This window comes from Lycium barbarum, chromosome 4 (genome assembly GCF_019175385.1).
Source record: "Lycium barbarum isolate Lr01 chromosome 4, ASM1917538v2, whole genome shotgun sequence".
NCBI classification, from domain to species: Eukaryota; Viridiplantae; Streptophyta; class Magnoliopsida; order Solanales; family Solanaceae; genus Lycium; species Lycium barbarum.
This window is the reverse complement of record NC_083340.1, coordinates 138051836-138123924: the sequence shown is the minus strand read 5'-3', so window position 1 is coordinate 138123924 and position 72089 is coordinate 138051836. Positions and strand designations below refer to the sequence as shown.

General features: G+C 35.5%; 3 protein-coding genes, 1 long non-coding RNA gene, 1 other non-coding gene and 3 pseudogenes across 5 annotated transcripts in view; 6 read left to right on the top strand and 2 right to left on the bottom strand.

The window, feature by feature from the left end:
* The first annotated feature begins 8339 nt into the window (after window positions 1-8339).
* Window positions 8340-9928, top strand: LOC132638687 (cysteine-rich repeat secretory protein 38-like; annotated as a pseudogene).
* A 6348-nt stretch (window positions 9929-16276) lies between these two features.
* LOC132637886 (putative late blight resistance protein homolog R1A-10) lies at window positions 16277-25450 on the bottom strand (annotated as a pseudogene).
* A 4442-nt stretch (window positions 25451-29892) lies between these two features.
* Window positions 29893-31923, top strand: LOC132637885 (uncharacterized). Its single transcript, XM_060354907.1, has 2 exons — window positions 29893-31236; window positions 31378-31923. Exons 1-2 carry the CDS (start codon window positions 29893-29895, stop codon window positions 31921-31923), a joined length of 1890 nt encoding a protein of 629 aa, XP_060210890.1.
* Window positions 31924-43510: 11587 nt separating this feature from the next.
* Window positions 43511-49788, top strand: LOC132636625 (uncharacterized). The gene is made up of 6 exons (XR_009581352.1): window positions 43511-45670; window positions 46309-46380; window positions 47270-47320; window positions 48397-48482; window positions 48928-49047; window positions 49126-49788. It is a non-coding gene; the product is annotated as an uncharacterized LOC132636625 (long non-coding RNA).
* A 13114-nt stretch (window positions 49789-62902) lies between these two features.
* LOC132638686 (cysteine-rich repeat secretory protein 38-like) lies at window positions 62903-63904 on the top strand. The gene has a single exon (XM_060355485.1). It carries the CDS (start codon window positions 62952-62954, stop codon window positions 63684-63686), a length of 735 nt encoding a protein of 244 aa, XP_060211468.1. The 5' UTR covers window positions 62903-62951; the 3' UTR covers window positions 63687-63904.
* A 2843-nt stretch (window positions 63905-66747) lies between these two features.
* LOC132638863 (U6 spliceosomal RNA) lies at window positions 66748-66850 on the bottom strand. The gene has a single exon (XR_009581928.1). It is a non-coding gene; the product is annotated as a U6 spliceosomal RNA (small nuclear RNA).
* Window positions 66851-68838: 1988 nt separating this feature from the next.
* LOC132638685 (cysteine-rich repeat secretory protein 38-like) lies at window positions 68839-69557 on the top strand (annotated as a pseudogene).
* Window positions 69558-71521: 1964 nt separating this feature from the next.
* The window catches only part of LOC132638684 (cysteine-rich repeat secretory protein 38-like), a 929-nt gene continuing 361 nt past the window's right edge, over window positions 71522-72089 (top strand). The window contains exon 1 of the mRNA XM_060355484.1: window positions 71522-72089. This exon is cut by the window's right edge and continues 361 nt beyond it. Within this exon, the coding sequence (XP_060211467.1) occupies window positions 71531-72089 (559 nt within the window). The 5' untranslated portion in view covers window positions 71522-71530.

The window sequence follows — 72089 nt, the reverse complement described above, 5'->3', positions numbered from 1 at the left end:
GAAAGTCCATTACTCAAACTAGTCACTCAACTATTCGAAATCATCTAGTAAAGTTATGTTTCTTTTGTTTGCAACAAAAAAATAACTTAACACCTAATTTATCCTTTAAATTATCAATCTTTATCTATTTGTATATTTTGATATTTTTGTTCTTTCTTTAGTCTATACTATGCACTTATAAAATAAATAAATATTATTTATAAAGTAAAAGAATAATTTTCAACCATATATAATGTTGGAATAATAAAGTAATTGGGTACGATAAACAATTCAAGTAGAATAATTTATTCGTATCAATAATTTTGACTTAACAATAAAACTTAAAAATTTATTTACATAATTGGAAATGAAAGAGAACAAAAGCTTTAAAAACATTCATGCATGTAATACAAAAAGAGTTATTTAAATAGAATATATTTTATAATATATATGCTTGAAAAGAAAAGTAACTTTGAAAGTAGACTCCACCTAGCTAGGGCGCTCTTCACCTGCACCTTAATGCTACACTTCTGTAGTTAGGAACTAGCCCTTATCATTTCAAAATTTAAGCCTAACCAAATTGACTACATTAATCCAAAGACGATTAATTATCTGCTAGAAAAGCAATAAATATCTAAAATGTAGCCTAGTTCAATCGACTACAATGAATTATGAATCATTTCCCAAAAGGTCTCCGTCATAGGTGAGAGATTACCCAATATATTAATCTTTATAGAACAACTGTATAACCTTTATATAAGATAATGATTAAATACACATATATAAATAAAATGCATGTGTTTGAATATCGAATTCTTTTATTTAATCATGATTAATATGTACTTTTACTTTATTAAATTAATTAACCATGGTAAGTTGTGTTGATTTAGTACAAACACCCGATATGGGTAAAATATTACGTGGAAGATATATGCTTTAGGTGAGAAACAACGTCAGATAGTTTTGAATTTGATATAGCATATACACAATCCCTATGTCATGTTTCACAATGAGATATTAAGGATATATGAAAGTGGTATCTAATATAACTAAGAACTTTAAAAACTGTATGAAATTATAACATATAGTATCTGGTGAGATTTTTTTGAAAATGTTTGTATCTATTATAAATTACTCTTTTCGAAAAATACTTCCAACAAAAAATATTTTATTAAATAAGCAAAATCTAAAAATTTGGTCAAACAATTTATAAGTGACAAAAATCCAGATTCCCTCTCTCTTTTATTTAGATTATTTTATTTGGTCCAACTAATGTGATGTTGGTAATTCTATACCACATACGTACAACTTACTATTATTGTGGAAGAGCAGGTAAAATTTGCAACAAGTAGTTAGTGGATGTAGAGTGCTATTGCACTATCCTATCTCTTTGTGACAATGTATATGGTTAACCTTCTCAAAATTTTCAAATTATACGTGTGTATTTAAATTACGAATTTACGACGGTCCTGCTTTTGCTGCCCACAAGCAATACCTCTCTTTGAGAATAGTCATACAAGTTTTCCACCATTTAGGAAGTCTTTTTGAGAGCACATGTTTATCATTATCCACAATGCGTGTTTCGTCTTATTTTTCGAAAAGTGAGTCATATTATTTCATTTAAGCTAATGATGAAAGACAATCTGAATGCTAATTAACCAGCCTTTAAATGAGTTGGGGGTTGGAGGTGTGGCGCCGGGGTGGGGATGGGTTGGCGGGCTTTTTATAATTGGGGTGCATCGGACCGCCGGCAAATAATGAGTACGTCCCAGATAGAGTTAGTGGCTCGTGTAATAGGCAACATACCATTTCACGCGGTACGAGAGACACTTGAGTCAACTGCCCACGCCCTATAGCTATCTTAACCCCCTGCAATTTTGGGGTCAATTCCCCCTTCTAATTACTACTAAAAAAATGAGATTCTTGAGAATTTGAGTTTATTGCTCCAACCATTAAATGACTTTCTTGAAACCGTATAGTCAATATCCAATATGAAACAGTTAGTTGAAGGATCCGAGCTAGTATAAGCATATTAAAGGATAAATAATCTATTTCTAACCTTCTTAGACAGCTAATACGTGATAGCAAGTAGGTAAAACCGTTTCTCTAGACCAATTGTACTTGGCACCATATCATAACACTCAACTTAAATAACCCAAAAAGTGATCGGATGTACCAAAATACCCCAATAAAAAAAAAGTTACCGAAATACCTTTTGCGCACTAATTTAGTGCGCAATACCTCTTTAATATACGTCCCCACCATCTTCCCCACCCCGACTGTCCCCCACCATTTAAAAAAAAAACGACGATCCTTCAAAAAATAGTTGTCCCCGCCTTTTAAAAACATCATTTTCGTGTTATTTTTTAATCCAAAAGTCAATATTCTTGGTATATTCAAGGCAAGGAACAAGTTTCAAAACTTTGATTTCGGAATAAAGCGGCGTAGAATTCAATTTCAAAAACTACCTTCAATCTAGGTATTTCACTATGACTTTTCAATTACATTGTTAAATATATTATTATCCTAAGCATGTTTGTTGTGTAATAGTTGCGGATTTCGAAAAAAAAAATACTGCCCTTTTTTTTTTTTTGCACATATGGGGCAGTCCACTGCCACTTTGTTTTTCATTTTTTTATTAATTAATTGTTAATTGTTTGTTAGCTAATTGTTTATTTGTTGATTATTTATTTAGTATTTGTTAATTGTCAGATTAGCTAATTGTTTATTTGTTAATTATTTGTTAATTGGTTGATTAGTTAATTGTTTATTTGTTAATTATTTATTAAATATTTATTAATAACTTCATTAGCTAATTGTTTATTTGTTAATTATTTGTTAACTATTTAGTAATTATTTGCTAATTGTTTGCTAGCTAATTGTTAATTATATGATAATGAATTGTTAATCTTTATATTCTTATTTGTGAAATATTTGTTAATTTAGGATTTAACATCCTTAGTTAGACCTTAATATACTTAATATTATATGTGTTAGTTAATTGCATTTAATCCTTAGGTTAGGTTTGAACATCTTTAGTTTAAGATTTAAAATAGCATTAATATAATATTAGCTAGTTAATTGCAGTTAGCATAATAATTAATTAATAATTATTAATTCGCAAATTGAGATACTTAATATAATTTCCCGTTAAAGTCTTAGTATGTTAGTATAATTGAACATCCTTAGTTAAACCTTAATATCCTTAATATTATATTTGTTAGTTAATTGTATTTAATCCTTAGGTCAGGTTTGAACATCCTTAGTTTAAGATTTAAAATAACATTAATATAATATTAGTTAGTTAATTGTAGTTAGTATAATAATTAATTAAAAATTATTAATTCGCAAATTTTGGATAATTAATATAATTTTCCGTTAAAGTCTTAGTTTGTTGGTATAATTGAACATCCTTAGTTTAGGTTTGAACATCCTTAGTTAAACCTTAATATCCTTAATATTATTTTTGTTAGTTAATTGCATTTAATCCTTAGGTTAGGTTTGAACATCCTTAGTTTAAGATTTAAAATAGCATTAATATAATATTAGTTAGTTAATTGTAGTTAGTATAATAATTAATTAACAATTATTAATTCACAAATTTAGATAGTTAATATAATTTTCTGTTAAAGTCTTAGTTAGTTAGTATAATTGAACATCCTTAGTTTAGGTTTGAACATCTTTAGTTTAGGATTGAACATCCTTAGTATAATTTTTCGATAAAAGATTACATAATTAATATTACATGTTAATGATTAATTAAAAATGCGTAAAATAGATACAACACCTCCATGGATCCCGCCCCCTTCATCCGGGGCCCTTCGAGCCAGAGGTACTTCATCTACAGCAGCATAGTAGGTCCCAGCTAGTATGGAATTTGGATGTAGATCCCACCCGCTTGGTCCATCCCAAGTTGATGGAACAAGTACGGGATATTTTAGCAGCTCGGCCCCCACATCCTCGCGTCTTAGATATACTATATCAGGGCGTTATCTATCGTTGCGTCGCTGATGGTCGTGTACAACATGATATGGCTCTTGTGACGGCCATGATTGAGCGACGGCGATCGGAGACCCATTCATTTCATCTCCGCACTAGTGAGGCCACCATCACCCTTCAGGATGTGGAGATCATTTACGGTCTACTGGTAGATGGACGTGCTTTGTATATTGAGGAGCCTCAACAGATACCGTATCGGCAGGAGTTGACTAGGCTCACTGGTTTCGCGCCTCAGGAGGTTGATATATGGGGACAGAGTTAGGTGTCGATGCATTCCCTTGTTACTCACTTGCGCCTCGTAGCATGAAGCATCCGATTACAGAGGACACACCTCGGGTGGATGTTGACCGACGTGCTGGTCTGTACCTTATCATCATATTTGGGGGTATCTTGTTCCCGAACATATCAGGTTCCTATGTGAGCTTGGGGTATTAGCCGCCTCTGCAGCATCTGAGCGAGTTGGGATGTTACAGTTAGGGAGTTGTTGTTCTATCTTACATGTATCGATGATTTTGTCGATCGTCTATGGGCTCGAGGACCGCTGTCGCTGCATTTTGCCTGCTCCTCCAGGTAATATATTTTAGTATGTGCAATTTTATTCTAAATATAGCTTTTTGAAATGATGACTAATAATTTTTTTTAATGATCCTTTCAAATACGGGTGTGGATTAGGATGAGACCTTTTCATCCCATAGCTGCTGACCCTCCGCTTGACTATATTGTTGAGGATGTACCATACGCGCGGAGATGGACGAGAGGCGTAATCCGAGATGTGGATACGCACCACAATATTCTCCCGTTTAGGGATCAGCTTGATCGTATGACATCGGACACGGTAAGTTTTTTTGATTTAACATTAGTATTTTTTTTTTTTTTTACTATTTTAGTCTTTTATTGGTAACTAATTCAATTCTTTTTACAGGCTTTTGTATGGATATCGTATGATCAGATTTTGGATCAGCTGCTGGCGTTTTGTAGGTCACAGTGTCCGTTGATACATATGGATATCGTTGGGATCACGCGCCCGACCTCGTTTTACCACAGTTCGGTCATATACAGAATATACCTGAGCAGGCTACTTGGGAGCATGACCATTATATGCGAGACGAGCGTGCGGCTATCACTGATGCATGGCGAACCTTTATGCAGCTCCAGGTCCACCGTTGGGATCAGAGAGTGGTGATGCTAGCGGTGGACGGACATGCGACTTCGGTCCAGAGGTCCATGGAGTGGTACACGCGGATCACTCCCAGCTTGATTGGCAACCCCGTGAGGCCTCATGTAGATAGTCGAGGATATGAAGCACTCGCAGGACAGTATGAGGCGTTGGTAAGTTTTATTAGTCTTAAACTTAATTAATCGTTTTATGTATTACGTTACAAACTTATTCAATCATTAATATTTGCCAACAAATGCAGCTACGGACCGTGCAGAGGATGCGCTATGAGAGCTTGGACCGTATGGATGACCCCGAGACAGCAGGATATGCAACGCGGATGGTTTAGCTAGTCGAGGGTGGTATGATTCAGGCCCACAAGCTCAGACGTCTCGATGAGCGTGTTCCAAAGGTCCCGCATCAGGCAGTGGGTGGTCGTGGTCATGCCAGAGGGACTGGTGGCCAAGAGGATAGAGGCAGAGGGGCTGGTGGCCAAGGTGGTAGGGCAGAGGGGGTGGGGCCAAAGGAGGTGGTGGTCTAGTAGATGAGCCTGACGACCATACACCAGTTCCAGCAGCCTCCGCCGACTTCAGAGATCCCGTCGACTTCTCACGGGCCGTCGACTTCAAAGATCACGTCGACTTCTTACCGGCCACCGACTTCAGAGCATCCGTCGACTCCTCTATATACGCCGAATTTATTTTCAGATCACATGTTCTGGCCATCGCATGCACAACCGCCAGTTCGTCATCCACAAGGTGAACGGCCAACTCATGATCTATAGGGTGGCACGTAGTTGGACTTCGATTACTTATTCAAGGACTTTGACATGTCTCCGGCTCGGAGGCCCGCTCAAGAGACCGCTGAGGAGCCATCTCAGGAGCCCTCTCACCAGCCATCTTAGGCGCCCGTCGACACACAAGTTTTTTACAATAAAATAATGTATTAAATTAATTGTTTATATGTTACTTTATGTTTAGTTTAGCATAAAAATAAACTAAATTGTTTATATGTTATTTCAGGTTCATTCTTCTGCTCCTGTGGACCCGTCTCCTGCTCCGGCACCATCTACATCTCTGGCTCCGGAGCCCACTCAGGAGACCGCTGAGGAGCCAGCTCATGAGCCCTCTAAAGAGCCCTCCAACCAGCCATCTCAGGAGCCCGTCGACACACAGGTTTAATTTTTTACAATAAAATAATGTATTTATTAATTGTTTATATGTTATTCCATGGTTAGTTCAGCATAAACCTAAACTAAATTTTTTATATGTTATTTCAAGTTCATCCTTCTGTGTCTGTGGACCCGTCTCCTATTCGAGGACTTTGACATGTCTCCGGTTCGGAGGCCCGCTAAAGAGATCGCTGAGGAGCCATCTCGGGAGCCCTCTCAACAGCCATCTCAGGCGCCGTCGACACACAGGTTTTTTACAATAAAATAATGTATTAAATTAATTGTTTATATGTTATTTTATGTTTAGTTTAGCATAAAAATAAACTAAATTGTTTATATGTTATTTCAGGTTCGTTCTTCTGTGCCTGTGGACCCGTCTCCTGCTCCGGCACCATCTACATCTCTGGCTCCGGAGCCCACTCAGGAGACCGCTGAGGAGCCAGCTCATGAGCCCTCTAAGGGGCCCTCCAGCCAGCCATCTCAGGAGCCCGTCGACACACAGGTTTGATTTTTTACAATAAAATAATGTATTTATTAATTGTTTATATGTTATTCCATGGTTAGTTTAGCATAAACCTAAACTAAATTGTTTATATATTATTTCAGGTTCATCCTTCTGCGCTTGTGGACCCGTCTCCTATTGAGGTTGAGTCATCTCCTGAAGCTCACACTTCGGCCACCGTCGTCTCCCATAGGAAGCATATTTTGAACAAGTCCCCAAGGAATGGAACGCAGGTTGATCATGCCATAGAGCATGTACGGATTACGAGGAAGAAGGGGGGTGGAGATGATGGTGATGGTGATGGGGGTGATGGGGTACGCCTTACGCCTTACGCCTAAGGTTAGTCTAAAGGCTTCCACATGTGGGACCTAGGGGGATGGAGATTGTGTATTTGTAAATAAAATGTACATTTTATGTTAATATTATATTTTTTTTTGGGTATTATTTTCTTAATGATAATTAGTTATCTTAGTTTTTATTGTCGTTTAATAATAACTCGTGCGATATCCTAAATTAATCAAAACCCTATAAAATAAAACTCTTAAATCTAAAGATAACAAGTTTCCAAACAAACAAAACTTACTTCGGGGCACTTTACAACCTCTAAAACGACGATCCAAACATATAGGTATACTTGATGCGCTGAGCCTACATTATTGTTCACAGAAAAAGAAATCAGGCTCTATCTAAAATATTGATATTCCGGTGTTTTTAAACATGACTAATCTTTGGTTAAAGTACGGAAAAAATGAATTTCAAAACTTTGGCCAATGAATAAGGGGCTGGGACTTTTATTAAAGAGGTATTGCGCATTACATTAGTGCGCAAAAAGTACTTCGGTAACCTTTTTTTTAATTGGGGTATTTTGGTACCTCAGACCACTTTTTGGATCATTAAAGTTGCGGACTCCTACTAAAAAACTGGCAAATTCTGTCGTTTTTTAGATAATTGTTTTTAATTTTTTTTAAGAAAATCGACGGACTGCATCGGTTATTTTTCGTGCAAAAATGTGTGAAAATATATATTTTTTTATATTATTTTCTTAAATAAGCCGACGGACTCCGTCTGTTTTTTATTTTTATTTTTTTATTTAAAAACTGACGGTGTCTGTCGGTTATTAGAGCAAAAAACAGTATAAATTAAAACAATGTAAGTACTTGAACAAAGAACATGAGTGGTCTAGTGGTAGAGCCCTTTAATGCCAAGGAACATACCCGGGTTCAATTCCAAGATGTTACATTTCATTGTTTTATTTTCAAAAAAAAATAAAATGGAGTCTGTCGTTGGTTTTTCAAAACCAACGCTACCTAAACCGACTACCCATAGTCCGTCGGTTTTCCCTAAAAAACCGACAAACTTTTTTCTGTCGATTTTTGCCACTTTTTTAGTAGTGTTTAATCATTGGACAAATCAAACCCTCTTCCAACTCCTAGAGTTGTGGTGGATAATAGATCCCTCTAGTTTTTATCAGATGTTTCGAGTTCGAGCTCTGAGAATAGAAAAATTTTAGTAGGAAGCGCTTTCCCCTTCAATGGGTCTTAAGCGACGTAAATCTAGGTTAATCAATGCTCCAAAACAAAATACCAAACACTGAATACCGAACAAAAATCATTAAAAAAACAAAAAAAAAAAACCTGCCTCAATCATAGTTGCATGGCTTTTTGGGTTAGTATCTAAAAATTTCTAAATCTGAATATTTATTTGAAAAGAAGTTTTGAAGACTCTTTTAGGAAAGATTCCAAGGCAGATGATTTCTCCGATTTAGCTTTATTTTCAGGTCTAATTAATGTGATCTTGGTAATTCTTAACCACATGTTACTTATGATGCAAAAAAAAGAAAAAAAGAGGTAGTTAATTTTACGAATAACCCATGATATTGTGAAATAGAAGTTAGACGAATCGTTAGCTAGAGACACAGAAAATTTTATATAATTGGAGAAAATAGTCAGCTTCCCACACAAAAACTAAAAGAAAAAAAATCAGCTATAGAACGATAATGGTCCATTTCCTAGTTGCAACTAGCAAACTTAGCTTGTTCTGCCATCTACTTGAAATAGTATATAAAATGGTGCACCATATGAAGTTTTATACCATCTCATTTTCACTTAAAGTATGGCTTACTCAAATCTAATCTTTTGTCTAATTTTTCTTTCATCCATTGCATTTATTGCACAAACAGTGAGTTCCAATTATCTCTCCCATTCTTGCTCAAAATCTGGCAACTTCGCGCCAACAGTCACTATGCACAAAACTTAAAAAATCTCTTAGCTGATCTCAACTTGAGAACTCCTCCAACAGGGTTCTCCACTACCTCAATGGGGAAAAAACCTGATCGAACACATGGACTTTCTCTATGTCGTGGTGTGTTTCAAGTGCCGATTGCAAGTCCTGTGTGTTAGCTGCTAGTGAAGATCTTGGAAAACGTTGTCCATACGACAAAGAAGCCATCGTATGGTACGATAATTGTCTCTTGAAATATTCCGACGATTGTTTCCGTGGAGAAATTGACAATACGTACAAGTTTTCCTTGTGGAATCCTGCTTTTGTGAGTAATCCAGAGTATTTTAATCCATTGACAAAGGAATTGTTGGTATGATTGGCTGAAAAAGCTTATGGGGTGCAGAATTTGTATGCAACTAAAGAAATTGACATTGGGAAAAATGAAAAATTGTATGGATTGGTTCAGAGCACAAGGGGTCTTTCTAAAGAGGATTGTAAGAAGTGTCTTGACAGTATTATTACTGAACTTCCAAAATGTTGTGATGGAAAAAAAGGTGGAAGATTTGTTGGCGGGAGCTGCAACTTTAGGTATGAAATGTACTCTTTCTTTAATGCTCCTTAGAAATTAGAATACGTCATTAATGCAGAATAAATAATCACACACATACATAAATATATATGTGTGTGTGTCTGGACGGCTTGACCTAAAAGTCCAATATTGATGTAATTTAGTTTGAATAACTTGCAACTTTTGTTGTTGTTATTATTATTGGTGTTGTTGTTATAATTACTGTTTTTGTTTTTGTTGTTATTATTCTTTTATGTTGTTATTATTGTTTTTCTGTTTTTAGCTTGTAACACATTTTTGAATGATCGACCTTTTCTGCCGGTCCTTCTTTTACTGCACTCTATTCGAAGGCACCGTTGAAACTATTACGGACATTTGAATCTAGCTAAAGGGATTTTCTACACATAAATCCACTCATCCAAGCTACTTGTGTCATTGGAGGTTTGGCCCCGACTCCTGCCTTGTTTAAAATAAACAAAAGAATTATCAATAAGGAGGGCGATGCAAAGCGTAACCTCCAAGGATCCTAACTAAAAGTAATAACTATGGACTGAGCTAGCCACAAGGCAGCCTTACCAAATTACTAGAAACAAGAGACCCGGGGGAAGCTAGGAGGCCACTATAGTACAATCCAAACGAATGCATCACCAAAAAACATGACAACTAGAGACTAGTTTCATAGACAAAAATCATCAATAATAATAATAATAATAATAATAATAATAATAATATTACTAATAATACTAATAATAATAGTAATAATAATAATAATAATAATAATAGTAATAATAATAATAATAATAATAATAATAATAATAATAATAATAATAGTAATACTACTACTACTACTACTACTACTACTACTAATAATAATAATAATAATAATAATATTACTAATACTAATAATAATACTAATAATAATAGTAATAATAATAGTAATAATAATAATAATAGTAATAATAATACTAATTATAATAATAATAATAATAATAAAAATAATAATAATAATAGTAATACTAATAATAATAATAATAGTAATAATAATAATAATAGTTATAATAATAATAATAGTAATAATAATAGTAATAGTAATAATAATAGTAGTAATAGTAATAATAATAGTAATAATAATAATAATAATAGTAATAATAATAATAATAATAATACTAATAATAATAATACTAATAATAATAGTAATACTAGTAATACTAATAATAATAGTAATACTAATAATAATAGTAATACTAGTAATACTAATAATAATAGTAATAGTAATAATAATAGTAATAATAATAATAATAATAATAGTAATAGTAATAATAATAATAATAATAATAATAATAATAATAATAATAATAATAATAATAATAATAATAATAATAATAAAAGCGTCATAGAGGAGGCAGTTCCTCCTCAGAATAATATTAATACTGATATTTCATAAATTGAGCAACCTCCTGAGGGGACTATTAAATTAAGATTTTATGAACCTCCATCTATTTTAGATAAAGCTGAAAGTCATAGTATCAGCACTAGATCTAGACTAACTAGATCAAATTCTTCATGTCATTCTTATATTTCACCCGATTATATTGTCAAAATTCCATCTGAAGCTACTACTTCTCAAGTTAGAGAAACTGATGATAATAGAATCGGTAGTCTTAAAATCGATCAAGATAATATTGTTACTGGTATTCAGGATACGGAATTAACCGCGTCTGGTATGGATTTTGATGGAATTTAATGGATCAAGTCCAAAAAATTGATTTTAGTTGGGGATCACCCGCAAGAGAAAAAAAATTAGTAATGAATTTTATATGCCCAGATGGGAACCATTTAGAAAGTAGGGTTTTCAAAGTTTTAATAATGATGAAAAAACATTTTTCCAGGAAGACTTTTATAAGGATCTTTCCAAAGCCAATAAAGTTATATCTTTTGTCCCTTGGTTTATGTCCAAATATGTAGGAGATTATACATCTGTTTTAGAACGTGAATATAAATTGACTAATGGAGAGATTATTAATAGTATATTTCCTCCACAACAATCTTTTCAAATTGGAAAGGATGACAAATTTTTTCATTTTGCAGCTTTTTCAAAATTATTTGAAAACGATACTTTACAAGTTACTGCTAGGCATATTTATAATATGCTGAAACAACAAAATTATGCAAATATTTACAAGAATATCTTGGGTGAACAAATTCTTTCACTATATGATAGAATTGACAAACTATTTTCTCATATAGAAAGATTACATGATTCTACCCTTAAGAAAGGGAAAAAGCAGGAAGTTGTTGCTACTCCAAGTATACAGCCTCCACCTGAAATCAAAGATTTTAAATTAAAATCTTTTTCAGAATTAGAGCAAATGCTTGATGAGAAATTCAAAACTTTAAATATTAGTCCTTTAATAGCAGAGGATGATGATAATTTTCCTAATATGGATTAAAAGGTCAAGGTTGCAGCAGATATTAATAAACAAGATGAATATTATGCTGATAAACCTGCTCAAAGGATGTACTACTATCCTAGGCCTACTCCTCAAGATGTTTTATTAGAGGAGCATGAGCATATTATTACCAATAGTTATAGTGGTAAAGAAATCTATGAATGAAACATAGATGGTTATAGTGAAAGATAGATTTATTGTACCATACATAGGATGTTGATGTATAGTACGATAAGTAAGGTTAATAAAAATAATGAGCCAACTATCGCAGATATGATTATTGCTGGTTTTACTGGCCAATTAAAAGATTGGTGGGATAATTATTTAACCCAAGAACAGCGTGGTAATATTCTGAATGCTGTAAAACGGGAGCAAGAATTTCTCAAGAACCAGTTCTAGTTCCAAATGCTATTTATTAATTGGTTATTAATATTATACATCATATATCAGGAAGATGGTCGGATAATAATGAAACTATTAGAACCATGCTTCAGAATTTAAGATGCAAAACCCTTACCTCATTTAGGTGGTATAAGGATGTATTCCTTTGTCGGGTTATGGAATTACCTGAGTGCAATGACACTCATTGGAAATCCAAATTTATAGATGGATTACCCGCCATTTTTGCGGAAAGAGTTAGAAAAGCTCTTAGGAAAATGAGAAGCTAGTATCAATTATGACAATTATACTTATGGAAAGTTAATAGGCACATGTATGCAGGAAGGCTTAGCCTTATGCAATGAGATTAAGTTGAATCAGCAAATTAAAAGACATGGTCTGAATGAGAGACAACAATTAGGAGAATTTTGTGGACAATTTGGTATGGATATTCCACAAACCAAAGCACCTCATAGGCGCAAGAAAAAAAAAGAAAGATTTCCAAGTATGGAAAGAAAAACGCTTGCAAAAGAAAGCAAGGCGGAAAAAAGAATTCAAGAAGAAAAATGATTTTGTTAAATCCAAAAATTCAAAAGCCTGTTATAAGTATGGAAGAGTTGGTCATTTTAACAAAAATTGTAAAGTCAAGGAAACGAATAAGAACCTTGATATCGATGATAACCTAAAGAATCTTTATACAAGATATTATTAAATTCAGAACCGGAAGATTCTAGTTTTGAGTCTGATAATTCGGAGGACTCTTCATCAAATGAAGATCTTAGAGTTCTTGAAAATGAAAGTTATACCTCTACCAGTTCAGATGAAGAATGTGCACCATGTCAAATGGGACAGCCATGTACTAAGGGTAATAAAGAAGAGGATGAATTTTATAATCCCTTCTCCCAATTCCAAGATACCAATATCAATGTTTTAGACGGTAATAACCTTGTGGATTTATTAAAGATCATTAAAGATCCAGAGCTTAGATCTCAAATTATTGATAAGGTGAATGAATCACCAAAGAAGCCAGAAATGTAGACTGGTATTCAAATACAAGAATCACCAGGTCCATACACCATGTCAGAAGTTAAAAAACTTCTTCAACAACGGAGAAATATTATAACTACTCCAGCCACAACCCAAGATTTGGAAAAAGAGATTGATAATCTCAAACAGGAGATTTCCACCCTTAAACAACATAATATGATTTTAGATGAGAAAATTTCTAGAATCGAGGATAGGGGGAAACAAGTTATGGAAATTCCAGTAGATAAAATTATAGAAGATACATCTGTAGAAGGAAGTACCAGTAAAGAAAGAGAATTTCTGAAAACTTTGGAATTTATTACTTCCCAAAAGTTTTTTTTTTTTTTTTTATAAAAGTTACTCTTTTGATTGATTATAATTTCAAAAAAGAATTTACTGCTCTAGTTGATAGCGGAGCTGATTTAAATTGTATTCCAGAAGGATTAATTCCTTCAGAATGTTTTCATAAAGCTACCCATAGTCTTAGATCTGCTAATGGGTAGAAAATGGGAATTACTTTTAAATTACCTAAAGCTTATATATGCCATGACAAAGCCTGCATACCAGAAAGTTTTGTGCTGGTAAAAGATATTTCCAATCAAATAATTTTGGGAACCCCATTTTTTTAAAAAATATTTCCTATCCAAAAATGGGATACTAAAGGTATTATAGGAACCTTTGAAGGAAAAGCTGTCGAATTTCAGTTTATAACTGAGCCATTTTCAAGGATTATAAATGAAATCAAAGATAGGTTGATGAATAAACATCAACAAGTCAATTTCTTAAAACAAGAAATTTATACTCTTAATATTGAAGAGATTTTGCAAAACCCTAAATTACAGCAAAAAATAGATTTTCTAAAAAATCAATTTTCATTACAAATTTGTAGTGATCATCCTAATGCTTTTTGGGATAGAAAAAAGCATATTGTTTCTCTTCCATATGAAGAATCTTTTTTTGAAAATAATATTCCTACAAAAGCAAGACCATGTCAAATGAATTCTGAATATTTAGAATTATGTAAAAATGAGATTTCCTCTCTTTTACAAAAGGGTCTTATAAGATCTTCAAAATCTCCATGGTCATGCATAGCTTTTTATGTTAATAAACATGCTGAACAGGAACATGGAGTTCCTAGATTGGTTATTAATTACAAACCCCTTAATAAAGTTTTTAAATGGATTCGATATCTGATTCCTAATAAAAAGGATTTATTGGATCGTCTCCATAATGCTATTATATTTTCTAAATTTGATTTAAAATCGGGATATTGACAAATTCAAATTGTCGAAGCAGATAAATATAAAAATGCTTTTAATGTCCCTATTAGGCAATTTGAATGGAATGTTATGCCATTTGGATTAAAAAATGCCCCTTCAGAATTTCAAAAAATTATGAATGATATTTTTATGCCTTATAGCAATTTTATTATTGTTTATATAGATGATATTTTAGTATTTTTCAAATACTATAGAAATGCATTTTAAACATCTTGATATATTCAAGAAAATTATTATTCAAAATGGTCTGGTTATATCTAAACCAAAAATGTCTCTTTTTCAAACAAAAGTCAGATTTCTGGGTGATAACATTGAAAAAGGAAGGATTATTCCCATTAATAGAAGTATTGAATTTGCTTCTAAATTTCCTGATATTATTACTGATAAAACCCAGCTTCAAAGATTTCTTGGAAACTTAAATTATATTTCACCATTTTATAAAGATTTGGCGAAAGATATATCTATTTTATATGATAGATTAAATAAGATTCCTAAACCATGGACTGATAGTCATACCCAAGCAGTTCGCATATTAAGGAAAAGGTTAATAACCTTCCTTGTCTCGCTTTAGCCAATCCTAATTGGCAAAAGATCATTGAAACGGATGCCTCTGATATTGGGTATAGAGGGATTTTAAAACAGTATTCTCCAGATGATAAATAGGAGTATTTGGTCCAATTCTATTCTGGTAAATGGAATAACAGTCAGAAAAATTATGCTACTGTGGCTAGAGAAATTCTTGCTATAGTAAAATCTGTTCTTAAATTTCAAGGAGATTTATATAATCAAAAGTCTTTAATCAAAACTGATTGCCAAGCAGCTAAATTTATGTTTAATAAAGATTGCAAACATGTTGTTTCTAAACAAATGTTTACAAGATGGTAGGCATTATTAGCCCCATTTGATTTTGAAATTCATTATATAAAAGGGACAGATAATAGTCTCCCTGATTTTCTCACCAGAGAATATTTGAGTTCATAACTCTTATTCATCTTATTTGTAGGATGAGGCCCCAATTTATCCCTAACTCTTATAGAGGAAGGGGAGGTAGAGGAACACCATCAAAAGGAACAGGTAGAGGCACCGTTCTAGCCCAAATGGGAAGCAAAAAGCTAATAGCTGATAATATTGCAAGATCTTCCAGTAATAGCAGGAAGTAAATTACATATGAAGAATATTTGGCTTTCATAGAAGCCCAGCAGAAGAAGGATAATATGCCACCTTGATATTTTAGTGCCCTTACTGACGATGATCATGAGGACACCGATTCATATGAACAAAATGACAATAGCGAGTTAATAATTCTCATAGAAAATGAAGATCTCCAATGGAGAAATGAGCCTTGACAAATCATGCAAAGGTATTTCGATCAAGCATCATACGCTACAACTACTTATAAATATCACATGAATTATGAGCTGGTTCTTTCTTCTTTAGGATCAGCAAAATTTCAACATTTTTACCCTGCTAATAGCAAAAAGGTTTATAACTTTTCAAAAATTATTATAAAAAAGATTTTGTCTCCAAATGAATGGGGAATCAGTACTTTAAAGGAAAAGGATTATATCCATCCTGAACAAAAAATCCCAGTTAAATTTAACTATTGGGATTATGTTGAAGCCTTTAATAAAGTCTTTTTATATGAAAATCCTAATAGGAAACATTCATGGTTTATAAAAATATGTGCCAATGTTTATAAACAGGGCATTCCAAATTGGTTTTGTCTGTCACGACCCGGCTAGGGGCCGCGACGGGTACCCGGGGCTATCCACCGAGCACCGTTCGTTCTATTACTTCTTCGGCTTATTTAACAATCATTTACCCGATTCATGCTCAATGTATAATAAAATCCATTTTCATTTAGAAACAAAATGCTTTCATACATATAAGCCCTTAGGCTAGCAAAAATACCATATAGTATATATATATATATATATATATATATATATATATATATATATGCATATACACATAATGACCATGCCATGAAACTGCACGACCCACGTCGAGTATCTACGAGCCTCTAAGAGATGACATCTACAACTGTACACAAAAGAATCATCATAGGCACCTCCGGGACGATGGAGGGCTTTCAGTCCGCTAGCAGTCTCTAAGAATCCGGAGCAAGATCTCCTCCCTGTCTACCTATGGGCATGAACACAACGTCCAAAGGAAAAGGACGTCAGTACGAATATTGTACTGAGTATGTAAGGCAGGAATGAAATAAACAAACATAATGGAAAGATCACGCGTCATGAGACAAGGACATAACCTGCACAAGTGTCATAGGCAAATGTATTACTTATTTATATCCCATTTTATACAATCATAGTATACATGTTATCTCGTCCCATACATCATTGCGTACATCATCACATCATAATCTGTATCGTCACCCGCGTCCGGGTAACCCTCATATGCCGCCCACTAGTGGTGATCGTGTCTAGCCCTCTAGGCGCGGTGTAAATATAGCAGCCCGCATTAGCGGTGACATGTCCGGCCATATAGGCACGGTGGAATCATAGCAGCCCGCATTAGCGGTGACATGTCCGGCCATATAGGCGCGGTGGAATCATAGCAGCCCGCATTAGCGGTGACATGTCCGGCCATATAGGCGCGGTGGAATCATAGCTGCATAAAAAAGTTCATGAAATGGTTTTTGAAGACTCTAGTTCATTTTTGGGTGAGGATGTAAAAAATGAAGTGAATTTGAAATTGAAGCGCATTGGACCACATTCTACCATTTTTCAACATTGTGCTTGCTTGATGATATGAAAGTTGAACCAATCAAGCCAATGGAGAATTTTGGAGATGAAGAAGAAAGCGTTTTCATTTTGAAGTTTGCTATGCCAAGAAGACAAAATGGCATGCCTCACTTAAGGGCCAAGAAGTGCAAAATGCGACACCCGAGAGTTGGCCTCTTTGCTTTTCTACCACCGCCCCATGAGCGTCATCATAATCTTGATTCAAAGTTGGGGCGCAAATTCATATCTTCCAAATGGAAGGAAAAGTGGTAAAGATAACCGTCGTGCCGCGACGTTAAATCGAGCGCTTGGTGGGAGGCAACCCATCGTTTTAAAAATTTTGAATCGTTTTTGAAATTTTATTTTTTAGAATAGTTTAGTTTATGGTTTTTGACTAATCTGCAAAGTTTCAGAATTTTTGGAGTTGTTTTGAGCATGTCGGATATCCGGACAGCCCCCAAACTAGTAAAAGCTGCAAAAAAAAAATCTGGTGGCATAACCTGCGAATCGCAGGTCATGCCTGCGAGTCGCAGGTCAGGTCGCAAAGTGTGACAGAGACAATTTTTTTTTTTTTTGTTTTGCTCTCAAACTATTTTATGTTTTGTTTCGATTATGTGCAGTGAGGACACTGCAATGTTCGTAGTTGGGGGTGGCATGTGGTAGCACATTATATTTCAGTTATGCTTGATTTGTGCCCTTGTCGGGCTTTTGTCTTATGTATGAATATTGTGTGCCCTTGCCGGGCTTGTTTTATGATTGTTGGTGTGGCTGTGGATAGTTGTTGTTACAAATGGAACTTGCTCAAAGTTTTGAAAACTTTTTTGTTGGCATGTTGTGGATTAGTCACTTTTATTATTTTATTTCCGTTCTTAGTTAGGTGGTTTAGGAGTAAAAATGGTGTTCCCCTTGACCAATTTTGGCTTGCTTGGTACCAACTTATTTAAACCTTGGTGTATGAATTCTTGATTTTTGAAAAAAAAAAATGATTGAAGTAAGGATTCTTGTTGTGACTTTTAAACTCAATTTTTGGCTCTTACTTTCACTAATTAGTCTCTTTAGGCTATGATTGACTTTGTGAGTTCATTTTGCTCAATTGGTTTTTGGATACATATTTCACTTGAGTTTGCACGTGCCATGTGTGGTGAGGTTTTGTGAGTTCTTTTGCATTACTTATGGTCTAGAACTTGCCTGGAATGTGTTTCAAGGAGAAATCCTAGACTACACTTGGTTTAAAAAATGATGTTAGGTCTTCCTTGGACCGTTTTTGCGTCTTAAATATCCTACCCTTGCATGTTTTCCCTAGTTAACCCTTTTTGAGCATTTAACCTTTTCTTTGACAACCATGTTACAAGCTTTACCTTGTTCTTCATTGATCCATCTTTTGGTACTCTACCTCCTTAAGTGCGTTGAAAGTGCAAACATAGGCTAAAAGCCTAAGTTTGGGGGTGATGGTTGGAAAAGTTGTTATGTGGGAGTTACTTTAAAGGTGAAAGAAAAAAAATTGAAAACTTCCTTGTTATTTTGAAAAAGAAAAAAAAAAGAAAAGAAAAATGAAGGTAGAATAAAGAGTTGTGATTAATGGGAAGACTAAGTGGTGAAATAAAAAAAATGAAGAAAGGGGTGGAAAAGTTTCAAAGGAAGTGTGCGTTGAATGTTAAAAATTGTAGTGCTTAGGGAGGTTTTGAGTCACTTTTACCCAAATTGTGCCCTACCTTAACCAAAAGCCTAAATTACAACCCTTTAAGTCCTAATTGATTTTGAACCAAGTGTGTCTACATTAGTGGAGAAATACATTAAGGGCAAACTTATGGTACTACTTGTGTGCATTTGAACATCTTTGTGAGAAAGAGAGTTAATTCTTTCTATTTGATATCTCATTTGAATTACATTTTCTAAGTGTAGGATTCTCTCTTGAGTGTGAGGGCACATGAGAATTTAAGTTGTGAATTTGTTCCATTTTCCAATTGAGATGAATGAACAAAAGAAAGTTGTTTTGTGATAATGAGGCAAATTTTGAAGCTTTAGTGTCATGACGTGATTGCTACTTTGATTAACTTGGTGTTTGAACACTTGAAATGAAAAAGAAGAGTTTTTAAGAAGTTGGTGATTCATATGTTTTGGATTAATTGGTGGTACCAATCAAAGTCATGTGTTTGTGCTTAAAGTATACTTTTTGACTTGGTATGATGTTGGTGCACTTTTGAATGGAGTCCTTTGAAGGGAATTGTAAGTTTTGATTTGCTTGAGGACAAGAAATAGTTTAAGTTTGGGGGTATGATAAGTTGGTATTTTACCAACTTATTTCTTCTTTAAGCTTAGACTTTTGCAATGATTGATTGAAAAAATAGTGCATTTAATGTCGTTTACTTCCATTTTATAGGTTTATGTGATTTGGAAGTAATCGGAAGAAACCAAGCGAAAATAAAGTCAAAAAGAGGCCAAATTGGACAAAAACTGCACAGTTTTGCAAACTGTCAAAAGTGGACAGTTTTGCAAAAACGGGACAGAACTGCAAAAAACAGGCAGAACTGCAAAAATTGAAATCTGGGGCATATTTTGTCATTTTTTTAACTTGAAAGAATTAGGGCAGCTACAAAAGAGAGACTTGGGGCATATCATTATCATCTTTGGCAGTTTTCATACAAGTTTGGAGGCTAAGGTTTTTCTACACCATTGGAGGAGAAGATTGGAAGCACTTCAATGAGATATTTCTTAATCCTTTCTTCAATTCCTTATTTTGTATTGATTATCTAAGTGTGTAGCTTTCTATTCCATGAATTGAATCTTGTTTATGAAAATATTCTTGATTAAAGTTTGGTTTGAAACTCTTGTTATGCTTATGTATTGAATGATTTTTATTGCTATTGAAGTGGGTCTTTGTTGATTTAATTAATCTCGTTCTTGAATGTTTCCAAAGGGATTAGCTAACCCTAGGACTCACCCATTTACTTTGATTGAGCTCGGAAGAGGAAATCTAGGTTGGGAAAGATTGATTAACAAGAATTTGTGTCATTAAACTCATCTAATAACTTGAGCTCGGAAGAGGATAGTTACTTGAGGTTAAATTGATTGTGCCTAATATCACACTCTAAGGCTTGGAAAAGCTTAGAGTGAAATTCATTGATTTGGTTGGAAGACTTTCAATGAGATTTTAGAAAGCATTATCTATTTACATAAACCCGCTCTTAGTTGTAAAATCGTAAAATACGTTGGATCGTTACTTGAGTGTAATCTCCTATTATTCGTGCTTGTGGCCATTGATCATTTTACTCGCTTTCTAGGTTAGTTTACATTTTTGCATTAGTTATAATTTTCTCCAAAAACCAAAATATTATTCATCGTTTGGCTTTAGCTTAGTTGGTGAAAGTTTCTTACTTTCTTAATCGCCTAGCATATTGTTCCCTGTGGGATCGACCCCGACTCATAGTTGGGTAAAATATATTGCATACGACCGTGTACACTTTCTCTTTGAGGAGTGGATTTGGACGTTATCAACAACCTCCAAATAAGAAAAGAAATCTTGAAAAGAAGTTCTTTAATTCAAACTTTATCAAGATGAGGGATGGGTTGCTTCTTTGTTTGAAGTTCTGATAGACACTGACACAAGTGAAACTCCCATTAGGATTGAGCACCAAATTTCTTTGTCCTTTCTATGGGTTTGATTGGTATCACTTCTCTAAATATCAAGGGCTGTGAAGAAATGACCTTTTGTAGTTGATTAATATCCAATCTGCTTTCATGAATGAACTAATTGTCTTGGTATTTCCGCTTTCCGGTGAAGTTGAGTTGTTGAAAGAGGGGCCTAGAGTTTGTACATTTATACCACCAGAATAGAGCCTAGGTAATTGTCTCCTATTTTCCAGAGTATGTTGGCCTCCACTAGCTTTCTAGTATCAGTTAGATGTTCACAGCAGAAATTTTTTACCATGGTAGAGTCTGAACTAACAAAAGTTGTGTGAGGCTCCACCTTTGCTTGACAAGTGGAATTTCTGGGTCCCATCAGTACTTTTGCTTACCCACACCTTTCTCTCTCTCTTTTATTCTTTCCAATTATCTTTTTGCTCTCTCATTTCTCTCTTTCTCATAGAATGTAAAGCTTTTTTTTTTCTCTCTCTGGAAAATACTAGTTAATACAAAAATATTTCGTTTCTATTTTTTTAGCAGAGTATGGAACTTTTGACTTCACTAATGCACAACTGTTATCAGAATTCTAAATATGCAAAATGTATATTAAAATGCATGCGATATACTATACATGTGTTTAAAAGTTAATTGAGGTTATAAAACGTTGAAAGGCAATATTTAGCTTCACTCAGATTTATAAAATATATTTATAAATCACATTTCTAAAATAAAAAAAGGCTCCCGGAGCAGTAAGCTCCCATATACAACAACAACAACCTAGTGAAATCCCACAACGTGGGGTCTGGGGAGGGTAGAGTGTACGTAGACCTTACTCCTACCAAGGAAGGACGGCTGTTTCCGAAGACCCTCGGCTCAATAAAAAGCATAAAAGAGGTCAGATAAGGCTAAGAAATTCAAAGCGATATGAAAATGCAAATAACGAAAGCGACACAGATAAAATAGGATAATCAAAATACATGAAACAACAGATAATAGCAGAAATCAGAGCACAAGAAATTATACTGCGATAATGCGCCTACTAATAAGGAAGGATAACGAGACTATCTACTAGCCTACTACCCTAATCTGGGTCCTCCAAACCCTCCTATCTAAGGTCATGTCCTCGGTAAGCTGTAACTGCGCCATGTCCTGTTTAATCACCTCTCCCTAATACTTCTTCGGCCTACCCCTACCTCTTCTAAAACCATCCATAGCCAACCTCTCACACCTCCGCACTGGGGCATCTGTGTCTCTCCTCTTCACATACCCAAACCATCTCAGTCTCCTTTCCGCAGCCTGCTTGTCTTTGCACATCTTTTTCTTCATGGCTTCGATAGCTTGTGCGGATCCCGATGCTTTCTCTGTGCTCTTCAGCGTCATCTCTTGAAGGCTATTTACACCGACGAACTCAGATGGAACGGCCTCCAGCTCACGACATGATATAAGAACAAGGCGCTTAAGTGTTCGGAATGCAGAGTTTGAAGCCGTCCAAGTTTCAAAATCTGCCCTGTTAACCCACAATACTGTGAGTTTGCTAAAACCTATTGAATTCCAGGTCTTTTCACTACGGGTCTTCCCACTAAACTCATTTTCATTCAGCTTAAGGATTTCAAGGCATTCTAATTCCCCTAGTCTATTCGCATCACTCCAAGCAAACTTTGTTTTGGACAAAGTTAACTTCTTCAGTTTGTATAGAAACTTGACGAATATTGGAGGAATTTGAAGTTGAGGAACATTGTTCCTGGAGCTGCCAGAAACATTCAACAGCTTCAATTTTTTCACGCACTCTAGCTTTTCAAAATTGTTGAATCCAGCCTGGTTAGTTTAAAAAAACTCAAACCATATTCCCTTGAATACTCACTTTTTTGAGATTACAAGCCCTTTCAAACACATCTTCTCTGCAACTTCCTGGTTCAACTCTAGAAAGGGTTTATAGGCGAGATGATTCTACATATCTTTTCTTTTTAGCAGGCCTAGGGGATGGCAACTTCGCAGGGACATTGGTGTGTAGATATGTCAACTTTAGCATGCTCCATATGTCTATATCGATGGTGCGCATCTCTGTATTAAAAATAAGAGTTTCTATATTCTGAAACTCACCAAAGCACATAGGAAGCGTCTCGGCGGATTTACTCGAGACAGCAATTTACCTCAAATAAAATAGATTGCTGAAATCCTTTTTGAAAAAATAATTGAAAGGTTCAACGTCCAAGAACCTAATCAGAGGAGATGCATCAGGGAAGGGTGGAATGCTATCAAGATCCACATTTCCTATTTGTTTTTCGAAAAAACATAAGAAAGACCTAACATGCTCAAGATTTTCTTCTTTGGAGAAAATATTGTTCCTGTAGGTGGAGGAAGAATCTTTCCTTTCTTTGGAAAAGGAAAGATCTTTCCCTTCTTTGGAGTAGAGATCTTTCAAAAGAGAGAATTCAATGCACAATCGACGAGATGTATCTAGATTATCTGATGTATTAAGATCAGATTTCTTAGATACTTCTTGGACAAGACCTTCATTTTCAGCCTCCAACTTGCAAAACTGGTGCAACATATGTCGTGTAGACAACATGTTTTTACTTGACCATCAGCCCTTTTTTGCATTACCATCACTAAATTCCTATTGACAAGTGCATTCAAGTAATACTCCGCTATATCCTCGAGGGTGCCCTTTAACTTGGAGTACTTTATCAAACCCTCGGCAATCCACAGGCGAATCAACCTCCAAGCAGGAATTTCAAATCCTCGTGGAAAGGCGGCGCAATACAGGAGGCACGGCTTCATCTCTTCGTCTAGATGATCATAACTCATTTCCACATATTTCAAGCAGCTCTCAGGGTCATCTTCATTTATAAGGTACTGTCCTACATTGTCGCTAATCATTTCCCACTCGCTTTGGTTTGTACGTCCTCTTAGAGCTCCTTCAACCACCACTAGTGCAAGTGGCAGTCCACCACATCGTTCTGCAATACGTATTTCATGTCCTACAAACTCATCAGGACACCTTCTATTACTGCCAAAAACTCTTTTTTGCAACAATTGAAAACTTTCATTGTCTTCCAAAAATTTCAAATAGTGAGGATCATCACTGGCATATCTACCAACAGGTTTCACACGAGTGGTGATCAAGATTCGGTGGCCTTTGTTGTCATCTTCCGGGAAAGCTTTCCTGACTAAATCCTCAACCTTCGTATCCCACACATTGTCCAACACAATGAGACGTTTACCTCCTCTGGAAATGTGTCCACATATTACCTCCAGTCATTCTCTTCCTTATTCTGATGTTCTTCAGTGATTTTTGTGTACGTTTTCAGAATACTAAGGAGGACCTTTTTTCGTATGAATTCCCGGCCTACGCGAACCCAAATTCTCTTGTAAAAACCAGGAGACTCATGATCAAAATCTTTATAGACTTTTGTTGCCAGTGTAGTTTTGCCAAGTCCAGGCAACCCCACCACAGGAATAGCATCTAATTTATCGGTTCCTTCAACAAGTCGTTCGATCAATTTTCTCGCTACTTCGTCAAAGCCCACAACTTCGTTTTCTTTCAACAAAGTATTCTGTTGGAAGACATAAAACACTCTTAAATTTGTTTGGTTCCATGTGGTTGTGGACTAATAAAAATTAATAAAGCAGCGGAACTATTTGTCTTGTAAAACAAATTTACAAACTCAAAAGGTGAGCAGAAAGGTATACTCACGGTTTCTTTAGATCAAGAGGTTGAACATTTTGTGATATCTGTTTCTTTATAACTTGGATGTGACTCATTCTATACTTGATGAAATGCTCTTATTTTCATGAGAAAAAATATTCCATTTAATTTGCAGTTGACTTTGTAGCAAATACAAATTGATTCATTATGAACAATCCTTAATTACAAAAAGAAAAAGGCACTCCCTCCGTCTCAATTTTAGTGTCCTCTTGAAGTTTAAAATTTTCGTTTTACGTATTGGGCAATTCGCAGGAATGCCCTAATTTTGGGGTGGTTTTAATTTTTCCCCAGCAAATTGGTGGTCTTTAATTTTTGTCTTTCGCCTAATATCATGAGGTTTGAGGTTCGAATCTCGGCTTAATAAAAAAAAACGCAAGACAGAGTTTTATAGCAAAGTTAGGCCTATTCGGACAAAAGTTAGGCCTCAGGTAAGATTTTGAATGCAAAACTCTGCCTACAAGCAAAGTTTTGAATGCAAAACTCTACCTGCAGGCAGAGTTTTGCAAGTCAAAGTTCATCCTCAGGCATAGTTTTGCAAGTCATCAGGCATAGTTTGCTTGCAAACTCTTTTGAATGCAAAACTCAACCTTCAGGCAGAGTTTTGCAAGCTAAAGTTAAACCTCAGGCATAGTTTTGCAAGCCATCAGACAAAGTTTGCCTAAACTTTTGCCTTGCGATTTTTTTTTTTTTTTTGTATGAGCGGGGGTTTGAACCCGGAACCCATGGGTTTTTAGGCAAAGGACTAAAACTAAAGATTTCAAATTTGAGGGGCAAAAATTAAAGACCAATATGCTTTTGAAGAACACTCCCCACAAAAAAATGTTACGTATTTCACCTTTAATGAAAAGCTTTTATAGTCCACACAAATGTTATGGAGCCACAAAAACTTTTCCCTTTAAACTTTTAAGAAAACAAGTTTCGACAAACATTTTTTTTCCCTTCTAAAACTTTATGCTGCGTCAAACTATCACATAAATTAAAACAGCATGAGTACTCTTTATAAATAAAAAAAGAAAGATAATATTTTGAGTTTTGATTGATCCTAGTTTTCTCTCTTTACTTTTCCTCGATAGAAAATGTGTAGATTTTACAATCTTTTTCTTTTTTTCTTTACTCTTCCTCGGTAGAAAATGTGTAGATTTTACAATCTTTTTCTTAAATTCTCTAAAGAGTCAATCTCCTTTTACACCTTTCTCAACAGATCAGAGCGTGCAATACATTATTTGTAATCAACTTCTTGAATCATATATTTTCGTGAAAAGAAAATATTTTCCATCATACTAAAGTACCAAACACACTTCTAGATGATAAAACAAGAAAATTATTTTCTCAGAATATAAATGATTTACCTATTCATATTTTTTGTATTTGATACGTTAGTTAGAATAGAGCATTTACATATATTCAAAGCCAAACATTATTAGTTTTTTTTTTTTTTAGTTAGGAGTGCAACTTCTGGTGGTGGGGGTAGACAAGGGGTTAAGGTTAGGTGGGTTTTGGACGGTTGATAAGTTGGTATTTTTCCAACTTAGCTCTTCTTTAATCTTAGACTTTTGACTTGTTTGATTGTGAAAATAGTGAATTTAATGTTGTTTACTTCCAGTTTACAGGTTTATAAAATTTAGAAGTGATCGGGAAAGAAACCAAGTGAAAACAAGTCAAAAAGAAGTCAAATTGAAGAAAATGAGAAAAGCGGCTAAAACAAACAAACACGTTAGATCTTCAAATCTGAAAATTTGGGGCTGTTTTGGTCATATTTGGATGTGGAAAATTGGGAGCTATAAGAGCATGACTTAGGGAGACATTATTCATATCTTTGGCTAACCCGTTCAAGCTTAGGAGCAAGAAGCACCAACCACAACTAGGGTTTGAAGATTTGGAGGCACACAATGACACTACTAAAAAAACAGTGAATTTCGACCAAAATTTTTCAACCTCACTTTTTTGTCGAAAAATAATCGACCACATTAGGTCGAAATTTTCAGTTTTTTTTTTTTTTGGGATTTAGCCCTCAATCTGTCGATATTTACACGGGAAATAAAATTTCAACCGCATGAGGTCGAAACTTATTTTTGTACAAATAATAAATGAGAAAAAACATTTTTAAAAATTATATTATATAAATAAAACAATTAATTAAAAAAAAGAATTATATTTCGACCGCATGCGGTCGAAATAATTAAGTCAAATCTGACTTAATATTTCGACCGCACGCGGTCGAAATAATAAACTTGTAAAATTTAAACTTCAATCGTGCAATTCTTATTCCCAACAACCAAAACCTAATTATATTAAAACTCCCACCCCCACCGTACCCCTACCCAGTCGCCGACACTCCACCCCACCACACCCCTACTCCTCCCCGCCGCTGACGCCCCATCCCCACCACTGCCTGTCCTCCGTCGCCGGCGTTGCTGTCCGCCGCCACTAAAGGTAAGTCATTTTTTTCCATTTTTTTTCAATCTCTTTTCTATCATTTTTTTTTTTTGGTAAATATCTCATTTCTATCATTATTAGTTACATTACTTTGTAATTGTAATTGTAATTTAATTAGTAGATTACTTATATTTATTGTTAAAGTTTGCATTTGTAGCTATTTGTTAAAATTTTACTAAGTGTAAATTGAAATTTATTTGCTATTCTAGTAACAAGTTCCCCTCCGTATGTTTTTTTTTTTTTTTTTTTATTTAGTTACTTTCTCTTTTCCCCAAAATATCCATGTGGGTTTCTTGGTTTGTCCCTCACTGCTTCTGTTTGATGCCTACATAACCAGGATTTTGGTTTTTGTATGTGGGTTTAGCAGTTTTTTCTGTTCTTGTGTTCCTGAAAGGCCAAACGAGGCTGATTGTATTTATTACTTGAGGACTGGTATTTGTGGCTATGGTGCTCGTTGTCGCTTCAATCATCCTCGTAACCGTAGTAATTTGGTAATTTTGTGTTGTAGTTGTGTAATTCTAGGGTTCATCTTTAGGGTTTTTTTTTTTTTTTTTTAATGTGGCTGATCACTTGATTTACTTTGTTACTGTACAATTTCAAGGTATTTATTTATATTTAACGTGCCTGATCACTTGATTTACTTTGTTATTGTCCAATTTATTTCTAGGTATTTTTGTTTAATATGCCTGATCACTTGATTTACTTTGTTACTGCCCAATTCAGGTTGATCTTAGTAAATATCGCGACTTTTTATCTATCTTCATTCTTGATTTTTAGTATTTTTAGACATTAGTGATGCCTGTTGTTAATCCTTCAAAATTGTAGTTTGAAAGAAGAAAGATCTTACTTTGTTATACATTTTGCACTTCGAATCTTCCGCTAAGTCAGCACGAAAGATTTGAAATTTCAAACTATAATTCCCATTAAATTGCGTAATTCTAAGGTTCATTTCAGGGTATATTATGTTTGATATTCCTGATCACTTGATTTACTTTATTTTAGCGTCCAATTCAGGTTGATCTTCGTAAATAATGATTTTTTTTCCTAACTTAAATTTCTAATTTTCAGTCTATTTAGACATTAGTGATGTCTATTGTTAGTCCTTGAACATTGTAGTCTGAAGGAAGAAAGATATTTCCTTTTAGACATTAGTGATAGCTATTGTTAATCCTTGAAATAGTAGTTTGAAAGAAGAAAGATCTTTCCTTTTAGACATTAGTGATATCTATGTTCATTTATGATTTTTAGTCTTTGAAAATTGTAGCCTGAAAGAAGAAAGATTTTCTTTTTTTTGTACATTTTGTACTTCTAATTTTTAGTGAAGACAGCACGAAAGATTTGAAATTTCATTTATGTAAATTGATGACAGGCTGTGGGAGCATCAAGAGCTACTGGAGGAGAATACCCTGAGAGAGTCGGTCAATCTGTTTGCCAGGTAGTTTTATTAAATGTGATAGCAATTAGTTTGGCATTTGGTGTTCATTTAATGATCAACTTCGAGAGAGAAGATGTGTTTTCTGGATTTGACTCTCTTTAGTACAATAACTTTGTTTACTTTAGTACAATAACTTTGTTTACTTTTTTGTTGATCCTGTATTAATTGAGCTGCCACTTTTGTTAACCAAGATTTGTCCTTTTCCAGCTTATTGGATCTCTGATATGCTGATTGACAGCTTATGTTGTCCTAGCATCTAAGTAGCTTATCAAATAAATTATGTCCTAGCATCTAGTGTGCCATTTATGATGTTGATCATGCTGAGATTTACCATCGTATCTTTCAAATGCTCTAGGGAAGAATCTAAGTTGCTAGATATGCTCTGTCATAATATTCATCATTATTTTTTTACTTTAGAATATGCTTGCTTTTTGCCTATTCTGCCTATCAGTGCTTTATCTAACCTATTCCGGTTGATGGAGGTAAAAAGATATAAATAGAGTACTTTTTATTAGCTTTGCGGTCACTATAACTCGTAGTGAGATCTGGAAATGAAATGGAGGGAGTATTGCTATATAAGTCGTGTTATGTGCATCAAAGTGGTCACTATAACTCGGTGGAAATAATTTCGACCTCACTTTTTGGTGGAAAAAAAATCGACCACATGAGGTCGAAATTATCAGAATTTTTTTTTTTTTTGGATTTCGAAAATTTTCGACCGCATGAGGTCGAAATATAGTTTTGTACAAATAATAAATGAGAAAAAACATTTTTAAAAATTAAATTATACAAATAAAACAATTAATTAAAAAAAATTAAATGGTGCTTAGCTTGAATGTGAATTCTTCATTGTTCTCTGATCTTTTTTTGCTAATTATGATGCCCTTTTTGAGAACTATGGTAATTATGGTTGGTGATTCTTTTACTAATAACATATAAACTAAGTATTAGTTTAACAAGTTCAAACATTGTGCTATTTGTGTAGATGGATTCTCGTCGATGGATGTACAATAGATCTTATGATGATCCATTAGGGATGAGGAATGAATTTATAGCCGGTGTCTATGCTTTTGTTGAATACGCAAAGTCACTTGAGGATTTTCAGTTCATGGTGTGGTTAGGTGTCCTTGTGTTAAATGTGAATGTATGAATTACGAGACCCCAGAGCTTGTTACGCTTCATCTGTATGAAAAAGGCTTTAAAAGTAATTATACAATGTGGACTAGTCATGGGGAAACACACAACAATTTTGGTAGATCTCAGAACTTTGAAGTCGGTGAAAGTAGTAGGAGGGCAGAACGTAATGTCCAAAATTCTAGAATGCACGACATGGTTCAGGATGCCTATGGCATGCATTCAGATTTTGAATCTGGTGGCCATGTTGAAGAACCTCCCAATGAAGAGGCCAAACGTTTTTATGCAAAGTTAAATCAAGCTAGCCAACCCTTAAAAGATGGGAGTCCGCACTCTCAATTGTCTGTCGCCGTTAGATTGTTGAGTATCAAAGCAGATAACAATGTTTCTGAAGGGGCAATGGATTCTTTCATTGACCTCATACATGAATTACTTGACTCCACTCTAGAGATACTCGATAATTACTATAAGGCAAAGACATTGGTGTCCAAGTTGGGACTCTCGTCGGTCAGAATTGATTACTGTGAAAATGGTTGCATGTTATACTATAAGGACGACGTCGGTCTAGAATCTTGTAAGTTTTGTGGTAGTAATCGGTTTAAGCAGACTCGCAGTGGGAAAAGCGTTGTTGTTAAGGAGATGCATTATTTACCACTTATACCAAGGTTAAAGAGGTTTTATGCATCTAATAGTCCCGCCCTTCATATGAGATGGCACAGTGAAAATAGAAGGCCACCAGGTGTTATGTGTCATCCATCTGATGGTGAGGCTTGGCAGCATTTTGATAGAACCTATCCAGACTTTGCAGTTGAACCACGTAACGTCATGTTGGGTTTATGTTTAGACGGATTCACTCCGCATTCTATTTCTGCTGCTCCGTATTCTTGCTGGCCCGTGTTCATAACCCCGTATAATCTTCCTCCTGAGATGTGTATGACTAGTCCATATATATTCCTTAACTACATTATTCCTGGCCCTCGTAATCCAAAAGTTTTGATTGATGTGTACTTGCAACCACTGGTTGATGAACTGAAACAGTTGTGGGCTGTAGGGGTTGAGACATATGACATTTCGCGCAAGCAGAATTGTAATTTGAGGGCCACTTTAATGTGGACTATTAATGATTTTCCTACATACGGGATGTTGTCCGGATGGATGACAGCCGGAAAGTTAGCATGTCCTTACTGCATGGAGAATACTAAGTCCTTCACTTTAAAAAACGGCAAAAAAAAATCATGGTTTGATTGTCACCGTCGGTTCTTGCCGATGGATCACCCCTTTAGGAGAATGAAAAATGCATTCAAGAATAATACAATTGAACAAGACTGTCCACCTCCAATATTGTCTGGTGAGGATATCTGGGAGAGAGTTCAGAACCTCCCAAAGGTTACTGAAGAAGAACCGTACATGTTTGAAGGGTATGGGGTTTACCATAACTGGACAAAACAGAGCATATTTTGGGAGTTGCCATATTGGAAGGATAATCTTCTTCGACATAATCTTGATGTCATGCACATTGAAAAAAATTACTTTGATAATTTGTTTAACACAGTGATGGATGTGAAGGACAAGACCAAAGATAATGTTAAGGCTAGAATGGAATTGCATGAGTATTGTCGACGAAAAGAGTTAGAGTTGCAGCCGAAACAAAACAGGTTCTTCAAGCCTAAGGCTAACTATTCTTTCACAACCGAGCAGAAGCGTAAGATTTGTGAGTGGGTCCGGGACTTGAAGATGCCAGATGGGCTTGTATCAAATTTTAGAACACGTGTTGATTTGGACCAAGGGAGGATACAAGGGATGAAAAGTCATGACTGTCACGTTTTCATGGAAACCTTACTCCCAATTGCATTTAGTGGCTTGCCTGAACGAATCTGGAAACCTATGACAGAAATTAGTTTGTTCTTCAATGACTTGTGTTCCAGTACGTTGAGGGAAGATAACCTTTCTCGGATGGATTATAATATTCCTGTTATCACAAACAAGTTGGAGAGGATTCTTCCTCCAGGGTTCTTTGATGTGATGGAACATGTTGCCGTTCACCTTGTATACGAAGCTCGACTCGGAGGCCCAGTACAATATAGGTGGATGTATCATTTCGAGAGGTATTGACTAACTTTTTATTCCTATGTAATCATTTTTTGTTAAAAATTCATACATAACATAATAGAAATGCAGGTGTATTGGTAAGTTAAAAAGGGCTATCAAACAGAAATCGAAAGTGGAAGGCTCAATGTGCGAAGTTTACCTTGCCAAGGAAACATCCCATTTCTGTTCTTACTACTTTGGGAACGATGTGGCTTGTTTGAGAAACAGGCCTAATCGACACTATGATGGGGGTGTGAATAATCTTTGCCGCACCCGATATCGATCTTTAATCGACCAGGTGATGGGTCAAAAAGACGTGTCAGACCATTGAATCAAATGGAGGATAAATCAGCATCCACACATATCTTGTTAAATTGCCCAGAAGTTCAACCTTATTATGAGTAAGTTGAAAAGAAATTGCAGAAACTATTCATTTAAAATATAAAAGTGACTAACCTAAATACCACTTTGTTGCACAGTCTTTTTGTGGAGATACATGGCCAAGAAAAAGTGTACGACCAATTTGCAACGTGGTTTAACAATTACGTAAGTTTTATAATTTTCTAACACAAAGCTACCATAATTACAAAATTTAAAGTTTTGAAATCTACTATTTCTAACTTTCTATTTCTTAAATGTTGATAGGTTCACAATACACCTTGTGGTTTTTATGAACAATTTTTGAAGGACTTATCTTGGGGACCCATTGGTACCGATCGTATGGATAAATATGTGGTTAATGGTTTCAAATTTAATACCCGAGAATGTGCTAACCATATGAAAACTAATAACAGTGGTGTGTAGGTTAAAGGTGCTGATGGTGTTGATTTTTTTGGTGTAATCGAAGAGATTTTAGAATTAGAGTATTCTGGTTGGCCAAGAAAAAAAATTGTTTTGTTTCGGTGCAACTAGTTTGATCCAACCCCAAAAAGAGGTACGAGGGTACTGAAAGATTCTAATATCATTGAAGTAAAGCACACGCGGAGGTATGCAGCTTATGATCCTTTCGTCATTGCACACACCGCTAAGCAGGTGTACTATGTCCCTTATCCATTGCGACCAGATAAGTCAGAGTGGTGGGTGGTTATTAAAACCAAGCCTGTTGGTCGTGTGGAAGTTGAGAATGACTTGCTGCCTTTCAGAATGACGACACAACACACATTAACCAAATAGTCGACCCTGAGTTAGAAACTGAACTGGAGCATGCAGAACATATGTTAGAAGAAATCGACGTAGAAGAAGTTAATGAAGTTTTAGAAGAAAATGCTGAAATTGATGAAAATGAAACAACCGACGAGGAAGAGTGGTCAGACGAGGAAGAAAGTGATGAAAATTAACATGTTTTTCATTTTAGAACTGTTAAATATGTGTCGTTTTATTTAGTTGATTAATGGAAGACTTATTAGTATTCAAATACTTAAGCTTCCATTTGTATTACAAGTTATGGTTGTTGTGTACTGCTGATAATTTTATGTAATTACGAGTTAGGCTTGTTGTGTATTGTTTGATAATTTTATGCAATTATGAGTTATGCAATTATGAGTTATGTAGGATCTCTGAATGAATTCCATGTTGCCTTCCAACTGCAATAATATTGCTTCCAATCTCCAGATAGTAGCTTAATTTCCTGCATGTAGTGCTTGTGTGCCTCTATACCAGCCAAAACCACATCATTTCTCATATGGATAAGATCAGTAGCATAAACAGGTTCTGTTTTTCTGGTCTTTTCCCACCAAAATGCCCCTGATGAAACGAGTCCAGCTGCAACCAAAATGCCCCTGACAAAAAAAATTTGAATAACGGGTAAAAAGACAACAACAACAACAACAACAACAACAACAACAACAACAACAACAAGCCCAGTATAATCCCAATATGTGGGGTCTGGGGAGGGTAGAGTGTACGCAAACCTAACCCCCACCTTGAAAGGTAGGGCGGCTGTTTCCGAAAGACCCTCGGCTCAATTAACGGGTAAAAAGAAAACACATAAATTAGTTTCAAAAATTGAAGAGGTACAAATTAAGCAGCTCTGCCAGCTCCAGACTTGCCCTTCTTCTTTTGTAGTTTCTTCATGTAGTACAAATTAAGTAGTTTCCTGTATCTAATCTCAGTCCCCTCCATTTAACAGGGCTGTTTTTTTTGTTTTTTTAAAAATAAAGTCCATTTGCTGCCTGTGATTCTCCATTTGCTAGTAAGATGTTCATGATGTTCCACTGCTGAAATGCAACCTGGTGCACTAGATGAACTGCAACATCTCTTATATCCTTTGGTTTTGATGCAGCTTCTGTTTTATTATTGTGTTGGTGATGACAATAAGCTTGAGATGTTTGGCTACTAGCAGTAGAAAGGTTCAACTTCAACAAATTCGGAAGGCTGACTACTTTTTTTTTTTTTTTTTTGATATTATCTCATCTTTTAGAGAAATAATAATGAGAGTAACTCATTTCCTGTGTCTTGCAATTTTATAATCTCCTTGGTTTGATTAGTGTGCATTGGAAATTGATGGAAGTCAAAGCATTATGCATTACAAGTTCAAGAAGTAAAAACTAATGCTGATTTGTAACTGATACAGTTGGTACACTGTTCTGCTCTTCTCTGTACTAGTATGTCTATCTTGTTCACCATTGTTTCTAACCGTGTTTTTTTTATTTTGTAGATAGCGGGTGATAATAGGGGCAAAGGTATTGCTAAAGCCCCAAAAAAGTCAAAAAAGAAGCCTTTGTTTATACCACCAGAGGGCCTAGTGCCCGGAACCCTTAGGATTCCTGGCAGAGATCGATCTCCACTCCCGTGCATCTCACCACGTGGCCCTCCATTGCCACATTATGAGGACTTCAATGGGTTGGCATGGAGTCAGCCGACCAGTCATGTGAACGCACACCCATTTTTTTGGCCTCAGGCCCAAACAGAACCACAGAGTCGATCTCAGTCCCCTGGCACACTACGCACTATCTCACATGGCCTCCCTGATTATTATCATGTATCACAGCGAGCGAATATGAGCGGTACTCCGACTGCTTACACCCAGCCCGATTGTGTCACAGCCATCGACCTCATATAACCCAAATGTTGTGACGTCGGAGCCTCAAGAAAGTAGCTCTGATTCTGACGAAGAATCTCCCCGACCAGGAGACATCGAGACAGTTGATGGGTATGGTCGTCTTATAATCAAGCCAGTTGGATACGGGTAAGTATATTGAATTTTCTTAAGTTATTTACTTTATTCTAAAACGTCTAAGGTAATATTTAAATTAATTCTTTGGTTTTGATGCAGCTTCTGTCTATGCAAAGCAACTAAAAGGGTTTCATAGTCAGTCAAATCACTCTATAGAGGCGCCATTTTGTCTTGGGGCAAGGTGCCGGTGGATCTGAAGAAGCAGATGTTTCTAGAATTCAGGGTATTTATTATTTGTAGTAAGATAATATAACTATTTGTTGATTGTTTATGGAATGTTCCATATATATTAATGAAAACATTTTAATTTCATTGCAGGAAAAGTGTTTTTGGAACCCGGAACATGAGACACTAGTAGCGCAAAATTTCGAGAAAAAGGCGGGGAATATACTTAAGCATGCGTTACGTAGAGCCCGTCAAAAAGTCCTGCAGCCTAAGTGGATTCGTGATGATAATTGGAAGAAACTGTTGCACTTCTGGGCAACCGATCCGACGTTTTTAAAGCAAAGCGAAAATGGGAAGAAGGCCAGGGCCTCAGATAAGGGTGGATTTCGACACACTAGTGGGGCCACCAGCCATGAGAACGTTAGGATGAAGCTGGTATGTAACCCTATTTAGCTTTCATTGTCTATTATTCAATTTTATCTTTCCATTGCTTTGGTTAGGTTAGTTCTCTGCTGCTTTGTTTTTTTTTTTTTTTTTTGGTTTGCTGGTTAAAAACAGTTTAGGATGAAGCTGTTTTTTTTTTTGGGTTTCTCTGTTGTTTTTTGTTGCTGTTTTTCTTCTGTTTGTTTCTGCTGCATTGCTGTTTTCTGCTTGTTTGGTGTTATTTTTCTGCTGGTTTAGTATTTTTTCCTGTTGGTTTACCAATTTTTTGGGCTGTTTTTCTCTGCTGCTTTGCTGTTTTTTTTTTTTTTTTCATTTTTTGGCTTGCTGGTTAAAACCAGTTTGGTGCTATTTTTTCTGCTGGTTGACCAGCTTTTTTGCTGGTCTTGATTCCTACAAACCCTTTAAAAACGTCGGATCAGTTATGGCTGATCCTGCATATCCAAATCTTTGTATAGATTTATCATAAGGCTCCGCGGAGTCCAAATAGGTGGACGTTCAGCAACTTCACAAGAAATACCTCTCCCAAGCACATCATTTAGACACCAAGTGTTTCACATCTTTTACAATTTGTTTCGAACATTGCCTTTGAAATAGTCTCCCAATTCTATTTTTCTTGGTAAATTTTGGGAATGCTTAGTTCCAATATAGCTGAAGTCCCAAGCAGCAGCATCTCCATTGTATGAAGAAGAGAAAATTTGAAGTTTAACCATCTTCTTTGCCTCTACATACAAGTGTCAAAACTGTATGAATGAGTATGGATTCTTCAAAATAGATTTTAAATAAAATGCTAGGAGTCGAACACAGCCGTGGTGTGACATAGCTAACATGCCAACTCCTATCCATACTCTCCACATACATTATGCCAAAGAATTTTCTCAGGAACCGCTAGATTTCTCATCATTACTGCCATATTTCTCTAATGCCTATCCCTCATTTCAAGCAAGAACAGCCAGTTGATACACAAGTGAAAATATGCCCCTGAAATTTGTCTAAAGGACAAAGGGACTATCCACTATAATAAGTCACCTTTCAGCATCTTGGAATGAACATTTTAAGCCCAGATAAACACAAATAACCTTAAAGATTAAAACCAGAATCTTGATTAGTGTAAGCATAAAGAAACATTGTTGATTCAAGAACAGGAAAACCCCATTAAAAAACAAAAGAATACCCGACAATATTGCAGCCCCACAATTCTGTATCATGATTTTGAATTAAAAAAATTGAACCTTTTGAATTGAGAACACACAATAGACCTTGTTTGTTCATACTTCATACTTCTCCAAATAAAGTAAAAGGAGGAGATATGGAAAGATTGAGCAAGTGTCCACACATCCTAAAAATTGGCATTTTTGCAAGATTCATTGTCAATTACAACTTTGACAAAAAGACCAATGAAGTTAGAGTAAATGCCATGAACATTGAAGTGACAGTTAAAGAATAAAGGAAAAATTAACAAAATAATAGCAAGAAACTTGGTGGATTCATTCTTCTAATAAATTTCTCATTCTCATCATCCATTAGGTTTTAGGAATAGCTCATTGTAGCTTCTGTATAATAGGAAAAAAAACTCAGATACACACACAATGGAAAAAAGAAAAGAACTTTGGAATAAAGAGAATCACTATTACCAATCACAAAGAAGATACTGAGAACACGAGAGTGAAACAACAAGTAAGATTTTGGCACTTGAAGTTGTTGGAAATACTATGATCAGTTTAAAATAAAAACATATATGGAATGGAGATAACATTTTTTTGTAGATTCTTTATTCTAACCCTTGCTTGAATTAGTATAATTGTTGTGTAAGGATCAACAAAAAAAACCATATAATATGGATGTCCAAGACAGTCCTATGAGATGAAATTTCATTACACTTAACAAACATACAAGACGTGTTTAATACAAGATGTTCAAAGCGAGTGTAATTGTTATATCCCGTGTTCTCGCACATTTGGAAAATTGGAAATAATTTTGACTTGTAAGAAATAAGGCCATAAGTGATTTTAATTAATACATGAGTTGTTTATGAAAGAATATTAATGTGGAAGTGATAAGGAAGGCCAAGGGCAAAATTGAAATTTCGAAAATTAGTTTCGAGAATTACAAAATGTGATCCATAAGTCATTGGGCTCAAAAAAAATGGATGAAAAATTAAGGCCCAATATATAGGGGGTGGCCGGCCATGTATGGCCAAGCCCACCAAGACTAACACATTTTTTCCATGTGCTAAATTATTATAAGAAGTCTTTATCTATTAGAAACTTCAAGAATCAAAGAAAGAGCAAAACAAGAACAAGAGCAAAAACCTTGAAGGCCATTCGGCCATACACTCCCAAAAATCACCCCTCAAAATCTTGATCCAAAAATTATTATCTTGTGGTTTTCCTACTAAATTAAGGGTCCTTTACAACTTGGTGTAGCTATTTTGGAAGATAAGGAGCTTGGTTCATCAATATAACAACTTGTTCAAGTGAAGAAGATAGGAGAAAAAGGTAAGAATTTATCCCTTTTTATGATGTTATGAAAGTTTGTTTATGTTGTAGTATGTAGAAATGAGTAGAATTTATGAAAGTATGGAAGTTGGCAAAGTGGGTGTGTATATATATATATGTAGCCGTGTGTGTGTAATGTTGTATAGATGAGATGAGTTGAATTTTATATTGTATTCTAGTTGTAGTTGTGGTGGACTTTATATTGGAAAATGAAAGTTGAATGAATTTAGTTGAAGTTGGAAATGGGGTGTTGGCCGTGTGGTACTTCATGAAGAAATGGGAATGAATTAATTTTGTTTAATATGTTAGTTGTGTTGTTGTGATTCTTATAATGTAAATGAAGGTTAAATGGTTTAAGTTGGTATTGAATTGGAATGTAGAAGATTATGTCACTTTAGAATAATTTTGTGACATTATGGAAATGAGGTTGTTAAGGTGCAAATTATGATGATTGTTGATGAAATTGGAAGATGGAAATATGTTATGAATATGTATGTTGAAGATTAAAAGTTTTGGATGGATTATGGTTTTGGTGGAAAATTTGTATACTTTGTATATTTTGTGAATATTTTGTAGAAATGATATGAAATGTTTCCAAATTGTATTGTAATGATCTTGATTAGCAAATGAATATGAGAAGGTTGGTATTGATTTGAAAATGTGAAGTTGGAATGAAAACTATTGCACTATGTTGGAAAGGAGACTAGTTATGCTATATTGTGTTTTGTGATGATTGTTGGTGTTGTTGTTGAATTATTTTGGCCGAGTTAAATTCTCGGGGGTGCTATATGTATAGGGGAGATGCTGCCCAAATTTTTGTAGAAAAGTATAAGTTAAGATTCAAGTTCTAAAGGCTTGAAATTAATAATTTGTAAATGTGACCAATTGCAGATTTTTGACGAAACGGGAATTGAATTTGGACTAGCGTAAAGGGCGAAAAAGGTATGTAAAGCTATCCCTTTCCTTCTCTTGGCATGTCCTAGGTGTACTAGGATCGGATTTGAGCCTCGGAAAGTATTCTGTTCATCGGAATCCGCGTTTGAAAATGTCCTTTTTTCATTCAATAGAATTGAATACTAATTGTATGTTTTGTTGAAAGAATTGTGCAAGCTTTCTCAAATTGCCTTGAAAGTTAGGGAATGTCCCTAGAACCTCCATAGGTGACTCCATAGACTTAATATACGTAATTGGCGCCCATCGCTTTAGTTGACTCGAGGTGGGCCCACGATTCCCGACTTGTCTCTAATGTACTAATGACTTATTTCCAAGCCATGTAAAATGAAACGTTTTCACTATCCTTCTAGCTACTAAAGGACAATTGTTTTGATAGTTCCCGTGAGTCTTGTAAACCGTTTTGGAATATGGAAGCGACCTCAGAAAGATTATTTCTCCGTAACTTATTATGACATCCGAAATACACTTACTATGATTCTGTCCGATTTCATTATTTCGATTTGTCATTCGATATGTCTTATTGAGTCTCTGGAAATATACGGTATTTTATATTGCATTTAGTTTCTCACTACTCCATTCGTGGATGCCTCAATGTTTCCCCCACTGAGCCCGGGCCAGGATATGTAATCAAGCGCATTCCATTGCATTGTTCGCCATGCCTCGATGGTGAGGGGGCAGGTATACGTGTACATGGGTTGTGGAGTATGTTGTGCCATGTACATACATTTTGATTTGATCTGATCTGATATGATATGATATGGCCATCTGATATGATATGTTATGTTACGGGGTTATTCCCTATTCTGGAGCATGATGTGTTGTTGCGCCAGTGTCGGGGTGGCGACCACGTTCTGTTAACCGTGTCCCTTGACGGGGGCCGGATATGATATGGCATATGTTTCTGCATACGTTCATTATGTTCTGGAAATATGCATTTGATAATCTGCATATTACACTCATTTTCTGCAAGTTCTGTTTTGACTATGATTTTGTTTCTGTACTTCGGGCTTTACATATTCAGTACATATTCCGTACTGGCCCCCCTTTCTTCGGGGGCTGCGTTTTCATGCCGCGCAGGTACAGACGACAGATTTGCTGATCTGCCTGCCTAGGACTATATTCTGCTATCTTGAAGTGCTCTATTGTTCGGAGCCTACGTTTTGGTATAGTCTTTTGCCATTGTACATACTTATGCTATTCAGGGGTACGACGGGGCCCTGTCCCGTCTTATGATTCTGATGTGTTCTGTAGAGGTCTGTAGACATACATGTGGGTTCTGTATATGTTTTGGGTTGCTATGATCTGTGATAGCCTTATCGGCTTCCATGTGCTATATCTGTTCATCTGTGATAACTAGCAACGCCAACTTACGTTTATATTGATATATTCTGCCAATATGCTGGTTTGGGTTATAAGGTACGTTTAGGTGTCCAGCACGGACACTAGTCGCGGCCTACGGGGTTGGGTCGTGACAAAAGTGGTATCAGAGCGGTTCGTCCTCGGAGTGTCTACAGACCGTGTCTAGTAGAGTCTTGTTTATCGGTGTGTTGTGCACCACACCTATAAACAGGAGGCTACAGGGCATTTAGGATGCTACCCTTCCTTCTTATCTTAGATCGTGCGATAGAGCGATATTATCAGGATGATTCCTCCCTAACGAATTGTTTTGTTTTTAGCCATGCCTCCGAAAAAGGCGACAGCTGCCCAGAAGGGCAAGTCAGTAGCGGCCGGAGAACTAGCCGTGCTCAGAAAGTTACCCTGACCCTTGCTCAGATTATGCGTGATACTGCGCCCCGGCCAGCAGACTCTGCTACGTCATCATCATCAGAGGAGTCTGGAGCACCAGCCGCTGCCACTATGGATCAGGGGGCGGCTTCACCAGTAGCCCCAGAGGCTCCAGTACCTGAGCCCCCAGCTCCACAGCCAGGATCATAGGATAGGGCCCTGAGAGATGCGGTCCAGTTGCTGACCATATTGGTATTGGGACAGGTTCAGAGGCACGGATTGGGAGGTGACCGTGTAGACAGACGTGACAGTTCGAGAGCTCGGGAGTTCCTGACCTGTAATCCTCCAGAGTTATTCGGGACAAAGCCCGAGGAGGATCCCCAGGAGTTTATCAGAAAGATACGGCGTACGTTACACTTGATTAAGGCTTCTGCGACCGAGTCAGTGGAGTTGGCTTCATACCGGTTATATGATGTAGCAGCTAATTGGTACGAGTCCTGGGAGTTATCCAGAGGCGACGATGCTCCCCCAACAGTCTGGGATGAGTTTACTGAGGCTTTTCTTGGCCATTTTCTGCCTCCGGAGTTACGGCGAGCTAGGGCTGACAGATTTTTATTGCTGAGACAGAGAGGCCGCAGCGTCCGAGATTATAGTTTGGAGTTTGACTCATTGGCCCGATATGCACCTGCTATGGTAGCTACTATGACTGACAGGATGCACCGGTATATTTTGGGGCTAGACGATTATTTGGTCGACAGTTGTTTGGTGTTGGCCGCTCAACCTGGTATGGATATTGCCCGTATACAGGCACATTCCCAGGGTATGGAGGACCGGCACAAGGGACATCAGCCTGACAGGAGCCAGGATTGGAGACGGCCTAAGAGGGCCAGATCCGCTGGGTATTCTGGGGATTTTCGGAGCAGGCAGCCCCAGCAGCAGCAGCAGACTAGAAGACAGTCTTCCCAGCCGGCACAGAGTACACCTCCACAGTTTACAGGCCGGAGATTTGATAGCCCAGGGTATTCAGGAGCAGGCCAGAGCTCTAGGGCTTCAGGTTCGCGAGTAGACAGGAGTTCCGGCTAGATGAGGCCACCCAGGCCTCAGTGTTCTTATTGTGGGAGATACCATCCTAGAGAGTGCTACCGGGCCACAGGTGCTTGTTTTTCATGTGGCCGCCAGGGCCATTCTGTGAGAGATTGCCCGTATAAGGGTAATTTGGGCGGTGCAGCGCAGCCTACCGGATCAGCCGTTGGGTCATCATCTTCTTCAGTGGCTATGCGCCCTACGAGGCCGGGTACATCAGCACCAGCAGGTCGCGGTAGAGGCCGTGGTCGAGTTTCCAGTACTAGCGGTCCTTCGAACCGCATTTATGATTTGGCCAGCCGCCAGGATCAGAAGGCGTCGCCAAATGTTGTTACAAGTACATTATTGGTCTTCTCTCGGTCTGTATATGCATTGATTGATCCAGGTTCGACTCTGTCATATATTTCCCCTCTCGTCGCTAGTAAAATTGGTATAACGCCCGAACCTATAGAGCCATTTGAAGTATCCACACCGATTGGGGACTTTATTATAGCGAGACAGGTATATAAAGACTGTTCTGTAATTGTATGTGGCTGAGATACTAAGGCAGATCTGGTGGAGTTAGATATGATTGAATTCGATGTTATTATGGGTATGGACTGGCTAGCTTCCTGTTATGCTAATGTTGATTGCCAGAAAAAGGTGGTTCGTTTCTAGTTTCCCGGGGAGCCAGTTATAGAGTGGGCAGGTAATACAGCATCGCCGAAAGGTAAGTTTATTTCATACCTTAAGGCGAGGAAGATGATCAGAAAAGGGTATATTTATCATCTGGTTCGTGTACAAGACTTGAAAGCAGAAGCACCGACTCTTCAGTTAGTCCCAGTGGTTAGTGAATTTCCAGATGTATTCCCGGATGAGCTTCCAGGTCTTCCTCCGGAGCGGGAGATAGATTTTACTATTGATTTGCTGCCAGATACTCAGCCTATATCTATTCCCCCGTACAGAATGGCACCTGCAGAATTAAAAGAATTGAAAGAGCAGCTGAAGGATCTGTTAGAAAAAGGCTTCATCAGACCCAGCACTTTGCCTTGGGGAGCCCCGGTATTATTTGTACGGAAGAAAGATGGGTCGCTGCGTATGTGTATTGATTATCGGCAGCTAAATAAGGTAACCATAAAGAATAAATACCCCCTCCCCAGAATTGATGATTTGTTTGATCAGTTGCAGGGCGCTAAGTGTTTTTCAAAGATAGATCTGCGGTCAGGCTATCACCAGGTACGGGTACGAGAGGCTGATATTCCTAAGACAACATTTCAGACCCGCTACGGGCATTATGAATTCAGAGTGATGTCTTTTGGGCTGACTAATGCTCCAGCGGTATTTATGGATCTGATGAACCGGGTATTCAGGCCGTTCTTGGATATGTTCGTGATTGTGTTTATTGATGATATTCTAGTTTATTCTCGGTTAGAGGAGGAACTCGCATATCATCTGAGAGCGGTACTTGGGGTGCTTCGACATCAGAGATTATATGCAAAATTCTCTAAATGCGAATTCTGGCTGGCTTCAGTGGCATTCTTGGGACATATCTTTGCAGCTGATGGTGTCCGGGTGGACACACAGAAGATTGAGGCCGTAAAGAATTGGCCTAGACCTACGACGCCCACGGAGGTACGTAGTTTTATGGGATTGGCAGGCTATTACAGAAGATTTGTGGAAAAGTTTGCTTCGATTTCAGCGCCTTTAACGAGGCTAACTCAGAAAGGAGCTAAGTTCCAGTGGACAAGTGCTTGTGAACGAAGTTTCCAGTTGCTGAAAGAGAAGTTGACTACAGCTCCAGTCCTGACTCTTCCAAAGGGACTAGATGGGTATGTTATTTATTGTGATGCTTCTGGTGTGGGGTTAGGCTGTGTATTGATGCAGCACGGCAGAGTTATAGCCTACGCTTCCCGGCAGCTCAAAAAGCATGAAAAGAATTATCCTACTCACGATCTGGAGCTAGCAGCGGTAATCCACGCCTTGAAGATATGGAGGCACTATCTATATGGTGTCCATGTTGATATTTATACAGATCATAAGAGCCTCCAATATATTTTTAAGCAGAAGGAGCTGAATTTGCGGCAGAGGAGGTGGCTGGAGCTGCTGAAAGACTATGATGTCGATATTCTGTATCATCCGGGTAAAGCCAATGTTGTTGCAGATGCACTCATCCGCAAGTCTATGGGCAGCTTGGAAGATTTGCAACCAGACAGGAAAGAGATAGTACGTGATATTCACCAGTTGGCTAACCTTGGGGTTTGTCTGGCCGATTCTGGAGGTACGCGGATTTCTGTCCGAGGGGTTTCTGAATCATCTATTAGGGAAGATATTAAGCGGCACCAATATGAAGATCCTGTTTTAGCACAGTACAGAGACACAACCCATGAAAAGGAGAGGACTCCGTTCGAGTTTACACCGGACGGAACATTATTGTACAGAAGCAGGTTGTGTGTACCTGATATAGCAGGGCTACGGTAGCAGGTTATGAGCGAGGCACACTATGCTCGCTATTCTATTCATCCTGGATCGACGAAAATGTATCATGACCTCAGATGCCTATACTGGTGGGATGGCATGAAACGGGATATCGCATAGTTCGTTGCCTAGTGTCCGAATTGCCAACAGGTCCAGATTGAACATCAGAAGCCGGGTGGACTATTGCAGGAAATGGAAATTCTGACATGGAAGTGTGAGATAATTAATATGGATTTCATTACGGGTTTGCCTCGCACTCCACGGAAGTATGACTCCATATGGGTTATTGTTGATAGGCTGACAAAATCAGCCCATTTTCTCCCCGTCAGAACTACTTATTCAGCTGAGGATTATGACAGGCTTTATATTAAGGAAATAGTGAGACTTCACGGAGTTCCTATATCTATTATCACTGACAGAGGTGCCCAGTTCACGGCTAACTTCTGGAGATCTTTCCAGGAAGGATTAGGGACTCAGGTGAGTCTAAGAACAACATTCCATCCTTAGAGTGACGGACAGGCCGAGCGCACTATACAGACGCTAGAAGATATGTTGCGGGCCTGTGTTATTGATTTCAGAGGTAGCTGGGATGATCATCTGCCGTTGATAGAGTTTGCTTATAATAACAGCTACCATTCTAGTATCCAGATGGCACCATACGAGGCTCTGTATGGCAGGAAATGCAGGTCACCGATCGGCTGGTTTGATGTTGGCGAAACAGAACTAATAGGCCCAGATATGATCCAACAGGCCGTTGATAAGTTGAAACTCATCCGAGAGCGACTATTAGCGGCCCAGAGTCGACAGAAATCATATGTTGATAAACGGCGTCGACCTTTGGAGTTTCAGGTTAGTGATTGGGTATTCTTGAAGGAATCGCCTATGAAAGGCGTGATGCGATTTGGCAAAAAGGGTAAGCTTAGTCCGCGATATATTGGGCCTTATCAGATTATTCGAAAAATTGGGAATGTCGCCTATGAGCTAGATCTACCATCTGATTTGGAAAAGGTACATCCGGTATTTCATGTATCCATGCTCCGTAAATGTGTCGGTGATCCTTCCAGAATATTTCCAGCAGATGATATTCAGGTGACGGAGGAACTATCGTACGAAGAGCAGCCTGTAGCCATTCTGGACCGCCAGGTAAGAATATTACGGAATAAAGACGTAGCTTCCGTTAAGGTGCTGTGGCGGAATAATAACAGGGAGGAGATGACCTGGGAAGCTGAAGAAGAAATGAAGAAGAAGTATCCTCACTTGTTCCCTATGCCCACAGGTAATCTAAATTCCTTACTTGGTTATGTTCAATAACGAATGTGTATCAATTGTGCTGACCATGAAAAGAAACACTCCCGAAGTACTTACAGGCCTTATAAGACTAATCTAACATTCGAGGACGAATGTTCAAAGGGGGGGGAGGATGTTATATCCCGTGTTCTCGCACATTTGGAAAATTAGAAATAATTTTGACTTGTAAGAAATAAGGCCATAAGTGATTTTAATTAATACATGAGTTGTTTATGAACGAATATTAATGTGGAAGTGATAAGGAAGGCCAAGGGCAAAATTGGAATTTCGGAAATTAATTTCGGGAATTACAAAATGTGATCCATAAGTCATTGGGCTAAAAAAAATGGATGAAAAATTAAGGCCCAATATATAGGGGGTGGCCGGCCATGTATGGCCAAGCCCACCAAGACTAACACATTTTTTCCATGTACTAAATTATTATAGGAAGTCTTTATCTATTAGAAACTTCAAGAATCAAAGAAAGAGCAAAACAAGAACAAGAGCAAAAACCTTGAAGGCCATTCGGCCATACACTCCCAAAAATCACCCCTCAAAATCTTGATCCAAAAATTATTATTTTGTGGTTTTCCTACTAAATTAAGGGTCCTTTACAACTTGGTGTAGCTATTTTGGAAGATAAAGAGCTTGGTTCATCAATATAACAACTTGTTCAAGTGAAGACGATAGGAGAAAAAGGTAAGAATTTATCCCTTTTTATGATGTTATGAAGGTTTGTTTATGTTGTAGTATGTAGAAATGAGTAGAATTGATGAAAGTATGGAAGTTGGAAAAGTGGGTGTATATATATATATGTAGTCGTGTGTGTGTAATGTTGTATAGATGAGATGAGTTGAATTTTATGTTGTATTCTAGTTGTAGTTGTGGTGGACTTTATATTGGAAAATGAAAGTTGAATGAATTTAGTTGAAGTTGGAAATGGGGTGTTGGCCGTGTGGTACTTCATGAAGAAATGGGAATGAATTAATTTTGTTTAATATGTTAGTTGTGTTGTTGTGATTCTTATAATGTAAATGAAGGTTAAATGTTTCTAGTCGGTATTGAATTGGAATGTAGAAGATTATGTCACTTTAGAATAATTTTGTGACATTATGGAAATGAGGTTGTTAAGGTGCAAATTATGATGATTGTTGATGAAATTGGAAGATGGAAATATGTTATGAATATGTATGTTGAAGATTAAAAGTTTTGGATGGATTATGGTTTTGGTGGAAAATTTGTATACTTTGTATATTTTGTGAATATTTTGTAGAAATGATATGAAGTGTTTCCAAATTGTATTGTAATGATCTTGATTAGCAAATGAATATGAGAAGGTTGGTATTGATTTGAAAATGTGAAGTTGGAATGAAAACTATTGCACTATGTTGGAAAGGAGACTAGTTATGTTATATTGTGTTTTGTGATGATTGTTGGTGTTGTTGTTGAATTATTTTGGCCGAGTTAAATTCTCGGGGGTGTTATATGTATAGGGGAGATGCTGCCCAAATTTTTGTAGAAAAGTATAAGTTAAGATTCAAGTTCTAAAGGCTTGAAATTGATAATTGGTAAATGTGACCAATTGCAGATTTTTGACGAAACGGGAATTGAATTTGGACTAGCGTAAAGGGCGAAAAAGGTATGTAAAGCTATCCCTTTCCTTCTCTTGGCATGTCCTAGGTGTACTAGGATCGGATTTGAGCCTCGGAAAGTATTCTGTTCATCGGAATCCGCGTTTGAAAATGTCCCTTTTTCATTCAATAGAATTGAATACTAATTGTATGTTTTGTTGAAAGAATTGTGCAAGCTTTCTCAAATTGCCTTGAAAGTTAGGGAATGTCCCTAGAACCTCCATAGGTGACTCCATACACTTAATATACGTAATTGGCGCCCATCGCTTTAGTTGACCCGAGGTGGGCCCACGATTCCCGACTTGTCTCTATTGTTCTAATGACTTATTTCCAAGCCATGTAAAATGAAACGTTTTCACTATCCTTCTAGCTACTAAAGGAAAATTGTTTTGATAGTTCTCGTGAGTCTTGTAAACCGTTTTGGAATATGGAAGCGACCTCAGAAAGATTATTTCTCCGTAACTTATTATGACATCCGAAATACACTTACTATGATTCTGTCCGATTTCATTATTTCGATATGTCTTATTGAGTCTCTAGAAATATACGGTATTTTATATTGCATTTAGTTTCTCACTACTCCATTCATGGATGCCTCAATGTTTCCCCCACTGAGCCCGGGCCAGGATATGTAATCAAGCGCATTCCATTGCATTGTTCGCCATGCCTCGATGGTGAGGGGGCAGGTATACGTGTACATGGGTTGTGGAGTATGTTGTGCCATGTACATACATTTTGATTTGATCTGATATGATATGATATGATATGGCCATCTGATATGATATGTTATGTTACGGGGTTATTCCCTATTCTGGAGCATGATGTGTTGTGGCGCCAGTGTCGGGGTGGCGACCACGTTCTGTTCACCGTGTCCCTTGACGGGGGCCGGATATGATATGGCATATGTTTCTGCATACGTTCATTATGTTCTGGAAATATGCATTTGATAATCTGCATATTACACTCATTTTCTGCAAGTTCTGTTTTGACTATGATTTTGTTTCTGTACTTCGGGCTTTACATATTCAGTACATATTCTGTACTGACCCCCTTTCTTCGGGGGCTTTGTTTTCATGCCGCGCAGGTACAGACGACAGATTTGCTGATCTGCCTGCCTAGGACTATATTCTGCTATCTTGAAGTGCTCTATTGTTCGGAGCCTACGTTTTGGTACAGTCTTTTGCCATTGTACATACTTATGCTATTCAGGGGTACGACGGGGCCCTGTCCCGTCTTATGATTCTGATGTGTTCTGTAGAGGTCTGTAGACATACATGTGGGTTCTGTATATGTTTTGGGTTGCTATGATCTGTGATAGCCTTATCGGCTTCCATGTGCTATATCTGTTCATCTGTGATAACTAGTAACGCCAACTTACGTTTATATTGATATATTCTGCTAATATGCTGGTTTGGGTTATAGGGTACGTTTAGGTGTCCAGTACAGACACTAGTCGCGGCCTACAGGGTTGGGTCGTGACAGTAATACAACATAAAATGACTACTTGTGGCTCCCATATTTCATTTTTAACATAGTAATATCTCCCATATTTCATTTTTACTTGGGTCCATTGCTTTGGACATGAAATTAGTTGTTAATCTTGATTTATTTGTAGACGCTCGAGAGGGGTCAACAAATACCTCAAGATGAAGTCTTCAAGATTACTCACACGAGGAAGGCGAAGAACGCTGATGGTACGGACCAATGGATTGAGCCTAGGGCTCAACAAACCTATGTAAGTCACTAACTACCAATAATAACTATTTTTGTTTGAACTAAATTTACCTACTAACATTGCATCCTTCAATTTCAGACCGAGTTTCAACAACACAGGTTGGAATATTGTGCCAGTCTGCTAGCCGGGACGTCGATGACCAACGAGATAATTGCTCAGAAGTGGATGGAGAAGGTAGCTCCCCCGACAAGGTATGAGACAGTTTATGGGATGCCTAATCGAGCATGTCGTCAATTTCCGTCGTTCCTTCAAGGCGTAGGTACTACTTCTGAAGGGGCAGTGGATCCTAAGGAGTACCAAGAAATGAAGCTGAAAGTTAGTCAACTAACAAGTACACTTAGTTCCACGGAGGCAAGGATGTTGCATATGCAGGCCCAAATTGACAGCTTACTCAACTCGGGGCCCTCTCATATTCCCCCGTGTCCCGGGGATGCTCGTAGGTCACAGCCCAGTAGACGACGTAGGTCACAAGACAACGTAGTTCATGCTCTTGTTGATGAGGATAGTGGGGAGGAATCGGATCATGTCTCTAACACCCAACGTTGACTTTTTTGATTCGTATACTTTTGGATTGTAATATTGCTATGTTTTCTTGGATATGTATATTTTTGTTTATGATAGTTTTAATTCGAATTAGATATACTTTTGAAGGTGAATTTGATTGTAGGAAGTAGTTTATGGATGCTTTAACTTTACGATGTTTAAGTGTTTGAATGTAGAAAGTAGTTTATGGTTGTTTAACTTTACGATGTTCAAGTGTTTGAATGTAGTTTTAAGGATCTTTAGAAGTACTTTAAATTGAAACTTGAGGTTGAATTTGATTTTAGAATGTGAAGTTTATGATTGTAGAAGTACTTTGATGAATTGGACGTGTTGATGAATTGCATTGTTGATTTGGTTGATAAGTGTGATTGGCAGGTGGGCTGTTGTAAAAGCAGCTGAATGCTGGAATTTTTTTTTTCCAGATTTCGACCTCATGAGGTCAAAAATTCACCCAGCTATTGATAATTTTTCGACCTCATAAGGTCGAAATTGTACTCAGAAATTAAAATTTTGACCGCACGAGGTCGAAAATCTGGGCAACATTTTGAATTTCGACCTAATGAGGTCGAAATCTGGCAACAATATTGCTAAATTTTGACCTCATGCGGTCGAAATTCTGAAAATATTTTTTTATTATTTTCAGAATATTTGTATAAAAATAATATTTTCGACCGCGTGCGGTCGAAATTTTTTATTAATAGTTAAATAAAAAATAACTTTTTCGACCTCACGTGGTCAAAAAATTTATTTTCGTAATTTAGGTAGAAAACTTATTTCGATCGCGTGAGGTCGAAATTTTTTTACCACGTGAGGTCGAAAAAAATTTCACCCTACCTGTTAGCGACCATGCCTTGTGGTCGAAATTTTGGTCGAAAATTGGCCTTTTTCGACCGCGTGTGGTCGAAAATTTTGGTCGAATTTCACTGTTTTTTTAGTAGTGGGAGAAATTCTTTATCGATTTCTTTAACTCTTGCTACGTATTGAATATTTTAGTGTGTAGTATTTCATTTCAATACTTGAACCTTGTTTATGGAAGTATACATTTTTAAAGTTTGGATTGAACCTTTTGTTTTGCTTATGTATTAAATAATTTTTATTTCTAATGAAGTGAGTTAATGTTTCTCTATTTACTCTTCAAGCTTTAATGTCATTTAATTGTTACAAGCATTAAGTGTGCCCTTTTACCTTGGCTTTGCTTGGAAAAGAAAGTTAAGGTTAGGAAAAGAGTAACCCTGTACCTTAAAGCTTTTTTCTCTATTGAATATTTTTGGTTAGGCATGTGAACATTAGAAGGTTTTAGGTAACCCTGCACCTTAAAGTTACAATCACTAAGTTCAACTCTAATGACGATTAGACAACCAATTGAACTTACACATCGATATTCGATAATTCTTTCTTTTTTACGTTATCGAACTTTGGTAGACGAATCTGAGAAACTTCTCAATTGAATAAGAGAATGTTAGAATAATAAAGCACCAAAAATCAGTTCTAGAAGCGATAAATGTCAAGAGAATTTATCAATGTGGACTATGATTTTTTTTGTCTCCCACCCTATGTAGGGTATTCATATTAGGCCCAATTAATCAGATGCCGAAAGTCTCACATTGGGTATGTGTGGGAGGTGGGGGTGCTTCCTAACAAAGACAATTTCAAATTTTAGGGCTCGAACCTGATGACATGATAGAAACGGTTACAACTTTCAAATAGCCAATGTCAATTAGTGTTTTCACAGCTATTGACATGGACTAGTCTAACTTGTGAATTTTGAAAGTCCATGACAATGACTTATTTTCAATTATGGGACTTAAAAATGGCTAAGCCCACGTATTATGGTAAAGATTTATCTCTATCGAATAGTTGAATCAAACCAACAGATACATAATATGTATTTGTACATACACTAATATCGCTTAATTATAATAAATTAATACATATATTTATTACTTTAAATTACTTAATCATTGTACATTAATTTAATTTGACATAAATTCTCGGTGCACTTAAATTTTTACGCCGCTAGAAGTTCAACCTTATACGCTTGCAAATATACAACCGCCATCGCACTGAGTCTCTGTGTACATTTATTGATCATCTAATCCATTACATTATATCCTAAAAGGCAAATGATCTAATTCTTATCCAAGTATAACTTTGATGTAATCAAAATAAGAGTTACTTTGCGAATAATTCATGATATTGGAAAGAGCACTTAGGTAAAATATTATAGATATTTAAGTTTGTTTTTTCTCGCTCGGTGTCCGGGATTCCATATTGGAGCCCGACTAAATCCAGATTCATGTCGCATAGGCCCATTCGGGGAAAGCGCTCCCTACCAAGAATTTTTCCATAATCAGGGCTCTAACCCGAAATCTCGGATGAAAGGAGGAGCAGCCCTATCAGCTGCACCACATTCTTTGATGGTATATAGATATTTAAGTTAGTGAGTGTGAAGGTACTACTTAATGCACCTACTTGATAACGTCCAAATCCAGTCCTTCAAAGAGAAAGTGTACACGGTCGTATGCAATATAATTTACCCAACTATGAGTCGAGGTCGATCCCACAGGGAACAATATGCTAGGCGATTAAGAAAGTAAGGAACTTTCACCAACTAAGCTAAAGCCAAACGACAGAAAATATTTTGGTTTTGTTTGAGAAAATTATAACTAATGTGGAAATGTAAACTAACCTAGAAAGCAAGTAAAATGATCAATGACCACAAGCATGGATAATAGGAGATTACACTCAAGTAACGATCCAATGTATTTTACAATTTTACAACTAAGAGCGGGTTTATGTTGATAGATAATGATTTCTAAAATCTCATTGAAAGTCTTCCAACCAAATCAATGAATTTCACTCTAAGTTTTTCTAAGCCTTAGAGTGTGATATTAGGCACAATCAATTTAACCTCAAGTAACTATCCTCTTCCGAACTCAAGTTATTAGATGAGTTTAATGACCCAAATTCTTGTTAATTAATCTTTCCCAACCTAGATTTCCTCTTCTGAGCTCAATCAAAGTAAATGGGCGAGTCTTAGGGTTAGCTAATCCCTTAAGAAACATGAAAGAACAAGATTAATTAAATCAACAAAGACCCACTTCAATAGCAATAAAAATCATTCAATACATAAGCAAAACAAGAGTTTCATCCAACACTTTAATCCTAGAATATTTCCATAAACAAGATTCAAGTGAAGAAAATAAATACTACACACTTAGATATACAATACAAAGCAAGGAATTGAAAAAAGGTTTAAGAAATATCTCATTAAGGTGTTCCAATCTTCTCCTCCAATGGTGTAGATGAAACCCTAGACTCCAAAGCTTGATGAAAAACTGCCAAAGATGTTCAAGATATGCCCCCTAGTCTTCCTTTTGTAGTTCCCCAATTTTTCCAAGTCCAAAAGATGACAAAATATGCCCCAGATTTTCGTATTTGCAGTTCTGCCCGTTTTTTGCAAATCTGTCCCAGTTTTGCAAAACTATCCACTTTTGTCAGTTTTGCAAAACTGTGCAGTTTTTGTCCAATTTGGCCTCTTTTGACTTTATTTTCACTTGGTTTCTTCCGATCACTTCTAAATCACATAAACCTATAAAATGGAAGTAAACGACAATGCACTATTTTCTCAATCAAAACATAGCAAAAGTCTAAGATTAAAGAAGAAATAAGTTGGTAAAATACCAACTTATCAAACCCCCAAACTTAAACTATTGCTTATCCTCAAGCAAATCAAATTATAATTTCCTTCAAAGGACTCCATTCAAAAGTGCATCGACATCATACCAAGTAAAAATTGGTCCACTTTAAGCACAAACACATGACTTTGATTGGTACCAACAGTTAATCCAAGACATATGATTCACCAACTTCTTCTCAAAAACTTCATTTTCATTTCAAGTGCTCAAACACCAAGTTAATCAAAGTAGCAATCAAGTCATGACACTAAAGCTTCAAAATTTGTCTCCTTATCACAAAACAACTTTCTTTTGTTCATTTCTCTTAATTGGAAAATAGAACAAATTCACAACTTAAATTCTCATGTGCCCTCACAATCAAGAGAGAATCCCAAGCTCACAAAATGCAATTAAAAACACAAATGGGATATTAAATGGAAAGAATTAACTCTCTTCTCTCACAAAGATGTTCAAATGCACAAGTAGTACCATAAGCTTGCCCTTCATGTATTTCTCCACTAATGTAGACACACTTGATTCAAAATCAATTAGGACTTAAAGGGTTGTAATGTAGGCTTTTGGTTAAGGTAGGGGACAATTTGGAAACCGCCCTAAGCACTACAATTTTCAACAATCAAAGCACACTTCCTTTAAAACTTTTCCACCATTTTCTTCATCTTTTCATTTCACCACCTAGTCTTCCTATTATTCACAACTCTTTATTCTTCCTTCATTTCTTTTTTCTATTTTTTTTTTCACCTTTCAAGCAACTTCCACATCACACTTTATCAACCATCACCCCCAAACTTAGGCTTTTAGCCTATGTTTAAACTTTCAAAACACATAGGGAGGTAGAATGCCAAAAGATAGGTCAATGAAGAACAAAGGGGTAAAACTTGTAACATGGTTGCCAAAGAAAAGGTTAAAGGCTCAAAAGGGGTTGACTAGGGGAAATATGCAAGGGTAGGAAATTAAGGGCACAAAAAAAAAACGATCCAAGGAAGGCCTAATATTATTTTCCAAACCAAGTTAATCTAGGATTTCGCCTTAAAACACATTTCGGGCAAGTTCTGGACCACAAGTTATGCAAAAGAACTCACAAATAAACCTCACCACACATGGCACATGAAAACCTAAGTAAAATATGTATCCAAAACCCAATTGAAACAAATGAACTCAAAAAGTTACTTCTAGTCTAAAGAGGCTATTTAGTGAACAAAAGAGCCAAACATTGAGTCTAAAAGTCACAACACGAATCCTTACTTCAATCATTTTCTTTTTCAAAATTCAATAATTCATATGCCAAGGTTTAAATATGTTGGTACACAGTAAGCCAAAAGTTAGTCAAGGGGCAAAAAAAAAAAACCAAAAAAAAAAAATCACATCCCAACACCATTTTTACTCCTAAACTACCTAACTAATAACGGAAATAAAATAATTAAAGTGACTAATCCACAACATGCCAAAAGAACGGCATTTTCAAAAATTTGAGCAAGTTCCTTTTGTAACAATGTCTATCCACAACCACACCGACAGTCACAAAACAAGCCTGACAAGGGCACAAATAAAGCATAACCAAAATATAATGTGCTAGCTACCACATGTCACCCCCAACTACAAACATTGCAGTGTCCTCACTGCACATAATCAAAACAAAACATAAAATAGTAAGGAAAAGAAAAAAATATATATATTTTTTACTCTCTGTCACGACCTGCGACCCGACCTGCTATTCGCAGGTATGACCTGCGAGTCGCAGGTGATGTCACCTAAAATTTTTTTTTTTTTGTTCTCTGTCATGACCTGCGACTCGCAGGTCAGACTTGCGATTCGCAGGTTATGACAGCTGGAAAAAAATTTTTAGCAGCATTTACTAGTTTGGGGGCTATCCGGAAATCCGATATGCTCAAAACAACTCCAAAAATTCTGAAACTTTGCGGATTAGTCAAAAAACATAAACTAACTTATTCTAAAAAATAAAAATTCAAGAATGATTTAAAACTTTTAAAATGATGGGTTACCTCCCACCAAGCGCTTGATTTAACGTCGCGGCACGACGGTTACCTTTACCACTTTTCTCGCCATTTGGAGCTTATGAATTGGCGCCCCAACTTTGAATCAAGATTCCGGTGATGCTCATGAGGCGGTGGTAGGAAAGCAAAGAGGTCAACTCTCGAGTGTCGCATTTTGCACTTCTTGGCCCGTAAGTGAGGCATGCCATTTTGTCTTCTTGGCATAGCAAACTTCAAAATGAAAACGCTTTCTTCTTCATCTCCAAAATTCTCGATAGGCTCGGTTAGTTCAACTTCCATTTCACTAACCAAGCATAATGTTAAAAAATGGTTGGAATGTGGTCTAAGGCGCTCCATTTTCAAATTCGCTTCATTTTTGACATCCTCACCCAAAAATGAACTAGAGTCTTCAAAAACCATTTCATGAACTTTTTTATGCAACTCTAGTATCATTTCTTCAATTTCGGCATCTTGCATTATTTTTTTGTTGGTCGGTTGGCAATTCATCATTAGCTCTTGAAAATCAATCTTGACCACTTCTTCATTGGAAACCAACTCAAAACTACAATCCGTGACCCTTTGGTATTGAGCATTACATGCCTCAATCTTTGCATTCAATTCAGCCTTCAATTTTTGGATAGCAATTTCAAGTAGCTCCACTTCTTGACTTTGCTCAACATGCATTTTTATAAATTCTTCCATCATCCGTGAAATGCCTTCACGGTGATCCCCATAGGCTTCAAGTTGTTGAGCTTGATTCATTAGCCAATCTTGGCTCACTAATTTCCATCTTGTCAAGTTTTTCTTCATTGTGAGAGTCGTCCAACTCTTGTAAAAATCCATCCATGGTGAGATATACCTTTTGGATAGTTTCATCATCTCTATGTTGAACTTCTTCCCACAATTTGGTCAAGACTTGCCCATAGTTTTTGTTTCTCCCCATTATGCTTTTCAAAATTTCCTCAACTTCTTCTTTTTGAGAATTGGAGATTTCTTCTTCAAGATTTTGCTCTTCTTCAAGTTGAACCACTTCTTCACTTTCACAACTTTCGTTGTGGACACAAGGATTTTCGGGCTCATCTTTCAAATTTGAAATCTCTTCTTCAACCAATTCATTTTGAGGAGTAGACACTTCCATGACAATTGAGGACTTGGCATCCTCAAATGAATCATTCATCCTTTTCATAGCTTTTCCATTTTCTAAAATGGATTGTTGGACGAGCTTTCGCTCTTCCTCCATTTTAGCTTCTCGATCTAAGTATGTTTGGAGCATTGCCATGATGCCTTCAAATCAGGCACTTTGTCTTTCACTTGCCATGTCATTTTCCCTATCAAACTCAAAAGCACAACTAGCATTTTCGTTAGAACAACTTGGGGGAGGGGAAGCAAAATAATTGGGACAATCACCCCAATGTCCACCTTGACCACCACATATATTACAAATACTCTCATCATAGGATTCAGACGGTGCACACATCTCTCTCCCGGGAGCATATTCACAATCTTGCCAAAAGTGGGGTCCTCCACAATATGGACATGGGTCATCAAAATATAGGTAGCAACCATCAAACCCATTTTCATTACAAGATGCCATTGTTTTTTTTTTTTTTTTTAATTTATTTTAGCAAAAGCAAAAACTGGACAGTTTTGCAGAGGCAAAAACTGAACAGTTCTGCAAAAACTGGACAGTTTTGCAGAAACAAAAACTGGTCAGTTTTTTTTATTTTTTTATTTATTTATAAAATAAAGCAAAGAAAGTTTGGACCAAAGCAAGTTAGCTTAAATCCCAAACTAACCCAAATACGCCAAATTGTTCCCCGGCAACGGCGCCATTTTTGATAACGTCCAAATCCACTCCTCAAAGAGAAAGTGTACACGGTCGTATGCAATATAATTTACCCAACTATGAGTCGAGGTCGATCCCACAGGGAACAATATGCTAGGCGATTAAGAAAGTAAGGAACTTTCACCAACTAAGCTAAAGCCAAACGACAGAAAATATTTTGGTTTTGTTTGAGAAAATTATAACTAATGTGGAAATGTAAACTAACCTAGAAAGCAAGTAAAATGATCAATGACCACAAGCATGGATAATAGGAGATTACACTCAAGTAACGATCCAATGTATTTTACAATTTTACAACTAAGAGCGGGTTTATGTTGATAGATAATGATTTCTAAAATCTCATTGAAAGTCTTCCAACCAAATCAATGAATTTCACTCTAAGCTTTTCCAAGCCTTAGAGTGTGATATTAGGCACAATCAATTTAACCTCAAGTAACTATCCTCTTCCGAACTCAAGTTATTAGATGAGTTTAATGACCCAAATTCTTGTTAATTAATCTTTCCCAACTTAGATTTCCTCTTCCGAGCTCAATCAAAGTAAATGGGCGAGTCTTAGGGTTAGCTAATCCCTTAAGAAACATGAAAGAACAAGATTAATTAAATCAACAAAGACCCACTTCAATAGCAATAAAAATCATTCAATACATAAGCAAAACAAGAGTTTCATCCAACACTTTAATCCTAGAATATTTCCATAAACAAGATTCAAGTGAAGAAAATAAATACTACACACTTAGATATACAATACAAAGCAAGGAATTGAAGAAAGGTTTAAGAAATATCTCATTAAGGTGCTTCAATCTTCTCCTCCAATGGTGTAGATGAAACCCTAGCCTCCAAAGCTTGATGAAAAACTGCCAAAGATGTTCAAGATATGCCCCCTAGTCTTCCTTTTGTAGTTCCCCAATTTTCCAAGTCCAAAAAATGACAAAATATGCCCCAGATTTTCGTATTTGCAGTTCTGCCCGTTTTTTGCAAAGCTGTCCCGTTTTTGCACAACTGTCCACTTTTGACAGTTTTGCAAAACTGTGCAGTTTTTGTCCAATTTGACCTCTTTTTGACTTATTTTCACTTGGTTTCTTCCGATCACTTCTAAATCACATAAAACTATAAAATGGAAGTAAACGACATTAAATGCACTATTTTCTCAATCAAAACATAGCAAAAGTCTAAGATTAAAGAAGAAATAAGTTGGTAAAATACCAACTTATCACTACTTAGGGTAATCGAAGTTATCAGAAAAATTAATTCAAATGAAAAATTGAACCAAACTGATAAAAATACTGATTTATTCATTTTTTTGCGTGGATTTCCCTTCAAAGGCTTTGGTCTTTAATTTTTGTCCTTCACTTAAAAAAGTGGCCGAAATACCCCGAGATTCTGGGTTTGAACCCCAGCTCAGTAAAAAAAAAAAAAATCGCAAGGCAAGGCTTTCGCGAAACCTCTAACTCTAAGGCCTAACATTTACCCAAAATCAGGCTTATTCAGGCAAAAGTTAATTAGTCATTAAGGCAGAGGTTTACCTTAAGGCCTAATTTTGGACAAAAGTTTGCCTTAAGGCCTAACTTTTGCCCGAATAGGCCTAATTTTGGGCAAAGGTTTGTCTTAAGGCCTAATTTCTGCTTGAATAGGCCTAATTTTGCTACGAAACTCTGCCTTGCGATTTTTTTTTTTTACTGAGCCGATGTTCTAACCCAAAAAAACCTCGAGGTATTAGGCGAAGGACAAAAATTAAAGACCAGCAATTTGAGGGACAAAAATTAAAGACCACCCCTGAATAAGGGAAAACGTGCAAACTGCCCATATTTATTTGGTTTAGCTTGATTTGGTTTTTTTTTTTTTTTTTTAAATCTAACACTATTTAGTTTTGTTTGATCTTATTAAAACAATCGAGAGAAAATGAAATTGAAGTATTTATATAAAATGTAATTAAAACTCTTATATCAACATGTGGTGTAAAATTTCCTTTATATATTGATCATGCATCCAACGACTTTAATTTCTTGAAGTAGTACTACTCTCTACATTACTATCACTTATATGGAGCTTGACACTATGTACAAATTTAAAAATGTGCACCTTAAAGTTGCAATCACTAAGTTGGAACTTCAATCACAATTGGAAAACCAATTAAGTTCACAAATGTAATTGTTGTTTCTTTTCATTTATCTAACTTTGGTGGATGAAACTTATCGTTTGGATTAGAGAATATACTAAGCACCAAAATTATTATAGTTCTAGAAGCCATGTATGAAAAGAGGAGTTTGTCAACGTGAGATTGTAATACATGGTCATAATATTCAAACTATTACGCTCCCATAAACTCAGCCTCCATTATACTCAGTCTTAAAGGCAAATGATTGATTTCTCTGTCACTTATCTCTTTTGACTTAGATTATTGTATCCAATCGGATGACTCTCTTGAAGAGCTACTCTTATAGTTTGATTAGTAATGTGAAGATTGACCCCAAGTTCAAAAACATTTAAATGTCTAAATGTTAGACGGTAAGATTGATTAGATCAAGGGGAAGATACATATAATACAAGAGAGAGAACACGTAATATTCCATCTGCTTCAATTTATGTGTTATATACTTTTGTTTCCGGTAGATCCAAAAAAAGTTATACTTCTTTATTTAGAAATAATTTTATTTAAACTTCTTTAATTATCTTTAATAAGATGATTTATATAACAATAACATACCCAGTATAATCCAACCAGGTGAGGTCTGGGAAGGGTATGTAGAGTGTACGTAGACCTTACCCCTATCTTGTGAAGTTAGTGAGGTTGTTTCCGATAGACTCTCGGCTCAAGAAGAGATAAATTTATAACTTCATTTGAACCATAAGTTCAAAGTCTTTCTTTGTTAAACTCCGCATCCAATCAAATACGAACACTTAAATTAGAACAATGAGAGGATCTACAAACTACTTACGCAGTTAACCAAAGGACCAAATACACGATACCTTTTTAAATTTAATCTTCTATAAAGGTAGTACTTAATCAACAAATCATCTAACGATTTTTCATGCCCAATTGTACATGACACCATATCCCTCCATCATCAGAAGCATACCAATATGGCATGAAAAAAAAATTGTGGTCAACTAACATAGGATCTTAGTGATTAAAGAGAGCAATCGAACTAGTGCAGAAATTTTGTCATGGCTAACAATTTTGTATTTAATGAAATTTTCAACTGCATAACTGTTCAAAACTTCATTAATAAGAAGAGCATATCAAAGAGGACTAGACGGCCTATGCCCGTGCTGCGTACGGGCCCAACACTTTAGATTATAGTGCATCTATGTGTATGTAGTTGTCTTTGAATAGTGATTATATATATATATATATATAGAGAGAGAGAGAGAGAGAGAGAGAGAGAGAGAGAGAGAGAGAGTATTATGTTTAAAACACGATTAATATAACATTGTAGTTTGTGCTCCGTATCTAAAATTTTATTATATTAATGTTTGCTACGAATACAAAATCGGCAAATTTATTAATATTTTTTAAAAGAAAAGACTTGTTTAAAAGGAAACTATTTTCCTCTCTTTGAGATAAAACAATAGCAATATTTAAGCATCAGTTGATACTTTCAATTTTAATTCGATTAATTTAAAGGTTTAAAATACTTATTATTTTTTATCAAATTTTGATTTGGATAATTCTAATTCAAATTATTAATTTAATTTTACATGTTTAAAACGAAACAAAGTAGAAATTGATTTTCTATTTAAACGAAGAAATACTATTTTTTAATTTTTGGTAAATATTCTCGGTTTAGCTCATTTTACTTGTCATGTTGTCTTTTGCATGATTTTTTAAGAAAACCTCGATTAGAATTATAATTTGACTAATTTACCTTATTCATTATTTGATCTCGTTTTGATATATTTTTTTTTTAGGAAATTAATCTCTTTTCACATTTATTAGAGTAAGAATAAAAATAAAAAAGTAATTAAATTCTATCTTATTTTAAAATATAAATATTTTAAGTATATTTATTTTAGTAAACATAACAAATAAATGACATGGCGGAATAGCAAATGCAACAGTTTACTTGATTTTGCTTGATTTTGTTAATATGGGGTTCACTTTTTTTTTACAGTGAGTTTGGAGATGGTGGGTTCCACTTTTTTTTATTTTTTTTTATTTTTTTATTTTTTATATTGCTTGATGTTGTTTAGTATGAGGTCCACCCTTTATGGGGTGCACATTTTGTTTTTTTGGACATTATTAGTTTGTATTATTTTTATGCATATAATATATATACATATACTATGTTCAAAACACGATTAATACAACATTGTAGTTTGTGCTCCGTATCTAAAACTTTATTATATTAGTGTTTGCTACGAATACAAAGCCAACACTTTTTTTTAACATTATAATTTTTTTTAATATGGGGTTCAATTTTTTTATTTTTTTTTTATATTGCTTGATTTTGATAATCTAGGGTCCACTTTTTTTTTCCCATGAGTTTGGAGATGGTGAGTTCCACTTTTTTTTATTGCTTGATTTTGTCAATATGACATACTATGTTCAAAACACGATTAATATAATATTGTAGTTTGTGCTCCGTATTTAAAACTTTATTATATTAGTGTTTGTTACGAATATGCATGTGGCAATGAATCCATCATTATTGACTTAATGAGATACTTTGGAAATTACATGAATATTGTTTGATTTTTTAATACGGGGTGCACTTTTTTTTTTGGACATTATTAATTTGCACTATTTTTATGCATATATATATAAAACTTTATTATATACGCACGTGTCAATGAATCCATCATTATTGACTTAATGAGATACTTTGGAAATTACATGAATATCATTTGCCTTTTTAATATGGGGTGCACTTTTTTTTTTTGACATTATTAATTTTCACTATATATATATATATATATATATATATATATTGTGCTCCGTATTTAAAACTTTATTATATACGCACGTGGCAATGAATCCATCATTATTGACTTAATGAGATACTTTGGAAATTACATGAATATTGTTTGCTTTTTTAATATGGGGTGCACTTTTTTTTGGACATTATATATATATATATATATATATTGTGCTCCGTATTTAAAACTTTATTATATACGCACGTGGCAATGAATCCATCATTATTGACTTAATGAGATACTTTGAAAATTACATGAATATTGTTTGTTTTTTTTAATATGGGGTGCACTTTTTTTTTTACATTAATAATTTGCACTATTTTTTTAATATTAGTTATTGTTTAATATATACGGGGCCCATAATTTTTTTTTATTAAATTGGAACAGATATATATTATGGGGCCCACAATTTTTTTTAATATTAGTTGTTGTTTAGTAGATATGGGGTCCACAATTTGTTTTTTAATTAAATGGGGACGGACGACGAGAAAGTTGAGCCAACCGGCTCTTCTTAATAGTCACAATTTTTTTTTATTAAATTGGAACGGATATATATATATATATATATATATATATATATATATATATATATATATATATATTATGGGGCTCACAATTTTTTTTTAAATATTAGTTATTGTTTAGTAGATATGGGGCTCACAATTATTTTTTTAATTAAATGGGGACGGACGACCAGAAAGTTGAGCCAACCGGCTCTTCTTAATAGTAGTAATATAGTCAACATCCCACCTAAAACAATAGGATAATGCCAAAAAAAAAAAAAAAAAAAAAAAGAAAAGTCGGCAAATATGGCTTTATTCACGACTGCCCTCTTCTTGAAGTACTATATAAAATGATGCACCATATGAAGTTTTATACCATAGTACCATACTCATTTTCTCTCAAAATATGGCTTCCTCAAAGTTAATCTCTTGTCTATTTTTTCTTTCATCCATTACAATTCTTGCACAAACAGTGATTTCAACAAATCCAGTCTTCCATTTTTGTTCAAAATCAGGAAATTTCACAGCCAATAGTTACTATGCACAAAATTTGAAAAATCTCTTAGGTGATCTCTACTTAAAAACTCCCCTAACAGGGTTCTCAACTAGCTCAATTGGCCAAAATTATGATAAAACAAATGGACTCTCTCTATGCCGCGGTGATGTTTTAAGTGATGCTTGCAAGTCCTGTGTATTAGATGCTAGTGAAGAACTTGGAAAACGTTGTCCTTATGATAAAGAAGCCATCATATGGTACGATAATTGTCTTTTGAAATATTCCGACAAAGATTTTCTAGGAAAAATTGATAATACGTACAAGTTTTACATGTGGAATCTTCGCGTTGTTAGTAAGCCTGAATATTTCAATGCAAAGACTAAGGAGTTGTTGGGAAACTTAGCTGAAAATGCTTATAAAAAGAAGAATTTGTATGCAACTGGAGAAACAAAGATTGAAGAAAATAAGAAATTGTATGGATTGGTGCAATGTACAAGAGATCTTACTAATGAGGATTGTAAGAAGTGTCTTGATGGTATTATTACTGAACTTCCAAGTTGTTGTGATGGAAAAGAAGGTGGACGAGCTGTTGGTGGGAGTTGTAACTTTAGATATGAAATTTATCCTTTTATTAATATTCCTTAGAACTTAAGAAATATATACCATATTGCTAATTATAATGATCAATACAGATGATATAATATGGAGGACTTGAACTAAAAATCCTATATTGATGTAATTTAGTTTGAATAGCTTGTACTTCGTGAGCTCTTGTTGTTGCATTATTATTTGCTTTATGTAAGGTGAATAAAGAATGGACAAATATGTTTCGTAAGGTCAGTATATTATACACATTTCTTTTTCAGTTCCTTATTGTCAAAAATAAATTGGAGTTTAGGGTTGCCAATGCCCATTAGAATGTGTTCTTGATAGTATTTCATATCAAACTAACACATGGCAATTTCAAATAATGCTAATAAGGCTTTCTCAGTTGTTGTTTTGTCCCCTTTCTAATAAGTAGCGGAGCCAGGATTTTCGCTGAGGGGGTTCAAACTATAAAAAAGTAAATATATGAAGAAGCCTAAGGGGGTTCAACATCTACTATATATACATAAAATAATTTCAACCATGTAAAAACAATGTTTTTTTTTTCCGCCGAGGGGGTTCGGACGGCTCTATGTGGCTCCGCCACTATTTCTAATAGAAATTAATTAAAACCATTTGTTTCCTTTTAGATGGCATTAATTTTAGTTGGTATAATAAAAACTACTCCCTCCGTCTCAAAAAGATTGACACTTTTCGCTTTTGAGGGTCACACAATTTGTTTTTTGACCGTAATTTTTTCATATGTCTTTTAAATATTTTAAATTATTAACTATGGTGATTTATAGTACTTTTCATGTAGTTTCTAAATATGTAAAGTTTATTTCGAAAAAATTAAAGATTCTATATTTAAACACGCAGTCAAAATTAAGAAGTTTGACTCTCAGAAAGCGAAAAATGCCAATTTTTTTAGGACAGAGGGAGTAATTAGAATTATTTTTTCTTTTTAAATAATATTAACTGTAAAATAAATCTGTACACATTCTTTTTTTGTAATTTAACAATCAATTTTGAAAAGACTGGCCAAACACAATTTTAACAAATACTAAAAAAAGGCTTCAGAAAACACAAATTTTTACTCTATAAAAGTATTTATCTGAAAAGCTAGTTTAACAAATGTATTTCTCAAAATAAATAGTTGTTAGAAGTTTCGCCTAATAGACTCTAAAGCGACTTAGCTTGGCTAATTATCTCTTTCTCTTTTAGTGGACAGGCTTTTGCGATGAAGAAACCTAGTAAGTTTGCTCATTCTTTTCTTTAATTAATTCATCCTTATATTGTCATGCAACTTAATTACGTATTTTCTGAATCTCCGTCGAAAATCTCATATTTTCGATAATGTTTTTCATTTAAAGTCCCGTTTTCTTGATGAGTCTCCATCGGAAATCCCATATTTTCGACAAATCGACATCAAAAATTCCATACTTTCTATGGACCTCCGATAACGTAGGTTTGCAATTGCCTCCTTCACACTAAGCCTTAGTGGACATTTATTGGCATCTAATTAATTAAACTCTAAAGGCAAATAATATCTCTCTTGAGTTTAGATTAGTTTTCAGATCTAATTTAATGTGATATCTTGGTATTTCTAATTACCACATGCAACTTATAATGCAATCAAAGAGGAAATTACTTGTACGAATAATCCATGATATTATTCTGAAAGAGCACTTAGGGGAATGGTTAGCGACAGATGGACTGATATGTAACCCAAATTGACTCATAGAAACCTTGTTAAAATATTTTCAAAAAGATTTTCTTTTGCTTGATATGTTATATATAATCATAATAAAGAAAAAAATAGTTTTATAAGGTACTTAAAAAATTATAAAAGAACAAATAAAAAATTAAAACTTAGTAACAATTGTGCGGGTTGGTTTATGACCCGTCTTTTGGTTCATTTTAGCCTAATCCATTTCAACCCAATAGTAACTTTTAAACGGGTCACATTTATTAACTCAGTCCATTTTGATACGCTCAAATCAGCCGAACCAAACTATTTGACACCCATAACCTAGCGAGTTCTACCCTCTTCTTCCTTAACACCCATGGTGGTGGTTCTAACAAAAACTCCATTTGATCTCCGGTTGCGTTATTACTTCCTTCTTGTGCCAAAAACTAAGTTCACCAATTTTATTGTTATTTCTTTTCGTTTTTTCTAACTTTGGTGGATGAAACTTCTCATTTGGATAAGAGAATATACTAAGCATCGATGTTTTTTTTTTTAATCAATGGTTCCCTCAGAAGGGATTCAATAAATGCATGGAGGGGGGCTTTACCTGACCTCCGCATTACAATACTATAGTGAGGGGCACATCCTTACACTGTAGCTTATCCTAATAAAAAGAAAGAGAAAGAGGAAGGTTGCTCCTCGCAAAGGCGAATCCAAGATTTCAAGAGGGTGAGTTCACCTGCACGTTAAAGGTGGCTTAGAAATTTAGAAAAGAAAAAGACACAAAAGTGCTTATAGTGGGTTCGATCCTGCAATCTTAAGGGATTAAACCCTCACTTAACTGGTGCGTCACTCGGTCTTGTTTGATCATGAGTTTCTTCAGTTAATATTAAATATATTTTAAGAATTATATACATATATACCGAGTTTAGTCGGGTGACTATAGTTTCACATGACCCATTTTTCTACATAAATTCGCCCTTGGCTCCTCGTCAGATAAGCTCCTTAGAACTAGAAGCAACCAAACAAATTCGGCAGGGTTGAATATGAAGTTTCCCTCCTTCACTCGAATTCTAATGTTGGGCTTGCCAACTACATCATTCTTCAAGGTAGATATAATCTTAGAAGGAAGATTTATAGCCTCGGTGAAGAAGGTAGTTGTTTTGCAATGTTCAGCCATATTCGCAAGCAAATCAGCCATAATATTACCTTATTTGAAGGTGTGAGTAAAAGAGAGAAATGACCAAGAGAGCTCATGGATTGAATTTGATGAATATCACCTTTTGATCTGCCAAAAGGGGCTAATCTCACCCTTAACCATCTGAATAATTAAGAGGGAGTCGGATTCAATAGTAACTATGTGAAAACCATGATCTAAACGCCATGTCAGGCCAGTCTTTAGTCTTTAGAAATAAAGCCTAAAATACTAAAAAAAAATTGGACCATTTCTTGATTTGTGCGTGTCAACCTTGCACAGGAGTTATGCTAATCTTCTCTATATCGTTCCAACTTTATCGGATGTCCCTGAAGGGACAAATCGATCTAGAGATGAAATTATTATAGTTCTAGAAGCCATAAATGTAAAGAGGAGTTGGTCAACGCGAGATATGCAACATATAGAGAACTATTCAAAACTCAGACTATTCTGGCCATAGCATTATATAAAACTTTTGTTTTTTGGCCAGAATATTCAAACTTTGACGCTCCCATAAACTCAGCCTCCATTACACTCAGTCAAAAGGCAAATGATTGATTTCTCTTTCACTGTCTCTTTTGACTTACATTATCGTATCCAAACGGATGACTCTCTTCCTCTTGAAGAACTACTCTTAATTGTTTGATTAATGTATCTATGTGAAGATTGACACCAAGTTCAAGAACATTTGAATGACTAAATGTAAGATATTAAGATTGATTAGATCAAGGAAAAGACATATATATATATAAGAGAAAGAAACGGAATATCCCAATTTATGTGTCATACCTCTTTCTATGGTCGATCCAAAAAAAGTCATACGTCTAATTTAGCAATAATTTTAATTTTAAACTTCCTATGCTATCCTAATCATACATGTATGATTTCTATTGAACCACAAATTTCTGAAGTCTTTCTTTCTTAAATTTGACATCCAACCAAACATGGACACATAAATTAGAACCATAAGAGTATATACAAACTGTTTACATAGTAAACTGAAGGACAAAATCTAGAAAATATATTCGAGTATACATGAAAACCTTTTAAATCTAATCTTTTAGAAAGGTAGTACTTAATCAGCAAATGGTAAAACGATTTTTCTTGCCCAATTGTACATGGCACACCATATCCCTCCATCATGAGAAGCATACCAATGTGGCATGAAAAAAATATTGTGGTCAAGTAGCAGGATCTTAGTGAATAAACAGAGCAATTGAAATAGTCCAGAAATTTTGTGACAATACTTCTGTAATATTTCGTGAAATTTCCAACCTCATACTGTTCAAAACTCCCATAAGAAGAGGAGCATATATATCAAAATGGAAATAGTCAACTTCCCTCTCAGAACCATTATAAGAAAAGAAAAAAAAAAAAAAAAAGTCGGCAATTCTGGCGTTATGCACGACTTTTACCCTCTTCTTAATTGAAGTATTATATAAAATGATGCACCATATGAAAGTTTTATACCATATTCTCATTTTCAATAGGGTTGCTACTATTTATTTTATATTGCGGAGATTGTAGAGAGCATTTAGAGATTCAAAGAGTTTATCAATGGAATATTTTCCTTCAAAAGATTGGGTGTTGATGAGAAAGTCCATCAACAAGTTGGAATGTTGAAGAGAAAGTGTTTCAACGATTGTGAAGATTGAAGAAAAAGTGTTTCAACAACTGAAGGTTGATGAGAAAGTCCATCAACAAGTTGGAATGTTGAAGAGAAAGTGCTCCAACAATTGTGAAGGTTGAAGAGAAGGTGCTTTAGTAATTAAAGGTTGGTGAGAAAGTACATCAACAAATTGAAATGTTGGAGAGAAAGTGCTCCAACGATTAAAGGTTGAAGAAAAAGTTCTTCAACAATGAAATGTTGGAGAGAAAGTGCTCCAACGGTTGTGAAGGTTGGAGAGAAAGTGCTCCAACGATTGTGACGGTTGAAGAGAAAGTGCCTCAACAAATTGGAAGATGGCGAGTGACGGTTGAAGAGAAAGTGCTTCAACGATTGATGGGTTAGAAACAAGTGTCTCGGCAATTTGAAGATTGTGACAAGTGGTTCAAGAATTAGATATATAATTTTGAATTACGGGAGAATGTTGGAAATAATAATTCAAAATTTTAGGAAACCAAAATTGGTTAGGATTTGTTATTTTAATTCATGTCTAATAAGGATTTATAGTCAAATTAGTGCAAGAATAGGTTTTCCTATTTTGAGTTAAATTAGGTTTTTATACTATTATAAATAGGGTTGCTACTATTTATTTTATATTGCGGAGATTGTAGATAGCATTCAGAGATTCAGAGAGTTTATCAATAGAATATTTTCCTTCAGAATGGCTTCCTCAAAATTGATCTCGTCTATTTTTCCTTTCACCAATTGCAATTCTTTCACAAACAGTAATTTCAACAAATCCACTCTTCCATTTTTGTTCAAAATCTGGAAATTTCACAGCCAATAGTTACTATGTTCAAAACTTGAAAAATCTATTAGGTAATCTCTAATTAAAAACTCAGGGTTCTCAACAAGCTCAATTGGGAAAAATTATGATAAAACAAATGGACTTTCTCTATGACGCGGCGATGTTTCAAGTGACGATTGCAAGTCATGTGTATTAGATGCAAGTGAAGAACTTGGAAAACGTTGTCCTTACGACAAAGAAGCCATCATATGGTACGATAATTGTCTCTTGAAATATTCCGACAAGGGTTTTCTAGGAAAAATTGATAATACGTACAATTTTTACATGTGGAATCTTCGCGTTTTGAGTAAGCCTGAATATTTCAATGCAATGACTAAGGAGTTGTTGGGAAACTTGGCTGAAAATGCTTATAAAAAGAAGAATTTGTATGCAAACGGAGAAATGGAGATTGAAGAAAATAAGAAATTGTATGGATTGGTGCAGTGTACAAGAGATCTTACTAATGAGGATTGTAAGAAGTGTCTTGATGGTACTATTACTGAAGTTGTTGTGAGGGGAAAGAAGGTGGAAGAGTTGTTGGTGGAAGCTGTAACTTTAGATATGAAATTTACCCTTTTATTAATACTCCTTAGAACTTAGAAAATATATAGTACACTAGTATAATTGCTATTGCTCAAAAGATGATATAATATGGAAGTCTTGAACAGAAATTCCTATATTGATGTAATTTAGTTTGAGTACCTTGTACTTCTTGTTGTTGCATTATTTGGCTTAGTATGTAAGGTGAATAAAGAATGGACAAATATGTTTCATAAGTTGAATCTATATATACAAATTAATACAACGTTTCATTTCGTTATTCCCATGTTCTTTTTAAAAAAAAAAAACTTATTTTACTCTTTTTTTTTTTTCCTCAGTTGCTTATTGCCAAAAAATTGTGGAGTTTAGGGTTGCCATGGAATGTGTTCTTGATACTATTCATGTCAAGATTAATATGCACATGACAATTCAAATTAATGCTAATAAGGCTTTCTTAGTTGCTGTTTCTCCCCATTTCTAACAGAAATAAATTAAAACCATTTGTGTCTTTTTAGATGGTATTATTTATAGTAATAAAAAATTAAAATTATATTTTTCTTTTTGAATATTATTAATTGTAAAATAAATCTGTACATATAATTTAGCGCTTACAATTAATTTTTGGATCGATTAGCCAACCACAGTTATTAAAAAATCTAAAAACACTTCATATATAAAACACAAAATTTTACTCTATTATTCATCTGAAAAACTAGTTTAACAGAAGTATTTCTCAAAATAAGCAATTTATAGAAGTCTCGCAACTTTACAGCGACTTGGCTAATTATCTCTTTCTCATTTAGTGGACAGGCTATCGTGACGGAGAAACTTAACAACTTTGCTCATTCTTTTCTTTAATTAGTTCATCCTTATATTGTCACTTGTCAGGCAAGTAACCCTGATTTTCATGGAGTACATCTATAGATTTGAAGGTAACCTCTGCCTAGACTATGTGATTCTTGTCATCATATTTTGGGAGGCATTTTCAGTTGTTTGGTTGGGGATCAATCTCCTACAATTTGATGGGCGAAAATTTCCAAAGGATGTTTGTTGAAAATTGGCTCGTCAAAAGCTTTTTTGACGAATTTTCCATCAGAAATCCCATATTTTCGATGAATCTCGGTTGGATATTTCGAAAATAATTCATTTGTTTGTGGTAGTGATCCTTTAACGTATGTTTGCAAATTGCCTCCATCGCACTAAGCCTTAGTGGACATTCATTGGCATCCAATTCATCAAACTCTAAAGGCAAATAATATCTCTCGATCAGATTTAGATTAACCTTCAGATCTAATCAATGTGATCTTGGTATTTCTTAATTACCACATGTAACTTATGATGCAATCAAAATGGGAATTACTTGTACGAATAATCCATGATATTATTCTAAAGAGCACTAGTTAGGGGAATGGTTAGCGACAGATAGTTAAATTTATGTTAGAGGAAATAGTCAGCTTCCCACCCAAAAAAAAAAAAAAAAAAAAAAAAAAACTTGCAAGCTAGCTTAAGAGTGGTAAAATTAGCCCATGAAATTATGATCCGCTTAATATGTTTAGGTTTGGGTTGGTCATTAACCCGCCCATTTATTAGATCATCTCATTTTAGCCCAACTCATTTCAACTTGTCTAAAAATAGGGTTGATATGTAACCCATATATAGAAACCTTGTCAAAATATTTTCAATTTATTTTTGTTTGATATGTTATATATAGCCATAATAAAGAAAAAAATAGTTTTATAAGGTACTTACAAAATTATAAAAGAAAAATAAAAAAACTTAGTAACAATTGTGCGGGTTGGTTTATGACCCGTCTTTTAGTCAATTTTATTCTAATCTATTTCAACCCAAGTAACTTTTGAATGAGTCACATTAATTAACTCAGTCCATTTTGACACGTTCAAATTTAGTCCAACCTACCCATTTGACACCCATAAGCTAGCTAGTTCTACCCTCTTCTTGAAGTACTAGTATAAAATAGTGCACCATATGAAGTTTTACACCATATTCTCATTTCCCTCCTCAAAATATGGCTTCCTCAAAATTAATCTCTTGTCTATTATTTCTTTCAACCATTGCAATTCTTGTACATGTAGTGATTTCCGCAGGTCCACTCTACCATTTTTGCTCAAAATCTGGAAATTTCACGGCTGATAGTTACTATGCACAAAATTTGAAAAATATCTTAGCTGATCTCAACTCAAAAACTCCACCAACTGGGTTCTCAACTAGCTCAATGGGGAAAAAACCTGATCGATCACACGGGCTTTCACTATGTCGTGGTGATGTTTCAAGTGAGGATTGCAAGTCATGTGTACTAGATGCTAGTCAAGAACTTGTAAAACGCTGTCCATACGACAAAGAAGCCATCATATGGTATGATAATTGTCTCTTGAAATATTCTGATGATTGTTTCCGAGGGGAAATCGATAATAGGTACAAGTTTTACATGTGGAATCGTGCTGTTGTGAGTAATCCAGAGTATTTTAATTCAAAGACCAAGGAATTGTTGGGAAGCTTGGTTGATGAAGCGTATTGGGTGCAAAATATGTATGCAACGGGAGAAATGAAGATTGGAGAAAATGAGA

What these genes read in the sequence shown, in the direction of transcription:
- LOC132638686 (XM_060355485.1), top strand. Translation starts at nt 62,952, where the DNA reads ATGGCTTCCTCAAAGTTAATCTCTTGTCTATTTTTTCTTTCATCCATT.
- LOC132637885 (XM_060354907.1), top strand. Translation starts at nt 29,893, where the DNA reads ATGTGGACTAGTCATGGGGAAACACACAACAATTTTGGTAGATCTCAG. An exon ending in ACATGTTTGAAGGGTATGGG is followed by an intron (nt 31,237 to 31,377) that starts GTTTACCATAAC and finishes ATGGATGTGAAG; the next exon opens with GACAAGACCAAAGATAATGT.